Raw genomic sequence first — 70,858 nt, 5'->3', positions numbered from 1 at the left:
ACAGATCGTACAGCAATTGGCATGTTTCGAACAGTGATTTAAAGATACGTCCGGATACGTACCTACGTACTTGAATATGAAATTTTAGTCTCACCCACTCGTCGTCTTCGACTTTTGAACTTCAGTACCTTTGCGTAGTTCAGAAATTAGGTAATATCCCAAAAATTGGTTCAACGCTAGTTGATGCTGTCCTTGTGTCCCTCGATTGGGAAACACCAGGCAATGCTGTTTTCATTATTATATGATTTACTATCTCATTGCAGATTGTAAGTTGGTTAATGCGCAATTAGAAACAGAGATTCACAGTTTCACAGAATTTCAAAGGTATGGTCACACATCACATGTAACACGTGCCCGGTTGGACGAAAGCTCGATATCGTTTTGCATGCATTCATAATGACTTGTCATCTGTCTTGAGTATGTTCCAGAATTAAGTCATCGCATTTTGAGATTTGAGCATCGCCTGTACTTGCAAAGCGTTTTCTTTTGCTTGTTTCTCGCTGTATATCGAAGAGATGCTTTTTCCTTTCTATCTTAGAAAAAATGAGCGTAAGACTGTACTTCTTAAAGAACAATTTTCCCATCTTCATCAAAGGGAGGCTGCCGGGCAAAACACCCTAAGTGAAGTACTAAAAGTGGTAAGTGGAACTAATCCGTATTAGTGTCTATGAGATATAATGAACCAATTGAGGTTCAACTTTGTACAACCGTTCTCTGAACGTCTTCTTTGTGCGTGTGTAGGCTGAAAAGACAACTTTAGAAAGGGATGCTGTTAATGAAATGGTAAGAACTGTGAATTTCGTTATCTATATATGTCGCTAAATGTGTTTTGAATGTGGAATTTCGAACGCGCGTGTAGGTATAGCTGCATTACAAATCAGTTTTCTTTTGTTTAAGTTGTACGAAATTCCCGATTTGACGTCACGTTCGGTAACTTTAAAGGCTAATAGACCATTGCAGCAACAAAATATTTTGCGTATTTTTTTTAAAAATACCTTTTGATGCATTCAAAATGCGCAACCGTGTGATATTAACATGCACTTTAAAAATTTTACAAATGCGTGAATGAAAAATGATTTTATTTACTTATGTAGTTTTTGATTTTAAAAGAAATAATAAAATTGTTTAAAATTTTCTGTACGCATAAAGGAGAACTGTAGAACAGTTTTTAAATCCCCCCAAAAATGGAGAAACAATTGCAACCTGCAGTTTTATTGTCTTCCTAATGAGAGATCAAAATAACCAGCATATTTAGTACAAACCATGTCTTTAATGCTTTCTTGACTTTACATTGGGTAAGGTTGAGAAGCTTTCATTTGTCCCGGCTATGACGGAGAATGAATTGCACAAAACTGCAAAATTAGGGGCTGTTTACATTCAACGAAGCGTGAGATGAATTTAAGGTATTGAAATGAGCAGATAACATGATCCTGGCAGTCGTATAATCACCACAACAATAGCATGTGCTTGTTTGGTGTCATAAAGACTTATTTCAATACCTCAAAGTCCTCTCACGTTTCGTTGAATTTCGGGTAACCGGGCTCATGTAAACAGCCCCTTAGTTCATTGGTGCCCGTATAAAAAATCTTTCTGCATATGGTTTTAAAAAGTCGTGCAGGGGCCGGTTGTTCAAAAGGCGTTTAGCTTAAACGGTGGATAAGTCTAAAATAGAAAACAAAATTATCTATTTATTGAACAACTGAGCTGTAATATTTCGATGCAAATAGTTTAATTCTCAATGGAAGTACACATTGAATGCATAAGATGCAGGTTCAGTCATTCACGAGATGTATGAGAGTATTTTTAAACTTTGGCTTATCCACCGTTTAAGCTAAACGCCTTTCGAGCAACTGGCCCCAGGTGTTCTTTACCAAAGAGCTACTTTCCAATTGGGAAATACTTTTGAAAAAATCACTATAAAATTTATAATTTATTCAGACAGTGGACATTTTGTGTTTTTAATAACGAACGAGAAAATCTGGAGTTCTTATAATCTAAATTGGGAAAAGGAGGGAATGTTTCATCAAAACCGAGGTTATTTGTGAAACAATTTTGGCCTGTTTGTCTATATAAGATAAGGCTGACCGTTTTAATAAAGTAAAGATTAAGTACATGTGTAACGGGAGCAAAACAAATTTTCTTGTTTCCTGTAAAAATTTGAGAATACGCAATTTCTTTCCGAAGAAAATCTGCATGATTAGCCGCGTTTGACTACTTACTCGCAACAAGCCACTTGCTTTTTTTTCGGAAGGGTTTTATTTTCTCACGAAATTTTCTAATCCACTAGGCAACAATTGGAGAAGCAATGCCAGTTGGTTTTCAGTGAAAATGAAGTCTTAATGAAACGTCAGGAGTTGCAAAATCAAAAGTTAGAAGAGCTCACAGCATTCTACTGTCAATGATAGCCGAAGGTGTGGAAATATTTTGTCGTTTTTTTTCTCACCTTTAGATTAATGTACTAGATATGTATTTCTTTGTTAATTAATTAGTCAACATATTTTGAATTTTCCAATACACCCACGTTAATTGTTTACTGCGACAATTTTACTATGATTTGCCAACATTTTGATTACTGTTGAGTCATTCCATGGTTACGTATACACGCGGTAATTGCCCACTCGCGGTTCTAAATTATTTCAAACAAAAATTCCACCTTTCTCAGAATCGCGATGATTCTCTTTGGTTCTCCACTCTCACGTGGTGTTTCTGTTCTTAGAAAGTTGAGTGAATTACGGGAAAAGACGCAAGAAGAAATCAACTCCCTCGCTTCTCAGCTGCAGGTTCGTTTTTAAATACCATTAATTATATATTGCTTTATTCGTAATTACGATTTTATTCCACTTTCGTTTTTGAGTCTGCGAAATGAGAATAACAATCTGTCGATGCAATTAGCAGGTAACATTGCAGCTATGTCTATAACCTCTTCAAGTTGTTTTACAGCACTTGCGATTCATTAGAGGTTAATTTTAAACAGATGGTACAGCAATTGGCATGTTTGATATATTCAAAATGCGCAACCGTGTGATATTGGCATGCACTTTAAAAAATTTACAAATGCGTGAATGAAAAATGATTTTATTTACTATAGAACTTTTGATGAGTAAATGATTTTATTTACTATAGATTTTCTATTTACTAAAGAATTTTATTTACTAGAGAACATACTATAAAGACGATTAGTGAAACCTTGATTTAACATGGAATATCCCTTTCAGCTTTTTAAAATATGCGGTAATGCATGACCCTTCCTAACGTAGTTAATTTTTAACTTTTAATGTAGTTAGTGACAGAATTGACCAATAAGAGTCATGCATTTCTGAGTTAACTGCGATTTAGCTACTGAAAATGTAGTTTTATATAATCGGCCCCAGAGTTTAAACTATTTTAACTTTGTATAAATTATATGAATATTTCATCCAACCAATGAAACAATTGATGCCAGTTTTCCATAAATGTATTATATTTTGATGCCAGTTTTCCATTAATTTATTATATTTTGTACCAGTTTTCAATGAATGTATTATATTTTGTGCCAGTTTTCAATAAATGTATTATATTTTGTACCAGTTTTCAATAAATGTATTATATTTTGTACCAGTTTTCAATAAATGTATTATATTTTGTGCCAGTTTTCAATAAATGTATTATATTTTGTACCAGTTTTCAATAAATGTATTATATTTTGTGCCAGTTTTCAATAAATGTATTATATTTTGTGCCAGTTTTCCATAAATGTATTATATCTTGATGCCAGTTTTCCATAAATGTAATATATTTTTATGCCAGTTTTCCATAAATGTTTTATATTTTGATGCCAGTTTTCCATAAATGTATTACATATATATTATACCATTGACATTTGAACTAATCCATTCAGCTGGCCAGTAAACAACTAGAAAACAAGAAAATTCACTCACTTGCTAAAATAGAAGAGGATAAGCTCAAGGTATAGGTCGATATGTTATTTTTATCCAGCTATTTATGTGACACTATACAGTAGATCTATCTGGTTTTACATTGCATTTCAAGTGTTGATATGCATAGCATGGATAAGAAGAGCGAATTACAAAGCGAAATAATTTACCAATAGACCATTTCAGCTTGCATGCCAATCAAACCATTTCCCATGTTTTGATCATGGCATAGACAATAAAGCTTAACCATTTCAGACCATGTTAATTTGCATACAAGCTGAAAAGGTCTATTGGCTTTCTTCGAACAGAATTGGTTGCTTTCGAAGTGAAAATTTGGTGTATCATTATGTGCTGGGTTACCACACAGTTAATAGAATCTACATAGTTTAGAGACCACATAAAACTACAATACAACTCACTGACTATGTTGAGGTACATTTACGAAAAAAATTGTTCCTTTCTAATCACATGTCTATTGTATTTTGCACAGATCAACCAATAGCAATCGTTTAATTAAAATGTTTTTCAAGTCAAGATTGAGGAATTGAACCAGTGAACTGTTGTTTCTAGACGTTTTGATTGTGTATTGTATTTATGTTTGTTCTTAATCTTTTGGGTCCACAGTAACTGGCTTCTCAGGCTGTTGTGGTTACCCAGCCATCACTTTAGTGTGTGTGTTTGTGTGGGTGTTTGTGTATGGGTGTGTGGGTGCGTGCAAGCGATTGTGTCTATTATCACACAATGATGTACATATAGTGAAAAAGTAAATAGTAAAAATTCGTGCTCCAGGCCACCTTCTTTTGTTGGCCTGGATATTTGTGGCTTAGACCAGGTCCAGGCCTGGGGGAGTAGCTAAAACTATTCATGGAAAAAGTACCCCCCCCCCCAATTAAATTTTGTAACTCGGTAAATTTTGAACCGAATGATGTTAGACAAAATTCATAAACTTCCACGTTAATGTAATGATTCTTTGGTTAGTCTTACCTCACATTTTCCCCCACTTACGCGTGATATCAGTTCCTCGAGAACGATCTGCGTCCCATTTATTTGACATTTCAAGTGGAAAAAGTCCTAGAAGGTTTTACACTTAAATCCTTGTTGTCGCAAGTTGCTAACAAAGTGGACCCTAAACAATTTTCCTTTCCGGGAAAATTCACAACCCATGCCTTAAGGCTAATTTCCACTCCGGAAAACGAGGGTCGGATCGGATCGGAACGAGAGATAATCCGGGCGTGCCCCCTCTGTTGAAATTTTTGGCTTATATTGATCCGAAAGCGTCCGAGACCGGATAAAAAAAGTTCAAATAGTTTTAACTTTTTTTGATCCGATCCGAAATCACTTCATGGATCGGACCAGATCCTATCCGCTGCTCGTTTTCCGGAGTGGAAATTAGCCTTTAGTCTACCTATTACATACTTTGCGGATTTTAGAAAAGGTTTCGACCTGGTCGACGATAACATTATAATTGAAGAATTAAAACGTCTCGATTTCCATCCTTCTATTGTTCGGTGGATCCATGACTTCCTTACTGACCGCAAACAATTTTGTCAAAATTGACAATTGCTATTTCTCATGGAAGAAAACTAATAGTGGCTTAGCATAAGGTACCAAACTTGGCCCTATCTTGTTTGCAATCCTCGTCTGGTACCAGCTTCTAAATAATTGGCAGGGCCGTATCAAATTTGTGGACGATTCGACAGCTTTTGAGATCATTCCGCGGGATTCTCCGAGTTTATTTCTCTGAGTCGTAAATGAGATTTCCCAGTTTGCCATAAAAAGAGGAATAATAAGCTTTTTTAAACATTACTATACTTATTTTTTTTCTTGCTGCTAGCTTTTCCTGCAATCTGATTGGCTACGCGAGCGGTCGTGCTCTTAAAATTATTTGCCCCACGTTGTCAAATGCTGACGCGCTGGTTGATACAGAACTTGATACCTTGATAAATTGTTGAGACGTGGCTTGCAAGCTGTTTGCTCATAGGTTAAGGGAATCCAAGACAAACTTTTGTAACCCAGTAGAATATATTGTTAAAAAAATCTCACGAATCCGCTTATGACTATTGTCTATACGAAACCAAAACAATAGCCGGTCTACGGCCTATTTAAATAGACTAGTGATTATTTTTTTAAACCTATTCAGTATTTATAATATTTAATACTGTATGTTATGATAATCGTGTGATTCAGTTATACTGCGATACGATTTTAATGAACTAATAACAATAATAATAATAATAATGTCTCAAACTCATGGAGGTACATTTTTCAAGTTTCAAGCAATTCAATTAAGGAAGTCGTAAGAATTCCTCACTTTCAAGCAATAACGAAAATCTTTTAACATCCATTAAACTTTTGACTTTAAACAAAACACTCTAAATGTTCTGTTAATAGACCTGAACCCCTTTTTTGATAGTTTACCAACAACGCTTCAATATTCTGTAATTTTTTTTCAATCTTCGCTTCGACCTTTTTGATATTTTCCTTCAGCTCATTCAACTGTTTTCCAAAATCGTCTCTCTTCTTCTCAGCCATCTCTTTTAATTGTTAATTAGAAATTTTTATTATAGACCCTATGAATGATCCTCTGAGAAAGAATATCTACGTAGACCTACGTAGATTCATATTTACAGGGACAACCTGGAACGCGCCATGTTCGGCAAACGCTCGCTTGTTCCAAAGTACACAATCGTGTAGGGAAATTCAAGAAAATGCCGTCCTATTTTGTCTTCATATAAATATGCTGTTTGTTATTCATTATACACTGACTCTACCGATACAATTTATACAAATTAATAACCGGTTTCTAATAGACAATGATTCATATCTAAGATAATTCATTCAGGAAACAAGATAATAAAAATCATATAACGAAAATTTCATTGAACTCCGGGACGTAAATGTTCGTTGAAGCAAGCCCGCAAGAGTTTATATTGACCAATGTCCAGTATTTGGTGCGCTATATATTTAGTGCAAATTATACCTGTTGATGGAGTTACTATTGTAATTGTGACGACGTGTTTTCACACTTCATCAATGTCTCCCAGAAGAAAATACACATGCAGATTGCAGCAAATAAGAAACCAGTACAATTTGAAAACAACGATATTTCACTGCAAAGCTTCCTTTATATCCACGATCTAAATACGTTTTTATGGTATATCCAATCCATAAAAATGACATCCATTACTTGTTAAATAAACCACGATGAAATTAAGCCAATCAGAAATTGTATTTCTGCCAGTTTACGAACAAATACCTGAAAAATACAATCGTTCTAAGTCTTTGCACACGTTTTCATAATAAAAGTCTAGTTTATATAGTTACTTTTATTAATACGACAGCAAAATACAGTGCTTTATGCAGAACTATGTAAAAAGAAACAAGTCTGAAAAATAAACTATAAACCACAATTTCCCCCTACCTATTAACCCATGTTAAACATTTCATCGCATTTCTATACGCTCAGAAAATTGATCAAAAATGAATTCTACACATTTGTGTTATGATAAAGTGAAATGTATATATGATATGATCTTTTCATAAAACCTCCGCAAAAAAACACATTCTGTTGCGTTCTATAACCGCTTAGATCGCTTAACAATGTTTTTACTTACCTTTAGATAATAAAAGTGTACATATCAATTGAAAAAAGGCTAAAATAAAACACCGAGTTCGCTTCAAAAAACTGCTTTTCCAACGGACAGCGTGTTCTCAGCAAGGCTCCTACTGCGCATGCACGACTTTTTCGAACAAACATGCGATAAATAACATCAGCCACAAGTTGACTGATATATTAATAGAACATTTATCATTTATAGAACATGTTTGAAAAATCAATGAAACATCATCTACCTATAATTATCGATCTAATTTTAGGAAATAGCCAAGAAACATGGCATATTCAAGCATCATCTATTTATAATTTAAATCATAGATCATCATTTTGGAAACTAATGCTATATATTGAGTTGGCGATTTTTAGGGTGATCAAGCGTTACGATATCAGCGACGGTGATTTTGTTTCTATGGATTCGATCCTAAAAGAAGTTGGTCACGTGCATATTAATATTGATGAACCATCAATCGGGCTCGTTATCAGCAAAGTATGGGGAAGCAAAGTGAAGAAAATGTACACTTCTTCAAGTTTGGGAACTGGATATCTCAATCTGAAACAACGCATTTTACTCGAGGAAGAAACGAAAGTAATTGAAGCATTGGATGAAGAAATTATTAAGGCTATTAAAATGCTATCCTCTAAACATGATGGGTGTGCTCTGGATCGGGTTAATGAAAGTCAATTCACATTGGTAAAAATGCCGTTTTCACAAGAAGGATTAACAGTTGATGATCGTCGCTTAGCTTATGAAATAACTGTCTCCTTGAATCCCTCATACATTGCTATACGTGCGCACGGACAGACTGTATCTCTAGAAGATCTTGGCATAAATTCCCCTCTCACGTTAAGTACAATAGATACAGTTATTCGTTTGCTGGATTCATCCACGCTTCTTTGCCTGGGTACAGTTATAGTCCAAGCAGACCATGACAAGGATTATTTAGTTCCAGTAGCGAATTCCACGTTGGTGAATATCGAGAGGAATCGAAAAGGGGTATACTGCACAAAAATTGCAACGAACGTTTTTTGGCAAATGAGGGATTGGAAAAGAAAATGGATCAACAAAGAAAAGATTTACGAAATGATAGTGCAAGAGAGAACAGAGCATTAAAGGAGATGATCGAGTTTTCTGAAAGTGACTCTATGGATTTACGAGAGATAGTGAAGAAAGTTGATAGCAAAGATGTTCCTGCGGACATGGAACTGCTGTGGGAAATGCAAAGAAAGCAGTTATCTTCCAAATCACCATCAGGCTATCGATGGCACCCGAGGTTCATGCATAATTCAATCAATCAATCCATTATATTTCAAAAACTATATTGAATAAAATCCACATGCAAATTACTACTTTTGCTCACTTTAGAATCGTGAGATTCGCACTAGACGTTTACTGTAAGAGTCCAAAAGCATTAGACTCAATGCGAGAATTCGTTATACTCCCAAGTAATCGCCTGATAAGGTAACAATATACTTATATAAAAAACGTCGGGGTAGGTTTCTACAAATAATTGTTTAATTTTGATATAAGAAAATTTCTTCTGATATAGCTACGTATTTTTAGGTATTACAAGAATTCCGTCAGTCAGCAGGCGGGGTGGAATCAGGAAACAATCGAATGGTGTCGTCAAGAAGCTGAACGAAAGAAACTCAAACCAGCTGATTATTGGGGTGGTTTGATTGTCGACGAGATGAAGATTCAAGTAATGTATATATATAATTATATCTATATGTACTATATACAACATTGACGGCCGTGTTGAATCAGTAGATACAAACCGCGAGCCAAAGGCGAGTGATTACCAAACGAATAGATATATGTGACTTTGTTTAAGAGTTATATTGGCTCTAATGTCAAATTTCGCCAAGAAATTCAAAGGTAAAGTTTATGCAAATCATGCAAAATCTGTATTCCTTCCTTTATATATATATATATATATATATATATATATATATATATATATATATATATATATATATATATATATATATATTTATAAACAGTGAAGTTATTATACCTAATTAAATGGCCGTGCATTTTTCAGGAAGACTTGCAAATGACGATAACAGGAGGAAAGCATCAGTTGGTAGGAATGGTGTCTCTTGGTGAAACTTATCAAGACATGAAGCGCATTGAAACAGGTTAATGTTAAAAATGCAGTAACAGTATATAATATATAGTAGTTGATCTCTGCGCAGCTTGGTCCAGTTATAATCTGATACGAAACGTTTGATTATGATATTTTATAGGAACATCGAACATTCAAGTAGCAACACACTTGCTACAGTTTATTTACCTCAGCGATTCTGGATTTCGATTTCCACTGGCACACTTTCCTACAGCACAATGCCCACCATCTGCATTATATTTTCAATTCTGGGAAGGTTTGTTTCAAATGAAAAGAGCAGGGTTCAGGTAATACATATGCCACGTTTGGTTTTCATTAAAGTTGAAATAAAAATTAATTAAAATTCGTAACCAGGAATTTTTCTTTTGTAGCATTTACTATTGCATTTGTGATGGAGGAGATGCCAATAGACTGTTCATTAAAATTCACTTCCCCAACTGCAGTCCAGTAGATTTACACTTCATTGGGTATAATATGTGGACAGAAGCTCCTATGATATTTCAAATGGATTGCAAGGTATCTATATAACGTTTACATATACAATGCGTATCACGTAACTTGCAATTGGACGAATGCATGGATATGTTATATTCGGGTATATATTATATATATCATAGCACAACTTCAAAAAGATTCGCAATAACATTGAAAAAAGCACGCCTGTCGGCACAGCAAGATGCCTTACCAAAGACGGAAAACACATTTTCTGGTCCCACTGGAATGAAGCGTACCTGTGGGATCAAAGATGCAATTCATGTCATTGTCACGAACGGCTAAAGCAAGATCATTTTGAGTTGACACCGAGTTCCAGAATGAAAAACAGTCTTGCAGAAGATGTACTTGACAAAAAGATGTTTAATCTTATGAAAGTATGTCAACATGTAAAACATGTATAAAATATAAAAATCATTCAGTTTATGTTCACTCTGAATTTTGTCGTTTTTCTTGCAGGCATACAAGGAACATCTTGTTATGGTGAACGACGGAAACGCCTGCAGACTTGATGAAACGATTACCTTGTTAAAGCACACAAGTTTTATGGTGGAGTTGTTCAGTGACAAACATGTTATTTACAACACCGATGATGTACGCCTCCAGCATTTAACAAATGCACTTCAATACTTCAACGATTGGAGAGAGCAAACGAAAGAAGCAAAGCGTCAGTTTTTCTCTGAAAAACTCTGGTTCGATCTTCAATCAATGATTGTTGGTTTTCGTTCTTTGGTTGAAGTGAAGTTGGCTCGCTTTCCTGGATCAGTGATAAAACCCGCTATTATGAACCAAGATCTTGTTGAAAACCACTTTTCCCAACTACGTTCTGCCAATGGGCAGAATGAGAACCCTACCTATCTTCTCACCCAAGCTACCCAGAACTCCATAATACTTGGACAAACTACAATAAGTCAGAAAGGAAACACGGGCATAAGTAAAAATGCGTCATTTTCTGAATTGCCAAAAGGACATATATTCAGAAAGAAAAATACCAGTGCTTAATGGTGCTGAATTACATATATGGTAAAAATCTTGTACTGTGCGAAACACCGCATGTGAATTGATGTATTATATACGGTTATACTTAAGTGGTAATAGATTTGCATCATCTGTATATATTAATGCTGTGACATACATACAAAGGGAGTTGCCACTATACGAACGGAAAAGGTCAGTCTCAGTAATGTTTCCATTTTCTAAACTTTATTCACCGGAAAACATTTTAACAAGTAGATATACTTAATCATCCATTGTACTAAATAGATACAATAAATACAGATGCTTGTTGTCTCAAAAAAGGGTCATTTTCCTTACACTTTTCTATGCGTACACGCGTACATGAATCAAGAACGCAACAGTAGGAATCAGCCATTAAGGCGTTGATTCATGCACGTGTCCGAACATTGTTACATCATAATCCTTCCTTATATGCGACGAATTCTCAGTATTGGAACGCGATTTGGCTGTTCAGCACGCTGAACAATGTCCACAGCATATCTTGACATTATTTCGTGGCATGTCATGGTTTCACATTGGGATATTGCCCTAGCCAACTGTGTGGATAGTTTTTCTTTGTTCCAACGTGCGAGATAGCGAACTTTGTACGCATTGCACAACTGCTGTAGTTCGTTTTTGGTATAGAGGCGATGTAATCCTTTGTGAGTTAGTTTACTCACTAATGAAAGCAAACGTGCATGGGAGATTCTCTTACTTGGGCTTCTATCGTCCAAAATTTGTTGTAGATGAACTTTCATCTTTTTTTCTTCCACTTTTTCCTTCCGTTGAAGAACAGCTTTGCGATGTGCCATTGTTTTCTTTATGTTATAATCGCGGCGAAAATCTCGTAAGAATTGTCCCGCACCCATCTTCATATATCTTTCGATTATGTCCATGTAAATTTCATTTACCAGATCCTTAATAAAACAACAATCATAAAAAAGTGGTGAAATATAGTTACTGTATTAATTATAATTTTTGCAGCATTGTATTTTTTAGGTGGCATTTAGTACATAACATTAATAGTTTTTATTTATATACCTGATCTTCAGCTTTCTCTAATTTGAACAGGTTACTAAACTGTTCTTTCAGTGTCTTGTTATTCAATACGGTCTTGATCGATACATCAACCATATTAGCTTGATAATCTGTCAGTTTACGGCAATTGATGTTGTTAATTCTTTCTTGTTCTAATGACATAAAAAAGCTATGTGCGTCGTCACTAATGTGAAGTAAACCCCTTTCACGAAATTGGCGCGACTCAGTGACATGAAGCGTTGCTGGATTTTCTGTGGTGCCGGTCAAAATGGAAAAAGGTGCAATGACATTTTTTTCCAACAGGTTAACTTTCTCCATTTCTTTCTTCACTCTTTCCAAAACGCCTGTTGCCTCTGTTGTTTTATTTGCTTCAACGTACCGTCGACTCTTGTCCAAAGATTTTCTTGCTGCCCATCCGCCAATGTATCGGATTTTTCCTTTTCCCTCCTCTTCCATTTCCTCAACTGTAAAACAAACCGGCTCTTCTTCTTGCTTCTTCACTCTTTTTTCACACTCTCCGATGAACTTTCTGTACAGATGAAATAAAAGCTGAGCTGCAAGACTTCTCCGCCCATCGTCAAGATCCGACCACTCTTTGACACAAAAGGCGCTGACTATATCACTTCGATACTCCTCTGTGATGAAAAGCTCATGTAGTTTACCTGTTATGCATGTGAAATTCTTGTTTGTCATATGCATGTCGTCAACGTTCTCTGCAAGATGGTCACTAAATAACGTGGCAATTCTACACCAAAGAACACGCGCCAATAGGTCGAAGGTGTTTATGTTGTTCAATGCAAAATTTGCGGCTGAGTTAAAGGATTTAGAAAAGATATCCTCCCCTTTGTTAGTTGCCGTCTCGAGAAACTCTTTCACGTTAAAATCAACTGGAGGACGAGAAAGTTCGTGGGAAAAATCTGACAAACACCGTAATAGAACATCTTTAAGATCAACGCCGGCATCACCTTTAGCTTTTTCAAAATGCTTCCGTGCTTCACATTCAGAAGAAATGCTTGATTCACAAGTAGCGTCGTCTACGTTAGAGCATTCACTTTCGCGAACTGTCTCCGATGCAAAACTGCATTTCTCATCCAATACGATTTTTCTACAACAATGGAATTCCGGTTCAGGATCCACACAGGACGTTGTTTCGAATTGGGTAAGATGCAGTGGTGGTGGCATCAGGAAATGCTTTCTGAAATCTACTACTCTGACGTCGTTCTCATGCTTCACTCTTGAAATCGCTACATAGGTCTGGCCGGGAATGAATTCAGGAGAACAATGGACCACAATCTGCTTCATGGTCAATCCTTGTGATTTGTGAACGGTTATCGCGTAGGAAAGGGTTAAAGGGAACTGTGTACGACTGGCTTGTATTGTTCCTGAGAGATCATACTTATACCAAACTTTCCGGAATACGCCACGCCAGAAAAATCTACTAGCAACTCCTCGCCACTCTCTCCAACCTCAACAAACGTACCACAAATCCCATTTTTTAGATGTTGATTGATGTTGTACACTAACATAACTCTACATCCTGGTTTGAAGTGTAGAACTTGGCTGATTGTTCGGTCAAGTAAATTAGCGCATCCAACGTCACTGCTCTTGAAGGTTAACTTTGGACCGGGAAGAGAAGCTAACATTGCTGCATTGTGCACATCAGCAGGTAAGCGCTTGAAAAATATATGAACTGGTGAAGATGAATGAGTAGAACTGGATGCAGGGGCGACATTAAGGCTGGGTGGAAAGTCCCTGGATAAGGAACAAAGATATCGCTCAGTATCGTCATCACAATTGCCATATCTGATCACATTAAGTGCTTCCTTCAAACGTACTTCCGATAAATTTTGACGCAATACTTTAGTTAGCTCAAACCTGTGGGAAAAGACTTCTCCGAACAACTTTGACTCATAAACTGGGTCTCCATTGTCTAATCCACTTTGAATTGGCTTTAATTGCCAAAAGTCACCTACTAGAATGACTTGGATACCGCCAAAAGGAAAAGAGCTTTCTGATGTTTCTTGATGAAGAAGATTTACCAAGTTGAAAAGACGTAGACTTGACATTGAAACTTCGTCCCAAATTAAAACGTCGACCTTTTTAATCTGTTCTATAATGTTTGCTCGTTCAAGGGACCGTTCCAATAACAAATTTTGCGGCAGTTCTGCAATTTGCAAACCATAGTGCGAGTGCACGGTTTTTGCATATCCATCATATGCTCCACATGCGATGCCACTTGCACATACAATTTGGCACCATTTTCCCTCCTCCTGCATACTTCTTCTAATCTCTTGCACGACCGTTGATTTTCCAACTCCCGCTTGGCCAAATATGCAAAGATTATGGCCACTTTTTGCAAAGTTTACAATATTTAATTGTTCACCTGTCAATCTTGAATATGCCATGTTTCTTAGCTATTTCCTAAAATTAGATCGATAATTATAGGTAGATGATGTTTCATTGATTTTTCAAACATGTTCTATAAATGATAAATGTTCTATTAATATATCAGTCAACTTGTGGCTGATGTTATTTATCGCATGTTTGTTCGAAAAAGTCGTGCATGCGCAGTAGGAGCCTTGCTGAGAACACGCTGTCCGTTGGAAAAGCAGTTTTTTGAAGCGAACTCGGTGTTTTATTTTAGCCTTTTTTCAATTGATATGTACACTTTTATTATCTAAAGGTATAAGTAAAAACATTGTTAAGCGATCTAAGCGGTTATAGAACGCAACAGAATGTGTTTTTTTGCGAAGGTTTTATGAAAAGATCATATCATATATACATTTCACTTTATCATAACACAAATGTGTAGAATTCATTTTTGATCAATTTTCTGAGCGTATAGAAATGCGATGAAATGTTTAACATGGGTTAATAGGTAGGGGGAAATTGTGGTTTATAGTTTTTTTTCAGACTTGTTTCTTTTACATAGTTCTGCATAAAGCACTGTATTTTGCTGTCGTATTAATAAAAGTAACTATATAAACTAGACTTTTATTATGAAAACGTGTGCAAAGACTTAGAACGATTGTATTTTTCAGGTATTTGTTCGTAAACTGGCAGAAATACAATTTCTGATTGGCTTAATTTCATCGTGGTTTATTTAACAAGTAATGGATGTCATTTTTATGGATTGGATATACCATAAAAACGTATTTAGATCGTGGATATAAAGGAAGCTTTGCAGTGAAATATCGTTGTTTTCAAATTGTACTGGTTTCTTATTTGCTGCAATCTGCATGTGTATTTTCTTGGGAGACATTGATGAAGTGTGAAAACACGTCGTTGGGCACAGGCTTAACATGCACTTGTAAAATACTAAAAACCGTCAAGCCCAAGGTACGTCAGACTCCATTTTTACTTACATTTCTAGGCGGACGCGAAATTTTTTTCACTTTTTTGTGCATGTGTTTTGTCGGAGAACAATACTTTAGCTGCATGCCATGCATGCATACGAAGTAATACTGCGAACGATAGCGACATGAGAGCTTTGTAGACTATAGTAGCTACCTCTGTGACTGCATAAACGTATTTTTATATTGAAGTTTCTTTTTTACATATGCCTGAACTAATTTAGGAAAATACAGTCTTCTTACCATATAGCTAATGTGAGAGGATTGAAAACAGAATTATCTCTTTGTTCACGTTGCATTTCCATGTTCAAAACCTATATAGTGTTATTAAATATAGCTTCAATATCCACCGTACGGCCATAAAAGATTTTATTCAGAAAAATATATATAATTTTTATACTTACGACGGCTCTGCGGCTGTTTCCTTCCGATTTACATCTTTAACTTTCTTAGTAGTGCACTTCAATATGATATATTTATTGTAATATGAATTACAGTGACCTTTAAATTTGTTTTGAAATTTTCGCGCCGAAAATCTTTTGCCTAATTTTCAGCTCATTTTCGTATTCAATTTCCGGAATAACATTCATAGCATTCATGCTCCCCCCGGACTGCACTTTTTTCCCAATTATTCGCCAATTTTAAGAGCCAATGAGGTCGCTGCTTCGCCATTTGAATGGAAAACCAGCGCTAGGCAAAAGACATCCCGCATCGTTACGGCGAAAAAATTCATGGCAATACGAAAAGTATCGCAAAATTTTTCGCATTTCTAGAGTTGTTTTCAACAAGAAAATGTACTGGGGAGCAATTAAAAACATCAAATTTTATTGTTATGATGTTTTTTGTGAGTTATGTTTCATATTTTCAATGTTTTTTGTCGATAGTTTTGAGGGTGTACGTGGTTAATTTATATTTAGTTGCCAACCTTATCTTATTATAATACAAATATAGCAATTGGTGTTTACGTCACAGACCGCGATATTAAACTGGATGGACGCTTTAGATTAAAACACAAATACCTTTGGGCTACCTAGGGTGAAACATGGTTGTCAATGTGAGCAGTTACATCATAATAAGATCATTCTAATTGTTAGATAAAGTGTTCTATCAGCCTTACACATTATAGAGTGTAACAAGAGGTTGAAGCCCTGCTAAAATTCAGGCAAAATTCACAGGATGAAAACAATGGAAAAAGAATATACGAATATAATATGTTTAATAAGGAAATACAGTTAGTCTTATGGTAAATTTTAATGGTAAAGTATCTGCCCTAAGGAATCATGATTGCTCAAATCCTTGCTTCTCCCATGTCCTGTATAATAGTTGTTTATATAAGAATGTTGAGTCGAATTTAAGCAATTTCATTGGTTGAGAGCCATGATCTATAAGAGGACACATGCACAGAGTGACTAATCAGAAAGTTTTAATGAATTTGATCAGTGATCGCTTACAAGTTTATTTTGTTAGGCAATCACATTTTAGTGCTTATCTTAACACTTTAAAAATTTTCTAGGTATTGGGGAAAACAAAAACGAACTGTTTACCTGTTAATTAGGGAACTTTTTCGGCTTGCCCCGGCAGCTACTATTTTGTGGCAACTATTTTGTTCTTATCACAAATGATATGCCATACTATGTATCTATAACTGAAGCAACAATGGTTCAACATTATTTATTCGTTAAATAATATATACATAGTCACAGTATGATCTAATACAGCATTTGTTTATAAAACCCTGACTAAATTTGCACAAGAAATTCGCAAAAGAAATTCTTCCGGAAGAACCAAATGAATAAACATACTCCCCCCCCCCCAATTCTCATTCTTAATTTATTCATCCCTGCTAAAGGCCTATCAAGACTTGATCAAGAGTATCTCTTTTAGCGTAATTGTGTTAATAATGTATTTGAGAACGTAATTTAAGCGTAATTGTGCATGTTTAATAATGTATTTGAAAACCTGATCTCATTTAGCACTTTTCCTGTATTTCACAGCGTGTTACCTGAATCCAGAAATTCTCGCTGAGAATCATTCAAACAAAAGAATTATATCATCCTTTCAGAACAGCTGGTAGGTATATAAACATTCTTAGATTTGGGTTTAAACTTACTAGTCTTAAAGCTAACGTCTATCAATCTTAAAACTTCTTCAGCGAATAGCGACTTTCAATAATTTCAATTTCATAAACAGTCTAGAAATTCGGGACGAGTAGGTATTCCATTCAAAACCTAGAACAACTTATTTAGCTTGCTCTGTTTGTTCTAGCAAAAGGCGAAAGCAGCTGTCACCGGTCATAAAATAGATAGACAAGAAGTTGTCCTTTCTGCAGCACTATATCATCCCATGAAGGTAATTAATCAATACTATTTCAAGAATTAAAGTATTTCATATTTATATGTATGCATAATTTTTTCTCTGTCTTAATATTGTTACGAAAAATTCAAGAATTTTTGGTACTTGGAAGAGAGGTAGGACATAGCTATTGCTAAAACGTAATTAGCATTGTTTTCATGCATATTGTACAGTACACGTGGAAAGTTACACGATATATTTGCAGTTTTGGCATGCAGTTTTGTTCCTCACTCCAGGTAACTAAAATCTTTTGATTTAAGGTCCGTTCACACTATCCATTATGTCGGATCCAATTCACTTCTTACGTATGGAATGTTGTTTGTTATCGATAAAACAGTACTGCATGCATTGGTTTTAGTTGATTTGCTGCCTTTATATATATATATATATATATATATATATATATATATATATATATATATATATATATATATATATATATATATATATATATATATATATCCAAGTGTAATTCGCTCTACTTGTAATTAGTATTGAGCACTCTTTTATCCATTACAAACAATTACACTTGGATATATATATATATATATATATATATATATATATATATATATATATATATATATATATATATATATATATATATATATATATATCACCATGCGTTTCACGCGGTAATAATTCATGCATTATTGATATTTTACATTAATCATGCGTGAAATCATTTGTGAGCTGCAAAAAGTATGTGAGAAAGGCCAAAAATAGCAAAAAAGTCCAAGTTCGAGAGGCCGCCCGGTGGATTTAATGTACACCAAATTGTCTGGAACTTTGATAGTTTATAAAACATTACCCAAACTTTCAACCTATGATAATGAATTAAGATTTGAACAGTCCGTTTTTGTGCGCGAGGGTTGTTTTAGGTGGTGTTTGAAAATAATCATTCCTACACGTCGATATAATTTTTTTTTATTTATTTCAGTGTTAAAGTGGTCAAGAGACCCTAAAATACCTATATCAACACACGTTCTTCAGACATTTTGCGAAATTTTCAGTTTATGGACATTTTAACAATTGTCTACTTTTTTTTCATGCACCCTGTAGTATATTTCAACCGACGTCAAAACATGCACTCTATCTCGTCAGAATCATGAACTTGATTTAAATTTGCATTCTTCAAGCATGCATGAAGTATCGTAGAATATCTCTCGTTTTATAATTAAGTAAGGTGTAAGAGGAAAGAATGCATGCAAAGAGAAGGTTATTGATTTTGGTGATAATAAAGCTGTTACATGTATCTGGGACAAAGTGATTCTTGGGTTTGGATAGACGACGATTTGAAGTGAAAATCTGATATCTGACTATATGCAAAGGTTATAAGAAGGCGATGAAACGCCAAAAAAGATACGGATCAACCCATTGGCATTGCGTGGTGTTTCATTTTTATGTCGCGTAATATGTGTTCAAAACCTTATATCATCTCCCAACATGCAGTACTCTAACGATTTTAACATTTTAAAATATTTTGCGAAGCTGGAAAGCTGGGGGTGGTTGTTCGAAAGGCGTTTAGCTTAAACGGTGGATAAGTTTAAATTCGAAAACAAAATTATGTATTTATTGAACAACGTAGCCGAAATATTTCGATTTAAATAGTTTAATTGTCAATGGAAGTACATATTAAATGCATAAGATGCAGGTTCAGTCATTCACAATATCTATGAGAGTATTTTTAAACTTTGGCTTATCCACCGTTTAAGCTAAACGCCTTTCGAACAACCGGCCCCAGAAAATTAGCTATGTTCACAAAGTACTACATAATCTGAAAACAAAAATGTTAAAAGAGATTTCTCGGCGTATACGCAGAGAAAAAAGGTCACTTTTATAGTATTCTTCTTTATTCATAGTATTCATTTCAGTGGCAATGGCGTTGACATTCGTGCCAATAATTCTCCATTATATTTTTAAGAAAAAACTCTTGTTGCTTGGTGTTAATACTAAATACTGTTTAAGATTTACGGCTGTTTTCCACTATCGCGTTTTTTGTGCGTATGTCTATACGAATCTAAAAGCCTAAAATCCTTTAAATGACACTTATGAAATCAACGATTGAAAAAATTTATCGGGTTGAATTCTGTTGATGATTTGATGCGTGTTTTTTTTCTGGCATGAAATTAATTATACAACAACTTAGAAGGTTTTAAGCTTTTACGTGCGTGTACGTACGTGCAAAAAACACGACAGTGAAAAACAGCCCTTAGACTATATAATGTAAAGAATGGAGCTGAAGGACTTTGACACAGGGGCGTAACTAAAGATCGATAATTGAAGGAGGGTGATTATTCATGTACATTTCGTTCTGCCCAACGGATGTCTTTTCTAAGTGCAATGCACAAAAGAAACCCGGCCGTCGCGAGTAGAACTGAAAAAATTAATACCCCCCCCCCCCCAGTTATCGTTCTAGTTACGCCCTTGGTGGTACACCGAAAAGGTTTGATGTTTTGGACGTTTTCCGCTAAAATACGTGAACTTAAATGTTGCTTTTTCACTTCTTTTCAGACTTTATATGGATTGGAATAACAAAAAGGACAATGGCGAGCTACCTCGATACGGTGTTTGTTCAAGCAAGAAAATGGAAGAGACAAAGTTTGAGGATTTAACAATTAAACTTGGTTATCCCTATGTTTTTGTGCACCAGGGTGACTGTGAGCATTTGCTATTGTTTCGTAATTTAAGGTAAATATTCCAGGCAAATATTAGTTGCCAACTATTAATCGTGAGTGTCCTAAACATGTTATGGTGCCTGATATGATAGAATATTTCTATGTGTGTGCAGTCTACAATGACCGACTGAATACAGAAACAAAGAAAAATTTACATCCTGACTATTTCTCATCGGTGAAAATGATTTGTTCACGACTATTACGACTAAATGAATACCAGGGTTAAGTTGGCACGCTACTATTAGTACGTTTTGCAACGTATATGCTGATCTTCTAAATTTAGCCTTTTGACCTGTAGTTCCTGACTGTGATAACTGTGTGTGACAGTTATGTCAAAATACACCTTACATATATATATATATATATATATATATATATATATATATATATATATATATATATATATATATATATATATAAACAAATCAACAAAATATAATCACATATAAAATTGTATTTCATCGCTACACTGTGTTCCACGTACTAGTTTTAGTACGGTCCTCAGGCGATAACTATTTACAACGGTTTACGCACACGCGTTTTTGATTGATTACGCGAGAGTTTTAACGTGCATGTTTGCGTGTGCTTAACATTACAAACTTTAAAACCATATCTATGTCGGCATTTACTAAACAGTTCTGTCCTTTTGTTCAACGATTTGTTTTTGTCTGATAGCATGATGAATCTTTTTTCCTCGGTGCATAAATTGCAAACTTTCATTTCTGGACATGCGGCGGGAACTTGCTTCATCACTGACCATTTTATCCCAAATGGTTTATCTTGCGACTTGAGCCCCCAAACATACTTCGAGAGCTCCGTTTCTCCAGAGTAGCGTTCGTGGTTAAAAGACTTTAAGTGGTTGCTGTATCTGAGTTTGAAGCTACCTGATGTCATACCAATATAATGCTTGACAACTTCTCCATTACCCGAGCTAACTTCCGCTTTGTACACAATACTTTTCACGAGACAATTACCGTTCATTGGGCATTCCTCCTTAACTCTGCAGTTGCATGATTTCAAAGAACATTGGGAGTTGTTTTGATGTCTAAGGACTCTATGATTGTGGTTGGAGATTGAGGTTTTAACATTGTTCATACAAGAGTAACTCACTTTGACCGTGTTCCGGTTGAAAATTTTATGGAGAGGCGATGACTTTGGGAAATGCTTATCAATTAAGCGAAGGAACCTTTGTGCTACATTCGTTTTCACATTCTTACTATAAGGTGGATTATACCAGATTATATTTCTTGATCGCGTTCTTCGCTTGGGGTTGTAGTTGTTTTCATCTTGTTGGTAACTTAAGGTGGTGTTGAAATGACTGTGTTTTAGAGCATCTTCGTAAAGCGGGGCAGCTAAATCAAAACTGGTTTTGTTGGACGAAAGTGAGGATATACGTTTGTTGATCGATTTGGGAAGTTGTCTGATTATGGATGGTGGATGGTTAGACCTGCTGTCGATGTAAACTGGGTCATTATTAGGTTTTCGGTAAGGGGAGAACTGATTATCTTTCAGGTTTAAGGTGACATCAAGAAAGTTGACTGATTGATGGCAAATATCGACGGTGATTTTTAACCCGAACTGCTCAAAGATGCGGTGAAGTTCTTTTCTAGCCGCGTCAGCTGATCTGCCTTAATTCTTTCCTTTGATCAACATCAAGCCATCATCCCGATATAGACCAACCATATTTTTACCAAATTGTGATGCTAATGTGTTTAATATGAACAATCCAATCAATTCGCAGACTTCGGCACCATCGAAACTACCCATAGCGACATCAAATAAAGAACCATTAACATCGTTAGTTTTGCTCCATGCTTTATCACTGTGAAAAAGAAACGATTTACGTGCGTGATTGATGATGGACTCTTCTTCATCTGTGATATTTATCATTGTCTTCGCCCAGGAAATTGCACTTTTCAATAGTTCTTCTGAAATCGATGGGTAGAATTCATTGATGTCGAAGGATAGGAATGAATGATCGCATTTGTTTCTTATTTCCTTGAACCATTTTAGAACCGCTTGTGTATTCTTCCACTGGTTTACACCCGTAGCTCTTCTTATTTCGTCATTAATTCTGTCCAAAATGACCTTACTGAGTTTTCCGAGCTCGCTCTTTGATGGGTTTATTAGGCGACATTTTGGATTTGTGTCGACGTCTCTGGAGATTTTATTTAAAAACGGATCGTTTACTGATCTAAATTCAATGTTCGATATCATATTGATCACGTCGTCTTCGAAATCCTTCAATTGTGGGACAATAGGGGCGTTGTTCTGTGATGGTACTAGTTTTAGTACGGTCCTCAGGCGATAACTATTTACAACGGTTTAAATAATTGGTTCAAATTTTCAACCGGAACACGGTCAAAGTGAGTTACTCTTGTATGAACAATGTTAAAACCTCAATCTCCAACCACAATCATAGAGTCCTTAAACATCAAAACAACTCCCAATGTTCTTTGAAATCATGCAACTGCAGTTCCCGCCGCATGTCCAGAAATGAAAGTTTGCAATTTATGCACCGAGGAAAAAAGATTAATCATGCTATCAGACAAAAACAAATCGTTGAACAAAAGGACAGAACTGTTTAGTAAATGCCGACATAGATATGGTTTTAAGGTTTGTAATGTTAAGCACACGCAAACATGCACGTTAAAACTCTCGCGTAATCAATCAAAAACGCGTGTGCGTAAACCGTTGTAAATAGTTATCGCCTGAGGACCGTACTAAAACTAGTACGTGAAACACAGTGTAGCGATGAAATACAATTTTATGATTATATTTTGTTGATTTGTTTGTGTTTTTGCTCTACTATTTACTTGTATTGAGCACTTTGGTTTACTACGCACAAATCCAAGATTATATATATATTATATATATATATATATATATATATATATATATATATATATATATATATATATATATTTATATAAATGTATATATACATATATATATATATACAGTCAATTCAAAAAAGGTTGACTTTTGCAGTTATGTATTTATGTATCTTGGACATTGAGCGCGCAAAGAACTTCGGGAATTTTCATGCGAATTAATGAACCACATTATTTTGTTGCAATGCCGGCCCCATACAGTCAAGATATACGCTGGAGAGCAATCTTCTTAGCCGAAATATTAGATATTGAGTTAGAGCAAGTGAGTTTTTATCTGCAAATATCACAGTCAACAATAAAACGTTATGTAAGAAGGTTCAGAGAATTGGGAAATATCAACACAGCTATCATCGGCCGGCCATACAATTGCATATGTGAGTACAATTGCATACAATTGTGTGTGTTGTAGCTACAGTGGTTGTTATTGATGCTGTAGCAGCTGTAATTGGCTGCTATACACGAGAGCTATCAGCTGAGCTAACTACCTCGCGAGGCAGTTACCTAAGCCCGTAAACTTCCGCACACGAGAGAAACTTGCTGAGCAAACAGCCTCGCGAAATCTTTAGCTCAGCTAGTAACTCTCGTGTGCGGCAGGCTTAATTTGCGTCACTGCAGGGTCGACGTTGTTGGATTATTTCGTACTTAGCTATCCGTCTCTTTCTCCAGCAATATATATGTAGCTTAGCTAGAATGACTGCTCAATGCTAATCAACGGGGGACAGTTCCACAGCGAAGTTTTCAAGCAAATACTGATTGGTATACTTTGACCTCTGTTCGTATTTTTTTTTGTTCGATAGCTCGAATTTTACAATTAATCATATGTTGAACGAAAGCAATAACATTAAATAACTTCCCATGCAAAAAATTCGATTCAATTGTGTTTACGCACTCATGGGCTCCGTATAATACTCAGGCATTCAAATTATAATTACAAGGTGAATTTCTCCTTTTTTTGAATACACCCTGTATAGTAACTCTCCTAACGATAGCCTTACGTCGAAACTTCAAGAAATTCTCTTGTAAACCCTAGGCAGTTGCTGAACCTATTTCATGAAATGATATAGCCCATATTAAACATTAGAAAGTTGAGAAGAAATACAGTACTAAACTTTTCCCATAAATTAATATTTAAACAAAAAAGTCATCTTGAAGGAATAAAAGTAAAAGAAAATTAATACAGAGTGTATAAATCATTAAAACTTTAAACTTGAGTCCTTTGAAATTGAATACAACAGGTTAATCCCAAAGGAATCATTGTTTTTTCTTGCCTTATTAAACGCTTTGCTAAAATACCTGACTAATTCATCACATTCTGACCGCAAACATGGAGAAGCAAGCTACAGTCAATGTTATCCTGAAAATCGTGTGTAAAAGCAACAGAACAAAATATAGCACTTACAGTCGCCAAAATGTTCCAATATTCGATAGTTTGAATGAGATGAAAGAGTATTTGCTAAGAAACTTCGCTGTGGAACTGTCCCCTGCTGATGATGAACAGTCATTCAAGCTCGGCTATATTGCTGGTAGAAACAGACGGGTAGTTATGGTGAACGATGGCAACCTGGTTGAAGCATACTCCATGGCTAAAGACGGTTGGATAACGTTGTGGGCAGAGGCTGCAGACTTTCCAGCTAAATCGAATTGCAAGGGAACCAAGAGAGCCCGCTTAGATGAAAGTGATGATGATGATAATGGTATACGTGTTTCATTTGAAAAAGCGTTGTTTATAACCTTTCCTAAATGATTTTAGGTATTAATCTTTAAATGTGTAGCACAAACTTCATCTTCAGCAGCCGATATGGGGAGCATAATGTCGCTATTACAAAAGAAGAATGGAGGCGACTATGCCGAATTCAAACTCAGAGTTTGGGCTAAAATGTTGTTAAGTGTAGTGCATGTTAAATGCATTATTAAAACAATGAATTTCAATAAAGGTTCAATAAGGTTGACATCAATAATCAAATGTACTATAGGAACGCAAAAGAATGAATGCAAAATTCACAGTTTGAAATACGTGTTATACACGTTGGCACAATTTGTACAATGTCTCGGTAATCAATTGATCTAAGCATATTGAAATTTATGATTTTGCCATATCATTCTTTTACCGTTCATATTGTACATTTGCTACTGTCAATATCAACCTTAATAATTGAAATAGCTGCAATTATTTGAAGATTTTATAAACTACACTACTGAAATGGAAAGCAATCATGCCATCATTTTCTTTACAAAGTTTCACTTATATTGTTTGAAGAGCAACGGCACACACAGCAGTTATGACATGCCTCCAAAAATCCCGTTTTTCACTGGATTAAAGGCGGGCCAGGTACGAAACAATCCAACAGCGTCAACCCCTGCAGTGACGCCAATTTCAGCTGCTACAGCATCAGCAACAACCACTGTAGCTACACACACAACAATGTCAATGCCTCAATCGATGGAAGCAAAAGTATGTGAATTTCTGTTTTTTTGCAGTATTATTTTTAGATAATGTATTTCTGAAGTACTGACATTGTACGGAGGCTTTTTCCCAGTGGTAATTAAAGCTACAGCCTTCACAATCAAGCATGATGTGCTAATAAGTAAGGGACAGGGAAATTTAGGGAAGGCAAATATCTCGACTGACCAAACAATGCAATTAGATAATTGCATGCATGCATGTAGCATATGACAAAAGGCTATTGATATATGTATAGCTTAGTCGATGCGTTTTATCAAACTGAAGTATTTCATCACATATTTAGGCAAAACTCCGCTCAATAATAATTCAGCAATTGAAAGACCTGAAAGTCCTCAAAGAGAGTGGAGTTTTAGACGCAGAAGAATTTGAAGCACAAAAAAAAAGCTTGTAAATGAATTATCAAGTTTATAAAATAATACCAATTTTTACAGATTATATAATTATACAGGGTGTCCCAAAAAAATGTCCCCTCTATTGAAATCAAGCCTTTGTTAGAATCTGATTGCCTTAATATTATGATAAACCCAATTGAAAGCAAGAAGCTTTATTTGAATGCCTCAACCTAATAACTATGCTATTTACACACTACTGCGTTGATCATGCATTCAAATTCCAACAAAAGCTTCATTTCAATAGCGGGGACTTTTTTTGGGGGGACACCCTGTATGTTTACATGTAGCCAGCGTGATGTATGTAGTTTCTTATTTCTTCATCTGTACTCTGCAGAAATGATTCCCATACCATTAATTCCTGATCTGGGCAATTTTGCCATGCGATGTCGTTTTGGCGAATATAGCTTTTGGTCTGAGCAAAGAGCTCTTCACAAGGCATGAAATCCGGCGAATAAGCTGGCAAGAAAATTAGCATTGCCCCAGTAGCATTAATAGCATCAATAACGTCTTGCGTGTGATGTATTGCAGCATTGTCTACAAGAATAAAAAAGTTAATTACCTTTGAAAATTATAAATTTTACGCAGTACTGTATGCATGCAGTAAGGGAATGATTTACATTACCAAGTATGACAATGGAACGTGGATTAAAACCATTAAACGGCAGCAGGCATGGAGCAAGGATATTGTTGACAAAGGCAAGAAATATTTCGCCATCTACGTGTCCTCGGTAAACACCAATATCTAGCAGGCCTTCCATACATATCACTGGAATTGCGGTTATGCGTGGATTCCAGCTTGTATGTCGACGATATATTCTTGCAGGCTGTCCACACAAATTGTAGCCGTATGTTCGCATGATTCGCTTATCCTGTGGAAATATTTACTTATTATTATGAGTAAATGAATTGTATACTAAATCTCAAGAGACGGTTCGCTATACGGTGACCCCATGTTGAAATTATTTTCAATACAAAAAATGCTTTTGTCGTTAAACTTACAAAGCCACTTTCGTCTAAAAAAACGAACATTTCTGGGGAGAATAAGCATGTTGAAGCACGAAATTCTTTCCTTGCATCTTCAGATCTTTGTTGTGCAATTTTGGTAAGCTATAATTAAAAGTCAGATTGTACGATTTTGTTAGTTGATATGTAGACATTTCTCTAGAATTCTTTATAAATGGATATTGACTCGTTCGTTATGTCTTGCATATATTTACTAACCTTCTTTCGTGTTATGCCGTTTTTCTTCAAATAATAGTGCAGAGTCGAGCACGCATACTGCGACCCTGTTTCCTCATACACTTTGTCCAGTATTTCGGCAATGGTTTTTTCTGGATATTGCTGCACCAAGTCAATAATCACAAGCTCTTCGTGAGGATGTATTGATATGCAATTGTACGGCCGGCCGATGATAGCTGTGTTGATATTTCCCAATTCTCTGAACCTTCTTACATAACGTTTTATTGTTGACTGTGATATTTGCAGATAAAAACTCACTTGCTCTAACTCAATATCTAATATTTCGGCTAAGAAGATTGCTCTCCAGCGTATATCTTGACTGTATGGGGCCGGCATTGCAACAAAATAATGTGGTTCATTAATTCGCATGAAAATTCCCGAAGTTCTTTGCGCGCTCAATGTCCAAGATACATAAATACATAACTGCAAAAGTCAACCTTTTTTGAATTGACTGTATATATATATATATATATATATATATATATATATATATATATATATATATATATATATATATTTGGCCTCAAAAATTTTGGCTGTCCAGTTTTATTGAGTTCAATTGTCCATACTGATTTACTGGAGTACTGACTGATTCTGATATAAAAAAATATTACTTGGAAAGCTGGTCTGTCTATTTGTTGAATTTAAATAAAGTATGAAGCTTGTAAATGAAGCTATTATTTGCTGCCAGTTCATCTACTTTATGCACTGAAACAAGAGGTTTTACCTCATGTAAAAATGTAGATTTACAAAATTTTATGTAGATATTTGTATTAACTTAGCTGTGTTTTAATGCACACAACTCACAAACCCTGCTTGGAGTTATTACTATCAGTAATACCCCGCAGACAGGTTTTAAAACTTGTAATATTATATCCTTTATTTTTAAACTGAGAAAATAATAAAAAGTCTATTATCCCCGAGCGGGCGCGGAGCGCCTGCGAGGGTACTAATTCCGCTCGGAGATTAGGAGTTACACCCGGAACCCGGTAGAACATAGCCGAACCAAAGTTGTCCAAATTCTTTGTCATGGACGGTCGACGTTGGGTGGTTTTGTAAGTTATGCGCATGCGCGAGTAACGTCTGGTAATCAACGAACGTTCTGATTGGCTAAGACAAAAAATTTGTATTTCAATGAGAACGTCAGCAATTTAAATTAACTGTCATTTCGTAAACATTTTTGTAATTTGTAAAAGCGTTTCATAAACTTTGTGCAAAGAAAGTAAAACGAGAAGAAACAAGATATATGAAGCATGACAGTTAGCAAAGATGAACGTGGATACGGTCAAGACAAAGCCGTGTAAGAGGAATAATTCATAATCTGCAAACTTATAAATGTTTTCAAAGACAAAGGGTACGTGTTTACTTTGTTTTTTTCGTATTTGTTTCGCGATAAGAAAGCCGTATTTGTATACTTTTCAGCTTTGTATGGCGTTTATTTGTAAAATTTTCAGCTTTTTATGCAAACGCATGCATAAACCTGTGAAAGGCTATTACACCTTTGCTTTAACTTCAAAAAGTGTTTTTGAAAGTGTAATTTGAATTTTGGTATAAAAAATACACACTATATTTATAAAGTATAAAACTTTTAGCCGCCGGCGTCGACTGCAAGATACAGAATAAAATAACATTTGAAGTTTTTTCTTTGTCTGTGAAGATTTTGTACTGTTTTAATCGTTTGAAACTTCGATTTTAAACCGTTACTTAATTGCTGGCATGGTATAATGCAGCAAAATTGAACGGGCAATGTACACTAGCTTTATGATTATTTTTGTATTGAATGATGGAAACATTAGCTATAATATACTCGGTAAAATATAATAGGACTGATTTGAGTTTTGTGTCATTTCATAATATAAGTTTAGGTCAGGTTAACTAGTGTAGATTAATTAAATTCAAATTTTTAACTACCACTTTAATTCATATTAAAAGTGGGTTGGTAATTTCATAGATATATTGTACAGTACAGATATAACTAACCTTGCTCTACTGTCAGCCACACAAGACTCTGATCCTCTTTGCCATCAATCCCTGAGCACTTGAGTCGTTTTATTATCCATTGGGTAAGCACATTGCAGGATGATGGACTACAATCTTTGGTGGTGATCAAGATACCATTGCCATTTCCTCCTACTTCACTTCCAATACAATGGGTATCCACCAGAAAAAATGACTCAGCATGTATCCCAAGAACAAATGTGTAAGGACTACATGTGTACAAACCAACACATGTCTTTTCACTAGCTGCTTTTTGACCAAGAGATTTCATAAGTTCTTCACGCCCGCCATATGAAAACACTTTCTTTCCTTTTACAAACTCTTCTGACAGTTCATATGAGAAAGTCAAAAGATTTATTGATTTCAAAATATCATAAGCCTCTGATACATCATAGGTTGATGTTAAATCTCTGGAACCATGCAATTGCAAGGGAAGGTTGTTGATCATATGTTCACTAATGTCAATGATTCTTCTCCAATTAACTTCTCTAGCTTCCGCAATATCATGCAAAATCTGATCACATATTCCAAGACCAAGAAACGCGCAGCAGTTAGTCCCATCATTGACTGGGGCTTGCAATGTCTCTGCGAATGATGTCATTTCATTGAGTACAGCAAACTTCCCATCTGATCTTTCAAGTGCTGTATTCTGACTAACTGCCAGGTGTTTCAAAATCAGCTGATTCGCAGGTTGACTGGTGAGTATGTCCAACACTTGAGCTGCAGTAGGTCTTTGGTTTGGTAGAAAATTTGAACAAAGTTTAAAACATTCCTCCACTTGCCACCACTCTGATACCCGAATACTCTCATACTTCTCATCATGAAGTGGGATACAATGATTCATCAATAAATCCTTATCAAAGGATAGTCCTGTATTTTCAAGTTCCTTACTATATGGGCTCATCACATTTGGGTTTAAAATGGAATACATTACCATTCCCAAAGACCATATATCACATTGCTGAAGTTCAGCTTGACTTGCATTCTTAAGATTTTCCAAATAAAGTTCTGGTGCCATGTACATTGGAGTTCCACGAAAAATTGAATCTGTCCTTGACTTAAGTAGTGAGTGCGTTTGAAATTGAAGGCTTCTGCTCAGTCCAAAGTCAGCAAGTTTGCAAACTATTGGGCACTGGGCAAATGTTTGCTACAACTCCTGGTCTTGTTTGGAGGTGTAGTGCAAGTTGCTCACAAGAACATTGCTAGGCTTTAAATCTCTGTGTGCAATGTTTCTTTTGTGGAGGAAATCAAGCCCAGATGCTATGTCTTTTGCACATACTGGTACAATTTCGTGAAAAGAAGAGAAGTCGTATTCGTCATCCACAAAATGTACGAAATCTTCCAACGTCGTGACTGCTTTATCTGGGCCAAATGGATTAAAGTCAAATACAGAGTATTCCATAACGATTGCAAATGGGTTATCACAAAACGCTTGAAATTGAGAGATATTGTCATGTCTCTTTAAATCATTCAACATTTTGGCCTCTTTGATAAATCTTTTCTTCGCATCTCCTGACTCACTTTTCAGCTTTTTAATGACGACTCTCTCTTCCGTACTCAAATATTTTCCAATATAAACTTGCCCGTAAGCTCCACTTGCTAACTCTCTTTCGATTTTGACTTGATTCCAAACAAAACGTGGAAGACCATAATCGGCTTTTGTTTTGCTTTTTAACAATGACGGTAGTAGTTTAAACGCCCCCGCCATTGTTGAAAGACGGCGGGAAACTTCCACTAGTTTTAGCCATACTTTCAAATTTCAATTTCAATTTTAAATTAATTTTAAAATTTTTTATCATTGATGCAAGGCATGTCTTGAACAAAATTTGTGTTTAATGGTTCAAACTGTGGATATAGGACATAGCCCTGGTCGTAGTGCAATACAACGGTATCTGCAAAATACTATACTGTATATAGTACGTAACTTGATTTCTAGTAAATAAAAGACCAATACAGCGATACTAACAATAGTTGCTTGGGTGCTTTGGTGATTAAGTTGCAGTTTTTAAGTTTTTGTCGACTAATGGCGAAAGTTTCTTTAATGAACGATAGCTTAGTTTAGCCACCACAGGCACTGACTGGCAATTAAAACTAATCTTTTCGAGCCAAACTACATGGAATTTCAAAATACGCAATAAAAAATGTTCATGTAGAGCTCTTACTTATTTTGGATAAATGCACCATTTTTGGTATTTGCAATATATTGAGAGATAAAAACAAAGCAACATTTACAACATGGCATTGCAGTAATGAAGAAATACATTAAATAACAACAAATCATAACATTGCCACAATGGTATATCTCCGCTTTAAAACTCTCATTTACTAGTTTATTTAAAATAGTAAATGTTTTCCATGTCCGTTTTTTCCATGTCCGCGTTTTCCATGTCCGTGTTTTCCATGTCCGTGTTTTCCATGTCCGCGTTTTCCATGTCCGTGTTTTCAATGTCCGCGTTTTCCATGTCCGTGTTTTCCATGTCCGTGTTTTCCATGTCCGCGTTTTCCATGTCCGCGTTTTCCATGTCCGCGTTTTCCATGTCCGCGTTTTCCATGTCCGTGTGTCCGTGTTTTCCATGTCCGTGTGTCCGTGTCCGTGTGTCCGTGTCCACGTGTCCGTGTCCGCGTTTTCCAGCTAACCCTTCTAATCGTACAGTTCAACTGCTAATGGTCAAATCAGCTAAACTAATAATGGTGTAGCTAACAACCGAACAACGAGTTTTTATTGTCGTGCATGATAACTTGAATGCTAACTGTCGACCTTGTAAAATAAATTGTAAATAACATTTTACTCGTTAAATACTTTCAATTCAGCTCGTTGGTTTACGCACCCGACTTTGTTTACCGACGATTGTGCCGCTAGAATATGATTACAAGCTTTCTCGCATTCCAGGGGCCAAACGTCTTTTGTGTTGTAGAACAAAGAGGATATTCATGAATATTAAGTGGTTGCGTTTTTTTTTATACACCCTGTATATTATAAAACTTTTATTTCATGTATTATAAAGCTTTTCACAATTTTACAATCTTCAAAATGTTGTTTTTTGGAATTTGACGTGAGACCGGATTTTAGTAACGATTTTTCAAGACACTAACTTTGTGCGTGTCCGTAATAATAGTATCTAATAGTATCCACGTTCAGCACACACTATCTGTTTTTTTGTCAGTTTTTGTCTGTCCTTAAAATAAATTTTTGTCGAAGTTCTTGTATTTCTCTGCTTCTTGTCGGTTAGGGACCTTGTTAATCACTTAATCTCAAACTTTCTATGTTTTAACTATTTTACAAAAACATTTCAGCGAATAACTGCTTTAATTTGCGAATTTATTATTATTATTATTATTAAAACTTTATTTCATGAGGGGTTCACATTGTTACCTTAAGGTATTCTTCCCAATGGCCCTCAAAAGGTAATATGAAAGGTTTCATCGCGAGAAACATTGGCAACTGTTGTGAGAATATTTTCATAATTTTAGTCTTTTTCGAATTGAGGGACATTTTGTTGTGAGTAGTCCAATGTGACACTGAAGTAACGTCCGACTTTAGGGAGTCACTAAGTTCGCGGACATTAGTTCCGGAAGAAATAATAGTAGAGTCATCCGCAAACAAAAAGGGCTTGGACTTGTTGATGTAGATGGGTAAATCATTAATAAAAACCAGAAAAAGAATTAGGCCAATTAACGTGTTTCTAACATAAGTGTACATACGTCGTTCACTGCCTAGAACAAAGATTTGGGTTCGGTAAATACCTGAAAAATTTTGATCTTAGCGAATTCTTGTTATTGTAAAAACAGCCACATTCACCATAGGCAGCCCAATTATGTATGCATGTTTATATACTAATATATATTATATATATATAGTAAATTATATAAACATGCATACATAATTGGGCTGCCTATGCATCACTTAACACCTGTGCGTGATTAGTTCAGCTTGATCGGTTTCATAATCATGTTACCACATATTTTGTATTAGACCTGTTTTGTATTATATATTATAAAACTTTTATTTCATGTATTATTATAAAGCTTTTTACGATTTTACAATCTTCACGAATTTGACGTGAGACCGGGTTTTAGTAACGATCTTTCAAAACACTAACTTTGTGCGTGTCTCTAATAATAGTATAATAGAAAAAATGTCCACGTTCAGCACACAATATCTGTATTTTTGTCGGTTTTTGTCTGTCCTTAGTATAATTTTTGTCGGAGTTCTTGTCGGTATTTCTCAGCTTCTTGTCGGTTCTTGTCGGTATTTCTCAGCTTCTTGTCGGTTCTTGTCGGTATTTCTCAGCTTCTTGTCGGTTTTTGTCGGTTCTTGTCGGTATTTAGTATGTGAGACAAGAGGTCTTCTTTACCTAGACCGTGAGCGTTGTCTTACGGAGGGGTTAAGAAAATCATTCCACCATTTTCACGAGTTTACGTTAAACTGCGGATCGCCGATTGGAACTATATTGATGTCGGCAAGAGGTACATGTCGCCGATGCAATGGAAAGTTATTAGTAGAGGGGAATGGCCATGTCGTAGTATTTTATCACATATATTTCGGTAGCTACCTTGGTTCTCGAGTGACGAAATCATGTCGCAAATGCAAACTGTACGAGCATTATGGCGGTTGGACGGAAGGCGGTAAACAGTATTTTGACGAAGATTGCTTACGAAATGAATTTTTGTTGACGTCTGAGGAAACTGCATTTCACCTGCCTTTACTTGAAGAGTGTAGAAGTTTGCTCCTGGTTGGCGCGTTGCCTTTCGCGTCTTTTGCTGGATCATACAACCACAGGTTTGGTTACCAAAAAGTGAAGGATATGTGCGACAAATCGAAAGCAAAGAGAATGAAAAGGTTAGTAATGCTAAAATCGTGCGACGTAGAGCAAATGAGCAATATAATAGTCTGAAATTGACTGGTTCATCATGCAAAAAAACCATTGCAATTTACCAGTTTTAAGATGGTATTCATCTCTAGGGAAAGAATGCAGAACATTAGTTTAGATATAGTATATTGATTTGGGGCACGATTAATATAATGGTTGTAAATTGTAATTTCATCGAATGAAATTTTTAATTTCATAGAATGAAATTTCATTTTCTACATGTGCATGTTAACTGAGGTAGTTTAACACATATATTGTAAAAGATGTATCCTGTTTTAATGATATATTTTAATGGTTGGCTTCATGGCTTGTGTACTGGGGCCATTGAATTTGTTATTTCAATAGTATGCAAGAGACAGCAGTGATACATAATGAGTAATTAAGGGTAATGTGTAACCTAGTTACCTTATTTTCAAATAATTTATGTTAGCGGGGCAAACGTATGGTTGATTAGGTATTATATAGGGTATAGAAAATTTACACTACCCTTGGATCCCTCATTGAAGGAGTAACATGTTCTCTATAGCATTGTTTTTTTACGTATATTATGTATTTATTGCAATACATCCCCCAAAACAAGTGTTTTTTGTCATATGAATGAGAGTAATATTACATATGTACCAGTATATATAATATTATATGCACTATTGATGTTTTGTATTCAGAGATTTGCCATCAGAGCAGAAGGCATTACTGAAAGCATAGGCGTACGGGCGCAACTTCGTTTGGGGGGGCAAAAAAAAATCGCCCGAATTTTTGAATTACACAATGTGCCCGAATTATAACTTTTACCAGATTTGTAACAATAGATTTGGCAAAGCGGCGGATGTACTTTTAAGAAAGTATAACAAAAATAGCGAAATAGAATACAAATATGTTATATATATTACAAAATTTGGTTTTAAAAATTTTAGCTATGTAATTTAGCTTTCAGTTTGCCCGAAGTTTCGGCTGAACTTTGCCCGAATTTCTTGATTCTCGAAATTTTTGGGGGGGCAACTGCCCCCCCTGCCCCCCTGTCTCGTACGCCTATGACTGAAAGTGAGGCAGTTTATGGATAGAAGAGGACTGGAGGAAGGCTTTCTACTATTTGCTGGCTTAGAGGTTAAACTGGAGTACTCATTGATTGATATTAGAGAGCATTCCTTATGACAAGACCGAGCTGACAAAGATTACTGTGCAACAATATGAAAGTGTGTTTTATAGAAAGTGGACAGGTATATAAAGAGATTATACACATCCTTAAATCATTTAAATAATGTTTAGTTGTGATTTTTTTGTTGATCATGTAAATGTATGCAGTATGTCATGTTGATTGCATGTTATTAAATTACTGTAAGTAGAATAAGTGGAAACATGATCCAGTCAGAAAGGTGTGTTTAAGAGTTGATCACTTGCATTGTAAATCATTTTTGTGCTGTACCTGGGTGCAAAACTGTTATCGTAATCGATGGTAACATGAAGAATGCAAGGCAGGTTTGCACATGCACAGATGTTGGAGAGCTATATTTTGATGGAATGCCAGGAAGCATTCTTGTTGGTATGTTTAACAATTTATTTAAAGGACATGTAAGCCTGCTGTACAAAGTGTTAATTAATTTACTTCCGATATATATAAAATGTTTTCAATTGTTGAATATAGGTTGTCAAAACACTCCTGGAAAAAAGAGTCGTTTCTGTACAGAACATGAAAACTCTGCATGCTCTTTGAGAGATGACTCGGCTGTTATGATGGGGGAGCCTGCTTCTAATGTGTTGAAGGATGAGGACACTACTGATGTCTTGCCCATGAAGATTGTAAATGAAAGACAGACACGGCAAGGGATGTTTCATGAGGTAAGCAGTTACATTACATGCCTTAGTCACTAGTGCATGTGGATATTATTAGTACCATGCAGTCATGATTATTAATTTTTTGTGAATATAGCTGAATAACACAGTAGATTTCAACATATCATATGGCTTCAGCAGTACTAGATGAACCAGTATTGCGAACTAGTTAATGAACCAGTTAATAATATACAACAGGTTTGTCAGAGTCTTTGAACTCTGAGATGGGTATTTAACTTGAGTTGTTGCCATAGCATAAAAGCTGTTTAAACGTGTCTCCAGGGGAGATTAACGAATCACGCGTTTTTGTCTAAGTGAACTTTTGGTAGATATATTCTGACGGGAAAACGTAATATTTTTTGTATAGACTCGCGAGATCATGGCTCGTCCAAAATTCTGCTAATATATAGGCGATTTCTTTTGCTTTTCGAGAATAGATGCATGAACATCCGAAATGTTTGGATACTATACGAAAGAGTACATATGTTTTGTCAATATCGCAGGTTCTGTGGTCGAATTCATCGAAGACTTGGGTGAAGAAAATTCATTTACCTAAGAAGCTTTTAGATGCCATAAGGAACGGTTGTGTTTACAAAAACGTTCGAAAAGATACGAAAGAATTTGGTCAGACGTTCAGTGTACTAGAGGAGTGTATGGATGATAAGCATGATGGTGGCTCCATGCAATGTTTTTAAAAGGTTATTATGCCTTTATGGCAAGAATTATGCCATTAGCCATTGTATTTATAGTTGCTTGGTTGCGTACCTTATATCCTGTTTTCTAGCTGAGTGGAAGTGCATTAGCAATTTGGCATTCCCTATGTATGACGAAATTTTCTTTTTCATAATTTTTCTTATAGCTCCGGTTTTGCTGTAGCTGACCCTGATGATAATCAGGTTGAGGGTGAGAGTGGTGTCCGAACACTTAGTTGTGGGACTGAAAAGGGAAGGCATAGGTGCAAAAACAAAAGAACCACAGGTTTGCAATGTTTTATCGCATGATTTATTTACGAGATTTATAGTAAAATCTAGGTTAGGAAATAATGAGAAACAATTGGAAAATAGGTGTAAGTGGGGAGTAATATTTCTTGAAGATGACATTTGGAATATTGAGGATTGAGAGACAAAGTGAAGCGTATATTGACAATTTGTTGCTGGTCATATCGTAATGTAGTCAGTATAATTATAACATGAAATGTGATAAAATTTATATAATATATTTATACGGTAAATGTATGTGTGGTTTTATCTTTGCAGGAATTTTAGTATTCGAAAAACCGTGTGGCGTTGTGGTTGGTGTTTGTGAAATGTTCGGATCTGAAAGTAAAAGTCAGGTGTATGCACATCTGCATAGTCTGTTGGCAAGTGGCAGGCGTCTCATCGTCCAACATCTGATCCTGCGACGATCCTTCAACATCTGATCCTGCGACGATCCTTCATCACAAAGATGTGATATTAATTTCTAAGTCACAAATATTACTTAGGTATTAATGTACCATACCATCTGATCCTGCGACAATCCTTCAACATCTGATCCTGCGACGATCCTTCATCATCTGATCCTGCGACGATCCTTCATCATCTGATCCTTCGACGATCATTCATCATCTGACAACAAAAGTATGATATGAATAATTTCCAAGAGAGAAATGTCACTTATGTATAAAGCACTCAGGATAAATTATACCGAACCTCCAACACTCCAACGTCAGTCACTCGTGGCCTTCGCATTGCGCACGCGAATACAAAATGTCATGCACGTTTTAATACAAAATGTCATCCACGTTTTAATACAAAATTTCATGCACGTTTTAATACAAAATGTCATGCACGTTTTAATACAAAATGTCATGCACGTTTTAATACAAAATGTCATGCACGTTTTAATACAAAATGTCATGCACGTTTTAATACAAAATGTCATGCACGTTTTAATACAAAATGTCGTGCACGTTTGAATACAAAATGTCATGCACGTTTTAATACAAAATGTCATGCACGTTTTGGTACGAAATGTCATACACGTTTTAATACAAAATGTCATGCACGTTTTAATACAAAATGTCATGCACGTTTTAATACAAAATGTGATGCACGTTTTAATACAAAATGTGATGCACGTTTTGGTACAAAATGTCATGCACGTTTTAATACAAAATGTCATGCACGTTTTAATACAAAATTTCATGCACGTTTTAATACAAAATGTCATGCACGTTTTGGTACAAAATGTCATGTACGTTTTTGTACAAGAAAGCAAGAACACTGGACTATCATTTCCTTCAAAAAATACATAGTTCATGTTTTTATGTTTTAGGCGCTCTCTGAGCGATATTTTCGTCCGGACTATATAGCCGTCAAGATGGAGAAAACACAAGTGATTGGGGCCCCAGAATCACTTGTATTCACTCCGCATGCGCTTGATACGACCAGACTTCATGCAAAAATCATGCACAGGCGGAAAACTTGAAAATGAAGGAGGTAAACAGAAGAGTGTTCAGTTTATATCTCAGTCAAAAAAGCCAAATTCCATGCAATTTTTACTCATGCATACTGTCGAAATCGAGTTTTGTATTTGCGTGCATAAATGTCCGAAGGCAGGTCCGACATCTCTTTACGATTCTTTCGTTCTACAAAAACAGAACTTCGGTAAAACAAAAGGACAGGGAAGTCTAGCATAGTACAATCATATACCAATACAAATAATTGTATAGGCATTGAGTTTCAATCCGTCTTTCCCTTTCAAAACGAGCATTCCCTTTGGGCAACCCTGTCCGAAAAACGAATAGGCCAGCCGGGAAAGTTAGTTACAGTCATAAAGTTCGAATTCATTTCTATATATCAAAAACTATTCTAGTTTCGTTCACCGTGACCGATGGCCAGAAATCACGGACAAAATGGCGGCTAAATCGATTTCTTATGCGCACAATTAACTTATTTTACGAAACCAAGATGGCGATTATTGTATGGTATTCCATTACCAACAATATAAAATCGATGCGCACAATGAAATGTATAATGATTTGCACGTTCCACACGTCTAGAAATAGTGTGACCTACATGAAAATATAGTTCTCGAGGGTTTTGACGTCTCACGATTTGCCTTCAGCCGGCCCGAGTTAGGTCGACTCAATACATTTCCACACAATATAAGCTTCTATTAAATTCAGTAAATCCTCCCTACTCGCTCACATTTGGTCTATTATAGCGCTGTCGAAAAAGTTTGCCGACAACTTCCACACCTCTATATTTGTTGTACGATGTTCGATCTACTATTGCGTATAAGTTTTAAAACACCAGAGTTTTTAGCTAAGCGGCCCCAACACTTTAAAATTGTCTGTTTTAAGGCAAAGTAAAACCTGAAATTCCAGCCATTGTGAGCGGTTTGTGGCAGAAAAAAACTCGAAATGTTGCCAAATACAACGCAGAAAATGCCTTTCTGCTTCGCCATTTTATAATCATTTTGAAGGACAACCGCTGACTAACAACTGCGTGGGAAACAGGCTCCAAAACAAAAGAAATTGCGCCAAATGCAAATATATTCAAATTTTTTTGGACGTCTTCTAAAGTTTGGAAAGTTGTAATATCTTTGTTATAGTTTTGAGAAATTCCATCCTTCAGTTTTTCACTGAATAATCATCTATCCCTGGATCAGAGTTCTACAAAATGTCTGATATACCTCCAGATCATTGCATTTTAAAATGGAAATTATGTATTGAGGAACCCTCATTAGCATATGCAGGAAAAACTAATGCAAGGCCAGTTCTTTTTGCAGTGGGGATTCCATACCCACTTTTAAAATTATGGCAGGAATACATGGTAAACCAGAAGGAAAAGAAGAATTTAGCAACAGCTGAGAATGAAAATTCTTGCCCAAATCATTGTTGTCTAGATTATGTCGACCTATTCGAACTTTCAATACCTGGGATGTCTTTGGAATTACAAAAGACAGAACTATCAGAAATGAAGTCAACACTTCTTTGGAAAAGTTTGCAGGAATGGTAAAGACTGCATACAACAAGGCCAAGGGGGGGCGCAAGAGAAAGGAACTTGATTCCAAAGTTAGAAGATTCCAAATCTTTGAAGAGATGGTCATTTCTGTGAAGGATTTGCAAAGAGAAAATGAGAATATTTGTGATGATCTAGAAAAGTGGAAGAAAAGTTACAAGAATCTTCAAGAAGAAAAAGAGAAGCTTTATGTGGAGATGGTTTCTGCTTTGAAAGAGAAAGATGAAGAAATTAAGAATCTGCATGATGTAAACAAGGAACTACTAGTTTATATTGACCGCCTTGAAGAGAAACACAATTTTGTAAATAAGGGCAAGGATATAGCCCATGTTGCCAAAAAATCAAGAACTCTAAAAACCTTTCTGTCAAGAGCAAAAATAGCACTCTGGTTTATGAAATCATTTGGTCTTGAGTTAACAGAGCTAAAAGCTGTGGAACAGCAGACGGGTATAGTCCATCATCTTAGTGTTGATGACACTATTCCAACTGATGACAGCAAGGGCTTTGACAGCTTATCAAGCCAAGACCAAAAAACAATAGAACAATGTTGTTCTTGCTGACAAATTTGCATTGGAGATTCATTTTATCATGAACTCACAATGATCATTGATGGGCTTCCTAAGTCATATCTTGTTAAACAGAGAAGAGGGCAACTTAATGACATCAGTAATGTTGTCCCAACCCCAGGTAATGCTGATGGTGCCCAAATATCATTTACTGATATGTTAAAAGCTCGTGTTGAAGAATTTGTTAAATTACATGATGAAGTAGATTGGAGTAAAGAGAAAATTCAAATAAAACTCTCTGGTGATGGGGCACGAATGACAAGAAATTCAAGTTTTATTTTGCTTTCATTCTCTCTACTACAAAACCAAGATGATGTGATGTCTGCCAGTGGAAACCACACATTCGCTATTGTTAAGGGGTCTGAAAGCTATGAAACACTGAAAGACTCATTTGGAATGATTTTTCAGGAGCAACAACCTAATCCAGGTTAGTGAAATCACAATCAATAACTCAAGATTAAATCTTGAGTTCTTCCTTGGGGGAGACTACAAATTCCTACTCCTCATGCTTGGCATGAAATCAGCGACATCAAATTTTGCATGTGTTTGGTGCATAATTCACAAGGATTCCCGGTGGGTAATGGACAAAGACTTGGAGTATTATAACTCTGCCCCCCTCAAACGCACACTGCAACAAGTTATTGACATGGCAAAAAAGAATGGTTCAAAGGACAAGTATTCTTGTGTCAATGAGCCACTTGTTAAAATTGACTTGGATCATGTTGTACTGGATGAGTTACATTTATTACTAAGAGTAATGGATGTCTTATTAAACAATATTATTCAGGAAGTTATTTCCTGGGATATGAAAGAAAATTTCAACAAAAAAAAATGTGAAAGAAATTACACACATCTCACAAATCTTCAGGCAACAATTAGATCATGCGGGGTAAGCTTTGATATATGGGAAAAGAAAACTGAGGATGGGAAGGCATCTGGGCAATACGACTTCACAAGTCTACTAGGCGCAGATAAAAAAAAGCTATTAGCTGAACTTCCAGATAAATTGGCCGATTGTCTGATGCCTGATACATGTGGGGTTGTTATTAAAATATGGAAAGATTTTGATGAACTCTACAAAATAGTAACTGCTAAACAGATAACCGATGAGATCTCTAACAATTATTTTGAAAAAGCAAAAGAATGGATCAAACTTTTCACATCATTAAAAACTGGATATATTCACAAAGGATATAGCAGAGCAGCAGTTACTCCTTACATGCATGCCCTAGTATATCATGTGCCCTGGTTTATGAAAATGTATCAATCTGTGAAATTCTTCACCGGCCAGGGGGTTGAGAAAAACAATGATGTGGCAAGGAGTGTCGTTTTGCGCAAATCAAACAATAAAAACCCAGCATCAGACATCCTCCAATTAGAATCCAGGCAGTGGGAATTACACGGCAGTCAGCGAACAAAGAGAGCTTATAACAAAAAAGATAGTAATTACTGGGAGGCAGGGATTAGGGATAAAAGAAGGAGAGTTGGATGGACATAATTACTTGAAATTACCCATTCTCTGCCAAGACAAGCCTTGTTTTGTTGCATAATTTAATGCTTTTGTCTAATAGCAAGGTCAATTGAGCAAGAATATCTAATTCCCCATGTCTATTTCTAATGAAATAAATATGTAAATAACTTAATTAACCAAAATGAGATCTCTTTTGAGAATTTCTAAGAGTTGTGGCTGTTTTGGCAAAAAAGGGTTAAGTTGTTGTTAGGTAATCACTTTCATTGATTGTGTTCATGCATGTACAAATAGGTGTTAATAATATAATTATAATGCTATCTTACACATAGAGATACTTAATTTCTCAGGGCGATATCTTGAGCTAGGAATAACTTGCCCATCCCTAAGAAGATATGTCTTTGGGCTCCATGACAGAAATGGTCTAAACTTAATGGGAAAGTCAACTGCTAAGCCATCCCCCATGCTATCCATTACTCTGTCCCAATTATTTGGAAAATTACAAGCCTGAAAATCAGACTTGTGTAGCAGCACAGCACCTCTTTCAATGCTTTTTCTCCCTTTCCACCGAAAAAGTATCTGAAAACATCATGGCGAAAGGGGATGACAGTGGGTAGTACACTTCTGGACTTAAGTTGCTCCAATATACCACAAGCTAAGGCATCTCTTGCATCCTGAATGATTTCATCAGGCATGTACAATGCTGGGTTTTCAAAAGCTCAGAAAGGTAATACAAAAATATGAGTTATTCTGATGAAATCTCTGAACATTATATTTCGAGAAGTTTAGATGAATAGGAAAAATAGTACAGTACCTTAATGCGGCAGTATTCAAATTTTCCTCTGGCTCCCAGCTATTTTGTAAGCTGGAGAAATTTCGCCATTTCACATAATACTTTGGCTGTAATAAAATTATTCGAGTGTTAAAAACAAAACCATTATCGACCAGTGAGAGCTGGGGAGAATAATTGTATACATACAGAAACAGAGAAGGTATAACTTGATTATAAAATCAATGACATTTTAAGCTATTTTAAAAATACACAGATATACTATCACGCTCACCTTCCCTTGTTGAATTCTGCGCGAAATCACTCTCTCAACTTCGAATAATTCCCTTGAAGCCCTCGTTGCCTTTCTTTTAGATGATCTCGATGTTGAATTGCATTCATAAAAGTCGGCCGTGCTCAAATTATTCAACTCTTTGTAGAAAGACATTGTCAAATCTACATATATATTTGTTTGTCGTAGATTTGAGTATATCGCGCCATATGTCCCGCGCGCGCGTGGGACATTTTCTGCGCCCACAAATAAAACCGCTGACTGTCCGTGATTTCTGGCCAGTGTCCGTGTACAAAGTACAAACGTGTTTTCTCAAGTCACAAATGCAAAATATACATATATGAATAGAACAATACCTATTATTCCGCAGCGAGCAAGCGCTTGTGTTTCGTCTTTCCCATCTTTCGGCGCCGTAGTTCCTTCTGAAATGCAAAGAAAAACAAAATCAAGTTAACAGCTCACTTGAATTTCACATTTGATATATTTCAATACGAGATATAGCAGTAAAAATCAGTGAGAAGTATTCGTCCGGTCGCTAATTGTCTTCTGGCTATTGAAATCAACATAGCGATGATTTGCGAAGCCATGGAAAGATCAAGCCAACAGATTATTTTAACCAACCATGAGCATGTACCTGAGCGATATTCCTCCAACTTTTCCGCCCTAAATTTCTTCGAGTGATCCTTTTTTCGTCGAGATTATCACAAGTCTGAGTTCCTCCTCGAAGTTTCTGTCCTTTTATTATCCGAAAAACATTCCAACGGACAATGCACTTTATACATTGATGACACTTAACAGTAAGGCTTGTTTTCAAACGTCATCTTCTCATGTGCCGAGCGAATTAACAACAATAGATAATGAGGTATTCTCATTAATTATCTATTGTTTTAAATGCGTTCGGCGCATGAGAAGCACTAAAAGAAGGCTTAAAAGCTTTAGACCCGATCCGACCCAGTTTGGCAGATTTGCATAGTTTTGCAGTCTCATGAAAGGCATATTTCTATTCCAACTTCCAATTATGTTTTCCACGTTGTTCAAGGCTAGGATAGGACATATCTCCCAGAATTAATAAATAAGAGATTTTGTAAACTATGGTTGTTGTTAAATACAAGCTAAAAACGTATTAAAAGTGTTTCACTATAACGCAATAAACTTCAGATTCTGCATGCACCAAAAATGTTTCCCATCCAACCCATGATCTGTATACTTACCTTACATGAAGTATCCATTACTGAAATTCAAGATAGCTGAAACTCGGGGCTGACCTCACGGGCGTTCTTTGTGGATGACATCAATACATTTAGTATGCGGTTGTTCACACAAACTCGTTATTTCTTCGTAAATAATCGTAGCATGTTCGTATTGATATTGCAAAACAGATCGGCGGCACAGAACTTTAAATACTTTTGTATGCGTGTTATTTTAAGTATTTACTGTGTCTATTCACATCCTCAACTATTTTGCTGATACACATTTGGATTTAATATGCATCTTTGGATCTTTGTATTCATTTCACTGGGTGAGATTATTTTTTACAAACTAAAGATTTTACAAAACTATTACAAAATGTTGAGGTGCAATATTTCTCAACTACTATAAAAATTTATGTGAGTAAATTCTCTCTATATACCCACTTCTATATATAACTCTGACTATCCCCTACGTTACCAACCAAAAATAATATTTGCATCCAGTAGCACCGGCAAAATGTTATTCACAACATTATATACTGTCAGGTGGCATGATGTGACAGATGCCCCATAAGTGACACATCCCTGTATAGCCCAAACTATCTTATGCATGGTTTGCATTGTTTATTGTTGTGACTGATTGGAATAGACCAGGGCTTAGAAAAGTACTTGTTGTTCCGACTTCCCAACCAATCCTATTTTTTTTCTGCCAATCAACCCACATTTTTTGACATCATTGATGGTGCAACCCTATGGCCTATTTTATTTGGGTGGTTGCAGGTTGCTCATACAGTGTATTGCAGGTTGTTCATAGAGTTCACAATATGAAAGTGGAACCACAGGGTTTTTTAGGCCCCAGCATTATCTAATTACAGTAAAACATTTCTTGTAATGCTTGACCATAATCCAACATGACACAGCTGGCATGAAAAATTGGCCAGAAGCATCACAACCAATCCAGTCATTCCCATCATCTTCTTTACAAACTTTGCAAAGTGAATTCTTTCTTCTGTTTAAAAAAAAATATTATATTTCCACAAGCAACATGCCCAAATGTATCATCAAACAATTTCCTCCTCAACTGGTGGGAGAGTATGCAACAGTTAATGAGGTTTTTATAATAACAAAACTACAGTATCTGCCACATAGTCACCGAAGAGGGATACACCATGTTAATTCCTACATCAACCTGGTTAATACCTATTCTGTGACGTAGTGTTTGTTAACCATTACACTGGCGATTAATGCATGAAGATGTGGTTTCTTTGTATTATTAATTAAATCCCGGAAAATTTTACTCAGAAACATGCACAAATATCTACAGTAGTCCATAAGTTAATTTAATAATATCATATGCAAGTGTACATGCATGTAATGTAATGACAGAATCTTACTCAGCAAAGTCATCATACCAGCTTCCAAAAAGTGAATATGCAAGTTTCTCTCTTTCACTATTGATGTTAAAAGATTAGTCAAGCGGTTCTTCCCTGGTTATACAGCGTGCAAACTGAAAATAAAAAATATTTTGACAGGCAAGTGAACTTTATATAAAGTTAAATTTAAGCATTTGTGTTAACACATTATCTGGTAATATGTCCTAAAATTACCTACATGATGATGGATACTAACCAAACAAACCAGAACACCACAGTTATGGTTATCCTGCTGCACAAAGTGTCTAGGCTCTATACCCTCCCAATCCTTGCTCTTCCAAACAGTTTTGATATCCACCACAGTGCTTAAAAAATTAGGAAATAAATATGTCCAGGTTTGTCCTTTGCATTGCACGATGAAAGAAAAAAACTACAAGTCTTTGCTGCTCCAAACAGTATTATATATGAGTGTAGTCTAATCATCTTTGGCATGTGGACCAGTGCACAACACAAATTTTTTCATACCTTATGTTGTCAATGAGTTGCTTTAACGCTGAATTGTTTGTAAATGTTATTGATTGCTGCTGTTGATGATGATGTAAAGGATCAAGATATAATCGAAGTGACTTTTTGCAAATGATCACCTGTAAATCATAACAACATTATCCATACAATATTAACTAGCTGCATAAAGATGATCAAAACATAGTAAATGAATGTTTCATAATACCAACAGTGTCCAGTGGTTTGAAGTGATGTTCATGGGGATAAACATTTTCTCTATGCCACTAAAATTTTCTCCAAACCATAGTCTGCAGGTGCTTGACTGCCTTTGAATAAGTTCAAAAAGGGTGGTATCTGTATAGAACGTTTCTGGATTGGATATTCGTAATTTCCACAGAAATGCTTCTATCACATATATACAATGCGATTTAATTACCATTGGTACTGTACAAGTGTACATAGATTACCTATGGATATCATATAACTTAATCTTGTCGAACATGCATGCAATTTTTTATAAATCACTCTGTGAACTTGCTATTTGGAAATTTAATATAACTTTAAAAAAGTAACTACCTTATCTATAAGCCAACCAGGAACAAAATTTTTGTGTACAACTGACTTTATTTCCTTGAACATGATGCTATAGCCAGGGGGGAGTAATGTGCACATGTCTGATATGTTTAGTTTCACGGGTCCAAATTCCAGTACTGTGTTCTGAGACCCATTCTTGCACGCGTAAATAATTCTTTCGTATGGCGAGAGGTATTTTGTTGTGGATGAGCTGTCATTTAATGACTTGACCATGTCTTCAATTTCCATTGGCAAATCACAGCTGAAAAGAAACTGTATTTAATATGCTCATTCCATAAACTCTGTATTGGCTAAATCTCTTTATGTGCTTTTCTCATTCTATATCTGAGATAACGCAGGGATAAACGTTAAAGATTAAATTAATTGTTAAAGAATCTTATTCTCAATTTTGGGTTCAGGTATTCTGTAATCTGAGCAATAACTGAGTATAACGATATAGATACAAGCATTACAGAGACTTAAAAATGATAGTATATGCACCTGTTTTCGAGTAATGATTTTGTGTCAGGATCGGATAACTCTTCATTGGGTGGGTCCAGAGTAAGATCAATGAATGGGTGCTCTTGTACAAGTAATTCCTGTAAAAGAAGATCAATCAAATTTGTTGTAACAGCGATATAAATGGTTGTTTTCTGTATTGTGGGTGGGGAAGAGTCAATTAATTTTTTAAAAAAATTTTTCACCTTATCTTCATTTGTGTTGATATTTGTTGGTGAAACGATCTTCTTCCGTTTTTTCCTAAGAGACAACTTCTTATGAAATACTTTATGGTAATCTGTTGATGTAATTTTCAATTTCTTCTTTTCAGGGCTACTTCTAAGAAAAAGTCCATCTACCTTTGGACAAGTTGAGCGAAGTGCCACTTGTAGATTGTCAGCAATGTTTATCGCGTCTCGAAGCATCTTCGCATCTTCTACCAAAAACGAGATATTCTTCAGTCCAGAGAGCTTATCTTGAAACTGCCTCTTGAGTGTCGCAAGAGTGCCGGGTTCTACTGGTGAGGTGAAATTGTTTGCAGACAAAGACTGATTGCTTCCAAGTGCTTGCAAGTCCGGTGGTGATCCCTCTGGAGTTACGTCTGGAGTTTCAGGTGGATCTACTGTATTCTTTATGGAAGTTGGTGGATTGATTAGCAAACCGTCAGTATCTAGTGTAATAAAGACGCTTTCTCGATAGGCCAAAGACAAGCTCGAAAATTGCCACTTGGAAAAGAAATTAAAGATCGCAAAGAAATGCTTGCATGGAAAAGTGGATTGCCTCCAAGATTCGCATGTGCAGCTCGGAAATGAGAATTTAACCAGGTAGCTCAGTTTCTTGTTTGAACTTTTGACCAGAAACTTCCCTTGTTGATCGTTTAAACAAGTAATGTCCTTTTCCTGGATCTCCTGGGCAGCGAATTTATTTTTAAGACAATGTTTAACGAAGTTTGGTGGACGGTTTTGCAGGTAGTCATGAACAATCGCGTTGTACTTTCGGTATGAACCGCTCAAACGTAAGTTAGCACTTAGGTAGGTTTGATATGAATCTGGCAGGAAAGAACATACAATCATGACGACGATGCCGTAGAGTGATTTGTCAATGGATCTGGGTAGGTAGTCGTACTTGAATAGCCTAGCCTGTTCATAGATTCGACTCCGTTATTGGTATTGACGATGTTTAATGCTTGTGATTTTCGAAAGGCGTGACACCAGCGAAAATGACAAGCGATCCACGTTTTTTCCACATAACTTCTCACATTTCCCTTTGTTTTATAGAGCATTGATTGGCGAAGCTTGGATAACTCGTCGTTATACTGCGCCTCTGTTGCAACTCTGCCAATTGTTGTCATTGATTTCTGGAGAAACTCTTGGTCACTCTGATCAAGCCCGTTTTTTCCCAATCTGACCCAACGCTGGATTGCCTGCTGACGGTGGAAATCACAGATATATGCAATAACACACCAGGAAAGCACGTTTCGATCGCCCCAATTTCAGCGGCTGAAAAATCCACCATAAAGTATTTTGGACTCCAGTCCCGGTTCCATCCTCGCAAGATCCCCAAGGCTTCGGATATGGAAATTTCGTCCTCGTGTTGACACATAAACTCAGCAACTACTTTGTAGCCAACGTTGGTGTTTACGCACAAGAAGAACAACGGCATGGCATATTTCGTGGTTTTGTACGTCGCGTCAAGTAGGACAAGATCGCTTCCATATTTCAGAAGAAGTTTTTGTTGCCACTCTTCTTGATGAACAAAAAGAAAATTATCGCTGTCGTTAGTGGGCACGCTGGCACCAAAATAGTTCGGTTCGCCCTCTTGGGTTCGCAGGAAGAATCTTGTACTTGGCGAAGACTTTTTTAAATCAGTTATCTTTCGAAGAAGAGACTCTTGGTCATCGTTGCACTATTTTCCAGCGGCAATAGCTTTTGAAATATGATTTCGTAAGTCCTTGGAACTCGGATAGTATCTGCGATTTGTTTTCCTTGGCCACGTTATTTAAACATTTCCCGCAATTTCGAAATTCGTTCCGCTGACCAAATGTAATGATGTCCCGAAAGTGATTGCAATACGAACATGGTACGATTATTTACGAAGAAATAACGAAATGTATTGATGTCACCCACAAAAAACGCCCGTGACACAGAGTACTACACAGAGGTTGAACTGGCGACAAATCTTGTCCCCCTGTTTTTAATGCGCATGCGCTGGGCTCTGGCAAGTGTTTTTGCACTTTTTAATAAGGAAAATTCGATTTTTTAGCAGAAAAAATGGAATTTTAAAGCCAAGGGTCTTTTGCTCTTCGTTTTTTTGACAAATTTTATTTATCCATCCGACATTACTCCTTTTGGATATATAATGACTGCGATAATACGAATTCAAACAGGAAAAAACGGGAAATACAACTACGATGAGTGCGATTTTCACACGAAGCTTCTAGAACTGCCAGGTAAAAATTCAAAGTTTGGTATTTCATCTAATAAATGTAGGTCTATTTGACTATATTCCGCCAACATACAGTCATATTTTTTTCTAGATGGCAAAACAATCTCTCAAAGTTAACTTTGAGCAGATGACATATCAAGACATTATTATCATCAAATAAAGTCACAAGTAAGTATTATTTATTTGTGATTTTTAGTCATGGTTTTTTTTACTGATGTTCCAGCATTATTTTATAACTCAATGAGAAATATGCTAAAAGGGAGGTTAAATTGAAATAATGTAGTTGTTCCATTCAATCTGTGATGAGGTTGGTTATTGTTCCATTACATCATTCAAACTAAAACAAAGTGTTTATTTATACAAAATAGTGAAAATACGGTGGCTTTTTCACATTGATTCCTGATTCTGCAAGAGCTGGCTTCAGGTCCTCCATTGTCAATGTGTAATGCTTGTCCTAGTAAAAGTGAAGAGTAATGAAAAACAGTTCATCAGTTGAGGTACCATTTTGAATAATACCAAACAATAGTACAATACCACTCACTTTGCCAGATTTCCTGGAGCTTTGTACAGAACCTCGCATCTTACAATGTTGTAGAGCATCATTGGCAATGTCAGACACGAATGTTTGAGCAGCAAGAGAAATTAGTCTAACCCTTAAAAAGAAAGAGAAAATGACAACTATTTATATTAACATATTTTTATATGTGGCTTCTTTATAAATAGCTTTGTGTACTTACAGTCGAGGATCAGTTGTCTCAAATCCAGACCTGTTTAAATAGTACGACGTTACTGCATCGGGTATCTAAGATTTTAAACAAATATATGAGACCAGAACATATAAACTCGAAAAAATTCGATAAATCGCGAAGGACACCGAAGGTAAGGAAGGGTACCGTTGGAGTGTAGTCATCTAAATGATGTAAAAAGTCAGCGATAGCTACACCCTCTCCTTTCTGTTTGAAATCTCCGGTTGATTCTTTGGCAACTGAAACAGTTGCTTTACTTGTGCCAGTGTTCGAGGGAACTTTTGTTGTTGTATTTGTTGCTGTTTGCGCGACTTTAGATGTTGAAGGCCGTGGAGTTTCAGGGGGTTGACTACCTCACGGGCACAGTTTAATGATATACAGTTATGGAGCTCGCGGCGGAACCCTTTGATGTTGCCACAGTTTAGAGATATATAATGTCGCTATTATATCCTTAAACTGTGATGTTGCTGTCCCCCTGCCTACGCCATTCCACGCGCCACGCAAATTGCTCTGGCAAGTGTATTTTGACTCCAAAGTAAGGGGAAAAGGTGTTCGAAAGACGAAAAATGTTAATATTTTAAAGCTGGCTCTATCGCGCGCGATCTTCATTTTTGCGCCTAAATTTTAAAAACAAACGGTAAATGGTTGTTTTTTTGTAAAAAATATATGCGTTAGGTTAAAGAAGTAAGAAATACAAGCGCGAATGATTTTCTTTATAAATATCAAGTTGATTGCCAACATCGTCGCCGATTATAAATTAGGCAGTTATTTTTCCATCCAGAAAACATCTGAGCTGATCTTAAAACAAGCATGATTGATGTGTCATTTCTACAATTCAAAACACACGAAAAAATTTCTTTGCAAATAATTTATTTTGCCATAAAACTAGCAAAAACTACATGTTTTTTATTCGAATCTTGAACTTGAATTCAAAGGATTTACAATAAACAAAAACTTTTACCTATATAATTATACAATACTTTTTACACGAGTATAAATCCAACTTTACACACAAATGGTAAATGCTAACAGATATTAATTTCAGTTCATACATGATTGTAATATTCATGAAGGACATGCAAATCAATTTCCAATCTAATCTAAAATTGATTATGCAATTCTGTGTGGTTTCTATGAGAAGATTGAAAGCTATTTTCCAATTTCTGGATGTGAATATTTAATGAAAAATATAAATATTTTTGTGCTCTGAAACTCTAATATGATGATGAATATGTCCTAACCTTCCCTTTTATATGGAGTTTTAATGTTGTAGAATGTGCATTGCATGGATAGATTCAAGAACAAGGCTTTTTGTTGAAATTAATTACATGAATGAATTTAGACCAAGCCTAAATAATTTGAGCAGTTAATGCATAAGGGTAATATAAAAGCTTACCTATATATGAATAACATAAATTTCTTATACTAATATGCAAGGTATAATTCTAGAACTATTGTCTAACCTTGCTGCTGCTGCTAGATGATTCAGTTCTAGAATTTCCATTGGTACCGTCCCAAAGAGGGTCCGAAGAGTCCAAAGTGAAATAATAATACGCATAGGAGACAACATAGGGTTCACAAATATCAGTAAACTGCGTAAACGTTGTAAAACATTTTTTAATAGCCATCTAACTTGCTATCTTGAACTGTTGAACAGTAGAACATTTAATTTGTATTGTTTTAAACATTTTTTCCTACATACAAAACTACTTTAACAGTTAACATTACTTTTTGGTCATGAATTCAATTTGGAATAAATTATGGCCTATTTACAAAATGCATTAATCTCATGTGAAAATACATAGATTGTTAAATTAGTTGATCAACTGTCAATCAATTAGTGGTGTATCAATGTTGATATTTGTGAATTGGTGTTGGTTGTCAGTCACTAAGCCATTCATAGTGATAGGCCTAGTGTACACTTATTAATGAGCTTTCTCTTTGCCAATCAACATCCACCCATACATTTGTATTTATTCTCCATATTTTTTGTGTAGTTGTGTAATATCAATGCACTTGTGTAATACGATGTCTGCAATAAAATTTTGTCAAAAAACCTCGACTCTGTAGCTGGTAATATCTGCCTTATGAAGTTATGAAACTGCATGATGATTTCGATGCATTTCCTCATGTGTCTCGTGTCCTTCAACAGTTTGCCGAACCTATGATGATGAAGCAGAATATAAAACAAATGAAACTGAATCTCCCCACCCTCTCATCCAAGGCTTATCCTATTGTTCTAAAGGATCACTAGACATACCTCAGTAAGAGCAACCACTCCAACAAGCCGACCAAGTGATGTGACATAGGCATGAGAAAGATTTAACAAAGCAAACAATTTGTGCACCTAAACAGAGTTACATTCCATTTCATAAAGATCATTGATTTTGCATTGCTAATGAAAGTGTGAGGTTTACCTGAATGACCTGAAGTAGTGATGTTCTTTCTACAAGTTGGAATGGAGCTGGATCAATTTGACATAAGTCATAGTCAACCTCTTTGTCTAGTACTTCGTTTTCCCATTGTAAATACCGCAGATAATATTTACAATAAACATGATTGGTAAACAAGTTTGAATACAGCAAAAAAATGATAGAAAACAGCACATGCAGAGCAACAAACCTGTTCAGGTGAAATAGGTTCTCTTTGGGAGCTAGGACTTCCAGATCGCCCCTGCATTGAAAAACGCAAATACATTTAAAATTACGTCATTTTATATATTTACACAATATGCATGTACCTCAGAGTCTATGGTAGAACCACTTCCTGAGAATAAACGTTGAAGTTGTTGTGAACCTAAATACATGATAACATGATATATAAACATGATAACATCATATATGAGTGACTGGTGAGATCTTAGATGATAATCATGTTTTAACCTGATTAAACTAACCATCAACAAACCTGGAAGTTTTTCAAAGAGAGAACAGTTGCTTGATTACGTTGGCATTGTTGAATCACGTAAATTCACCTAAGAAATGGAAACGCTTCTTATTCAGAAACAATAACTATAAGATCATTATTTTCGTCTGATATCAATTCCCTCATCTTTCATTCTAAAATCCTTTTCATTCAACTCCATCACCTTCTTTATTTCTTCATTTATCTCCAACAGACATGCCCTTCGTCTTGAATAAAGCTCAGAAAAAAGAAATGTTGGAATTTCTTTGCAATACAAACCTCAATTTCACTATCTGATAGAGCACGATCGTCATCATCTCTCCTGATATAAAACAAGAATGATCCCCGGTTAGACTACATACCATTGTAAGCCATCACGTGGCCGCATTCATACGTCAATGACCGCGATTTCGCGGGTTTTCTAAAGACCTGAAGTATAGTTACCTGCGCTCAGGAAGAAGAGGTGTTGGTGATGTTGACCCTGGTGAGCTTGCTTCACTTTCTGCTCGACTTCCACTGTGTCTGGTGTTGCTCAGATATCGGGTTAGTAACATTTGTAGTTGAGGACGGCGGATGGAGCCGAGTAGAGTCATTGTCTCTAAATATAATAATACAGGTTTCATTTGCATTTGAATTAATGACGAGAAGCACTATTTCTGAAACAGGTTCAGTCAACTCCGGCGCTGATGAATATCTTTACCTTTGGTGTCAACCAGTGGAAATGACGTTAATTTTGACTTTTCTAACAACTCTTTCAGATCTCGATATGTTGACCTCCTCGTTATAAACTGCAAGTCTGTTTTCATAATATTCGCCACAGTCACTTTGTAAAGTCTGAAGAATTAACTCAGAACTTTAGGACGTTGTTTTTAGCTGGGAAAATGAGCGCAATGTGAGCAATACCTGGAGTTTGTAATCTCCGGAAGGTAAGGTGATTTCTTTATTTGTATTATACTGTCGTAAATTGACGGCTGCAACCACTGGGCTATTCCATTAGCAATCAAAACAGCGACCTAGAAAAATCAAGAATTTCATGAATTTCACCGATGCTCAATTTATGCCTTTCATTAATCCTTGAGATGAGCCACGATAAATCTTTATTTTCATCATATTTTTTACATCCTAAAAGCAATTGATGTGAGACAAGCAGACACATCCCACGACCTTACCATGACAGGTAATATATGTGCAATCTGTGCAGTTAGTTCAAACACAATAACAGAGACAGATATGGTATGAGTGACAGCACCAGACATTGCAGCCGCACCAACAACCGCATAGCCTCCTGGTAATATTTTACTAGCGACATCCTGAGGTCCGTTGTCATGGATACCTTCAGGAAATCATGTCGCCATAGCTTCACCAACAAGACGACCAAACGCAGCACCTTAACATTGTGAAACACGCAATTTATGAGATGTAATTATTGAAACATTTGAACAAAAGAAACACGAGAACTTACCGATAACAAAAACAGGAAAGAATATTCCTGCTGGAACTGGCAGAGTGATGGCAATGGCTGTCATGATAAACTAAAATTCACGACAAAAGAATATTTCACTGATCTTCTATTTCCTAATTCTTCTTTCTTTCTTTCTCCTTTGTTTCATTCATTCGTAATCCTACTAACATTATTCCCGTTATTTACTACATGAAACATAAAAAAATTCCTGAAAACTTTACCTTAATGACAATAAAGAAAACCAAAGTGACGTAAATATTCCCGAATGCTCCGTTCCAATGTTTCAACGTCTCTTTAGGAACGTCCGAGTCTTCACTATCACCAAGTGACCACGTCGTATTTGAGAAGAGTTCTTCAATAGCTTCCTTTTGTGTCAACTAAAAACGACGAGATATCGATCAATATTCATTGCTCACACAAAATCACATTCCACATCATTCATTTGTCTTTTACCTCCCCAGCTACAAGCTTTCCAGGTCCTTTTGGAAACATCAGCGTTGATACCAAAAGAGTCACAATCACAGGATACAAAAATCGACTAAAAAAAATTCATTGTAATTTCTGAATAAAGGTTCACTCTTCTAATAGCACCTGTGCTGGGACTACTAGTGACGAGGCATAACCACAACTCATTTTCAACTATACGCGATGCTGCGATGTGGAGAAAAGACACAGTGTTCGTTTACCTTTTTTCAAGAAATCTGGATATGACGTTCTCACGATGATGTCGTCTTACTCCACAATCTTCCTGTGTGTATACACAAAAAGAGCTCCACCAAATCCACAGACAACCCTAGTTTAACAGACCCTTTCGTTAAATGAGACTTGTTCATTTTGACTACACACAGGTAAAGTATAAACCCGCGCGCAAACTATCTTACCCAATCAGAAAAACGCAATAAACTCCTCCGTATCATATGGAAAATCGATCCTAAAGTTTGTCTTGAAGAGCGCAGTTATGGTGTCTGTAAGACAAGCAGATATATCATAATTACTCAAACACTAACTCTATAACTAGGATTGAAATCATACAATCCAATCACCTTCATCATTGTCCCACACTGAGAGAAGACTAAACATAAAAGCACCACAAACGGCAGCAAAGAAACCACGCCAGTAATTCCTCACAGCAAAATATGTACTTGTTACTTCAATACTGAACAATACTCCTACAAAAATAAGACTGTCATTTTCAACAACAACAGCATTAATAAACTTTGCAGGGGAGGTTTGTCATCTTAGCATTTGGGCTCTGGTGAAATTTGGGTCACCCAAAGAGGTGTTGGTAACAGCTCCATGTACTCCACTAAGAATCATAGTGGTATACTGTATGTACAATACCTCCAATTGGTGAAACAAAGCAACTTGAAACACCCAGAGCACAAGCCGCAGCAAGAATTTCCGTATTACGAGATTCAATCTGCAAAGAGGATTATAATGAACAAGTGTTTGAAACCGCAAGTATGACCTAATAAATGTTTTCCTCTAGTGTAATAAAAACACATATAAATATACACAGTTACCATAAATATTCCTTGAAATGAGGTAACAAATTTTCCAAGTGCTCTTGCAACAATACAGGCAATATGAACGAAAGGACCCTAGGAATCCCAAGAGGATGATATCAATACTTCTACTTGATTAAGTAAATTGCTTTAAACAATAACATCTCTCACCTCTTTTCCTATTGGGATTCCACTACCAAGTGAAGCTGTCAGACCAACCTTTAAAAGAATGACTGAAGTGAGACAGTATTCAGCTTTTTTCAATGGTTATCAATTGGACTATGATTTTCATTAACATTGAGTTTGCAGTTTTCAAGATGAATAAACCTACCACTTTGGCAATCAATGTTGGTATCGACAGATAACGCTTCAAAATTGTACCACGTAAAATAGTCTTCATCTCAGGAATGCCAGAACCTTAGAATACACAAAACACAGATCAACATTTATTGTTTCAGATCAATATTTCTATGAGTGCTGGTCCCTTGCTTTGTTCCAATATTTGCCAAAGAAGGAATACTCAAAGATATTGTACTCACCAATAGCATGAGGGGAAACAAGATGCGTGAAACCAACAGAGAAAAAAATCAAACAAACTGGGAAGAGAACCCAGATCAGATATTGACCAAAAATATTGTCTGTTGCATGGGAATATAGCCACAAATGAGCTGAAAAAAAGATATCAACATAATAAAAGAACATAGTCCTTATAACATGAAAAAATCCACTGTAAAAAACCCATAACATTTGCATATTAGAAACTTTGTCAATCGATCTGAATAAAGACCCTTTGTTTGGGCATCAGTATCAAGAGTCTCTGTCAAATGGTTAGGCCTTTATTATAGCATATCTTGTTTAGGTGGAATGAACAAATCCCATTGATGAACATTCTTAATAAATCTTTTGTTTAATGTGTTAATTAATGGCAAGTAATATTTGTCAGCCAGTGATAACTTGATTCAGATTATGATCTACAATATGAAGTAACCTTGTTGACATTTGTCAATTGAGAAATCCAAGCCAAAACTAATGAGAGCAACTATAATTCCCAAAATCAATAAAAATAACCAGTCACTGTCGAATTTTTCTTGAACTGGCTTTAAAATTCTTTTACACTGCCCTAAAAAATTTACAATAATTTAACAATTGACAAGAACTTTACATGTTTCCAAGTAGAAATTATATGTCACTGACTTATCATTTTCCCCCATCGTGAAGGACTGTATGATTGAAAATTATCTTCACTTGGTTCAGTTACTGCTTCATCGTGAGAAGTACTTTGATTACGTAACTCTGCTGCAAAATTTTTGGCGTATTCTTGTAATTCCTGTGTTGTATGGGTGCCATACATCTGCATGTAAAAAGATAAATCAGATGTACCAAAACACTATAAATTTTATTTATTTTTAGGTTTATACTAGAAAGATAATATCCACAATAAATTCACATTGTCCAACATTATATCACTTTCACTTGTATCATATGGCAAAAGAAATATGAGGAAAATAAAGAATTAGTGCGGCATATAAGCCTTTAATATAAATATGGAATTATAATCCTTCATCTCAAACAGTAATGGACAATACAGGTATTTGTAGTATTAAATATATAACGTTTATCAGAACAAATAATTCAATAGTACAGTACACAAAAAACTATATTTATGTTTATATTTACAGTACTTTTGTTTATTTAAAAAAAACAACTACAAAAACACACACATTGAGCACTTTGAGGAACAACAGACTCATTATCAAATCACGTAATATATAAAAGCTATGTAGTGGCTTATGAGATACAAGATGACACGACCCTGGAGATATTATTACTATTTGCATTTTTGAAATATATACGTAAAACATGTTGGTACTTTACCGTCCTAAGGTTTTGCAAAAGCTATCAATCTATTTCCTTTAACTCACCAGTGTTTCTTGATAGCCATAACGATTCTGCTGTGTATCTTCTTTAGCCATATTTAAGTAGATTTATCACAGAAAATTAGGTATTAGCCAACAATCTATTTTGATAAGAACTTTATAATTTATATCACCTCCATTCCAATAACTTCGAAATAAACTTCCTGCATGCTAATGTCGTCGACTCGTCGGGACTCGGAATGTGTCGTGATATAACGTATTACGTCGCTAGAATATAAGTGAAAAAGAAGTACCTTGTGTCCTTGTCTTAATGTCTTTTCAGTTTTCACTGGCTTTAGTGAGTTTATAGTCTGTTTTTAACTAGTTTTCATCGTAGTGTTCGGTCCAAAATGTTATATGCTGAACAGTGTGTTACATAACAAATTGTCTTCGACGCATTGAACTGAATGTTGCTGAGACGCCACAACCTGAAAAAGATGCATAATTGGTTGTCCTACAGGCCTGTATTTGTTGAAATAAGTTCAAATAACCTTGTAAAACGTCTCTCCCCGAGCCAACAATATGTTTTGCCAACAAGATGTTCGCTAAATAATGCTAACTAATGAATAATAAGAAGTGCTACCTAGGGCCAGGCCTCAAATTGTAGTTAGGGAGACCCTTTACCTTAGCCCTTTACGGGTTGGATGGGCTCGACCGACTGATCTGGAATGAGTAACATTGCGCAAAAGTCAAAAAGCTAAACCTTCAAGACCAAGAGGTTGATTAACCGCAGTTCGTACACAGACGCTTAAATTGAGTATCATGAAGTCGATTTGGTACTCTAATGTCTAGGCACAATATAAAAAACGTTTTGCGGTTAAAAAATACTGTCTACCATCGTGATGGTGAAAACTATTGCATTTAAAAGCTCACTCGATGACACCTTTCATTCTTAAAATGCTACCCCAGTGCTCCACTTGAGTCTTTGTCAATCCACCCACAAGCGGATATCCTTAAAGCGATATCTGTGTGTTTAAACAAATGGCCTATTAGCAGTTAGTTTTCTGGTCATTGTCTATCATAATGAGGCAAATCTTAACTTCTTCCCTACTAGGTTGTAAGTCACACGACCGTGATCACACGCACGTCCCTCTTAGCCGCTACAATTTAACTGCTTTTATATATGAAAATATCAATAAACGAGTTTTGATTCAACTTCCTGACGGCTTGATCCACATATGCTGGACTGATATCCAAGAGGGGTTTATGTTTTCACTCTGGTTCCAGAGATTTATAATTTCACACGACTTTATATTTGAGCACCAGAATTGACCACTTGTAGTCGACCGTCCCCAGCAAAGCCCTCTCGGTCGTGGACCTCTGCTGTGAACCACTAACCTGCCCCACCTTCGTCTAGAAATTCATCCAGTATTTCAATAAAGAAAATCTACAAGCACTCGTGTCAAGTGACAACGTTGGGGGAACAAAATTCTTATATAATACTAATAAAGAAAATCTTTTCAAAAACTCGCTGAAACTTTTGAAAACCGGTTAGCTATTATGAACAATTTTTTCCCAGGACTCTTGCTTCCTTTCATATTGATAATATCAGCTAAATGGCAATGATTGTCGCTAATTTTTCACCAAAAATTCATTCTCGAACAATCTCGAAGAAAAGTTTATTAAACTGCGAAGCAATTCGTTACCGTGGTGAATTAGTAATTTCATTAAAATCATGGAGATGATCTGGAAAGACCGAACTGCATTTAAACAAAGATGTAGTCTGTAGAGGAATGTCGTTGTGCTATTGTTTAGTGTTTAAAAAATCATCGCGACGCTTCAGGGGCAAAAACGTACAAACCAGGACGGCAAACTGGCGCTGTACAACACAGACATTGAGGACATGTAGTAATGAATTTGATCTATCGAACAGTCATTTCAGTGCTCCTAATCACCTATTTTTTTTAACCAGTCCTCAATGTATACACTATCCTGATTCATGCTGCTTCAGACTCATAAAGAGAAAGCCCCATCCGCGCATAGCTTCATACAATCGTGGTCGAAAGACTCGCTAACGTACGTGTTGCGGAAAGTTAGGCAGAGGCATAATATTAAGTGCGTCAATGGGCTCACCAAGTTGGCTCCATACCAACGACGATAATACAAACACATTAAAAATTCGGCGCGCTCACTTGGAAAAGGAAGAATATAATATCTAATTGTCACTGAATAGTTTTCATAGCATATAATAAGATTCCTTTCACAATTTTAAGTAGATTTAAGTAGGTACTCTACCACAACATATCCGCGTTGTGAGAAAGGCATAATTTCATTTACCAACTTACTAAACATTATCCTTTCATGCAGTAACAAGTGATTGCGTTACCATGGTGCCTGGAATATAGCTTATAGGTTAGTCAGTGACCCTGAGGCAAACTGATATAAACACAAGAAGATACCCACACATGCATTGTAGTATGTAAGAGTAAAACATGTGTAGTATTGGCGTCTAGAAAATATCCTACGACCTACGCGTGCGAGTGACTTGGCGGATCTTCACTTAATTGAAATTTGAGATTTCCGTAATCTTTTCAATCTACGAAAAGCATCAAATAAGCCTCAAATGAAATCGGATTCACTCAATATTAATCACAATATCGCTTTAAAATATTGCTCTGCTAATTAAATTGTAACAGTAAAATGCCCCATTTGCATGGTTAAAATTTAAGATTACAAATACGGAACAAATGAGTTTCACTAATTTTAGGAGAGTGAAGATGCCCACATGAAATAGGAAGTAAGATATCCCCAATTTCTGACTTCGCACATTCAGACTTCATTTTTTAATTGCGTGTGAACATTCTTTCTGAGTTTTTGAAAGTTCATATTATCACTGTTTTTACATACAAACAACATTTTAGTGACACATTTTCTTCTAGAAGCTTAACTTATGATATGATAGTAACGGACAACGATTATACAGAAACGACTTTTCAACCATATATGGTAAACGCTTATATAGATTCACCTTTTCTTTAATTGAAGTGTTGGCTACTCAAATGAATTATATATGCTTAAGAGTTTACCAGTTTTAATTAACATTCCAGTAAGTTGCTATAAAATGGTTGGTTTTCATTTGCACTTGCACAGTTGAAGAAACCTGATAACGGGATTCAATTATACAGAGAAGTAAAGAAAACAAGCAGCAACATTAGAGACTCATATCCATCCACAAAAACGGTAAGTGCTTAACAAATACATCTATATAGAATTCAGTAAGGAAAAATAATACCCACTGCTGCTGAAAACCTGATATAATTGGAGTAAAATCAGCATTTCAAGCTTGGTTAGGCAACTTTTAAATGTTATGTGTAAAAGTCGTAAAATATACCATAATTTGAAGTAAATCTAGTACATAAAAGACCGGAGTAGAGCTTGAGGAAAATAGCCTGAAACATTTTTGTTTTTTTTGTTTTCAATTCATGATGTATAAATGCTCCGTAGTCTATGGACAACATGCAAAAGAGAGAAAACGTAAAACACGGTACAACTCGATAATATGAAATGATCTTAGGTAAGAGAAACCTCTCTCTTCTCGTCTGGCACAATCACTCACACAGTCACACTTTATCCCACACTACTTCTTGTCACAAGTAACATTTTTTCCAAGGAGAATAAAATTGCCTTTTGAAATCATCATTTCATCATGTCATTTGAAATCAAGTATACTTGAAATTGTTGTACAATCACCATAATCACAGACTGAAAAGTTTCGCAATGACCAATCATAATACACCGCAGAACTTCACTTTTGCCCGTAAATCATGAAACATGTCTTTGTAAAAATCCTTTGGCCATAGGGGGTGCAATTTGCTCCCTACTTAAACGTTCAGTGAATGAAAAATTCTTTTTAAAAGACACCATAAAACCGCAACTAAAAAGCTGCAATTTACAGTTATATTATACATGCCATTGATCTGTCAAAGAATCCTACAAAGCCCTACAATAATTACATACTTAATAGCTGATTCCTGAAGGGAGAAATTTACAAACATCTCTGCACCGAAAGACTCAAAGCACAGCTGATAACGTATTTCATGCACTAAAAATGATCAGATATTTTTAGAAATGCAACCCCGCGTGATGTTTCTCATACATTTTAACAGAGAAATGTTGAATCACCTCTGAACATATATGACAGTTATCTTTGCATGCACTGATATAAGATACGAAGGTGCCCAGGTTATATATGACTTAGCAGTACGTTACTTGATAATCAAGTCTCATTCTGATTGATAATCAAGTCTCATTCTGATTTTCCTGTCAGTTATATTAATTCATTCGCTTTGCATTACCATGCAATATTGTATTTTTTAACCAGAGAGGTGCTGAAATCACCTAACGCTCGCCTGCACTGTTTGTCTAGAATAAGGCTAAACTCTGTATGAAAGGTATCTGTATGAAGCACAAATTACCGATCTTTTTATTACAAATTACAAGGCTAAAATCCGCGTTGGAAGGTAATATTAAGCACAAACTTCAGATATTAGTTGTGACCTCAGAATTACTGGCCAAAACTGGCCTCGGAATTACATTAGTTTTATTTGTGACCAATATTTCTTCCGTTTCTCGCAATCCGCGCACGTGATATCAACAGGTAAGTTAACGGACCAGGCAAAAGTCTCTGCTTTAAGCCGGGCGCACACACAACGATTTTACGGTAGTTGGTCCATTCAGGTTTAGACATATAGCCGATATAGGCAGCCCTTGCCCAGACATGTTTTCCTTCTCGCGCGCCGCGCGTGTACGCGAGTCTACTTGGTCTAATATTATGACCAAGTATACAGGGTGTATCAAAAAAAAGGTAATCCAACTTTGGCGCGCTATTGTACGTGAACTACTCGTCCTATTAACGCAATTTTTTCACATTCCGAAAGGTTAGGCTTTTAACTATCGAATGACATGATTTTAATACCAAATGGTGAAAAAATGAGCAAATAGGAGGCTGATAAAAAATGTTAGTCAAAATCGCATATTTTCACCTCTGAGAGTTGGGACTAAAACCATTGAAAATTAACTCCCTTTGGGTCTTAATTGAAGAATTTCGCTTCTGAATAAACTATCCGCATATGCATATTAAGTAGGAATAAATCTCACTCATCGAATAAATGCAAACATGGTACAACTTACGGTAGAACAACGAACTTTCGTCATCAAAACCTTTTTCGAAACCAGAAGTTTGCAAAGAACTCGTGAGACATTCAGGGAACGGTTCCCTGAGCGGCAACCGCCTGCACTTAAAACGATTTGGGCGAATGTGAGAAAGTTTTCCCAACACGGTACAACCTTGAATCAAAACAAGGGAAATTCAGGCAGACGTCGCACTGGACGATCAGAAGCCAACATCGAGGCAGCAAGACAGCGATTGGCTGAGCATCCGACAGGTACAAGCGCAAGACGGAATGGTGTTGGCCTACCATCCGCTACTTTTAATAGGATAACGAGGCTAGATCTAAACATGCACCCTTACCGCATGCAGATCCGACACCAACTCCTTCCTCGAGACTATGCTAGGCGAATGCAGTTTGCGCGATGGCTGTGTGATCATTACGAGAGAAACGAGGATTTCCTTCGGCCATTCGTTATTGGAGATGAAGCTGCATTTGCCATGAACGGCCAAGTAAACTCCCACAACGTTAGAGAGTATGCCGCAGCAGGACAACCGCCCGAGTTCAACTATGAGGTACATACATACACATACATACACTATATTTAAACACGGAAGGAAAACCATCAGTACATTTGATATTTAAATATTTACAGTCTAATTTATATAAAAATAAAGAGAGTATCGTGGGAGTACTGTTCTACCTGGTTGCCGTGTGGGAGTCGGTTGAACTAGAATATAGAGATTCCAGTCTACTTTTAAAAGAGGTTAGAGATGGCGATAATCTAGAGGATTCAGGCAAGCTGTTCCAAAGAAATGCTCCGCTATAAGAGAAGGATCGGAGCGCTTTAAGTAATCAGTGTTAGGTTTAGGAATAAACAACTTGCCATAGGAATTCCTAAGAGCATACTGCCCCCTTCTAGAGACGAACATCTCTTGTAGGTATTGAGGTGTTTGACCATTAAGAATTTTGTACATGAGTATGGCCTTCTGTTTTTGACGGTTGAGTGATAAATTATTCCACTTTAGCTTATGAAGAAGGACATTGGATGATACATCATATGAAGAACATGTTATGACGCGTGCTGCTCTATTTTGTAGTCTCTGAACTCGATCACTTAAAGTAACTCCGAGTCCGTCCCATACTGGGGCGCAGTAGGAAAAATAAGGTTCAATAAAACCTTGGTAGATCTTAATTGCGGTTTCCTGATTCATTAGCCCTCTAGTACGTTTGAGTGCACTAATTGCAGACGAAACTTTTTTAGTAATCACGTCAACATGGTTAGTCCATGTAAGATGTTCATCCACGGTCAAACCTAAAGTTTTGGCGGACTCAACTTGTTCGATTGGTTGATTATCCACAGTTACACAAAAGTCATGATCATCAAAGGTTGCTAACCGTTGTCGAGAACCGATGACCATGAATTCTGTTTTAGCAATATTTAAACTTAACTTATTTGCTATTAACCACCGTTTTAGGTTTAAGAGATCAAATTCATGAGGTTTTCGAGCTCAAAAAGATTATTACTCTTGAAACTTATATTGGTGTCATCAGCGAACATTCTAGGAAAACCCTCGTTCAAGCAATTCGGTAGGTCATTGATATACACCAAAAACAAGAGAGGCCCTATGATAGAGCCTTGGGGAACCCCCTTAGATATGGAAGAGCTAGACGAGTATTTGCCGTTGACGAAGCACTTTTGCTTTCGATCAGTTAAATAAGATCGAAACCACGCTAGCGCGAGATCGTCAACACCATAGACTCTAAGTTTTTCCAATAGAATTGCATGATCAATAGTATCGAAGGCTTTCTTTAGATCGATAAAAACTACGCCATTAAGAAGACCCCTGTCTATATTGACACACCACTCATTCGTTGTTTCTAGCAAGGAGGTTAGAGTGCTATGTGATGGTCTAAAACCAGATTGATAAGTATTAATTAAATTATTAGCTGATAAATAACTATAGAATTGATCATGTACGAGTCTACCAAAGACCTTAGCAATTATAGAGATAATTGAAATCGGTCGATAATTGTTAAGATTATCTTTCTCGCCACTTTTAAAAATAGGCAGCACTCTAGCCATCTTCCAATCGTCTGGGTAGATTCCCATATTAAGTGAGCGGTTGAAGATGGCAGTTAGAGAAGGAGACAAAATATCAGAAGCAATCTTCAATACCCTACCAGGAATATTATCCGGGCCGGTTGCTTTGTTAGAATTAATAGATTTAAGAGTTTCAGTTACAGTCTCCACGTTTAAAACGGTAAAGGAGAATGTACTGTTGGTAGAATTGATATAAGAAATAGGATCTATATCAGAGGAAGGTATTTCGTTTGCAAGACTTACTCCTATCGTGGTAAAGTACGAATTAAATGCATTAGCTATATCGTGAGAGTTTGTTATCTCTACATCTTTTTGCCTAATACATTTTATATTTGTGGAGTCGTGAACTTTGCGCGAAGACAGCTCATTAATGAGTTTCCAAGTTTTTTTAGGATCACTTTTAGCCGAGTTAATACGATCCATAAAATATTGGCGCTTAGTGTTCTTGATGAGCTTAGTAACTTCATTTCGAGATTTTTATATTTAGTCCAAATTACGTCATTGGGATTTTTAAATCGTTTTTTTAAGGAATCCCTTTCACGTATTTTGCTAATTACTGTGGAGTTAATCCACTGCGATTTATTGCATCTAAGCCTTTTTGTCTTAATTGGTGCATGAATATCTAATACAACCGAGAATCTAGAAAGCCAAGCTATCCACAGGGTTATCAAATGAGCGAATATCAGACCAGTTAATTTCGCGTAAGTCATTCAGAAATTCATCATCATTGAAATTTTTAAATTGCCTCTTAGTTACCGAATGATTTACACCAACTGCTTGCCAATTAGATTTTCGTATTAGATAGATGAGAGAATGATCACTTATACCCAGGGAATGAGTCCCCGAGTCTTTGACCTTATCAGGATAGTTAGTAAGACATAAATCGATAAGTGATTCCGTATTAGAACTCTAGGATAGATTGTAGATATTACATATATTAAGAAGATTTTTGGTATTGCAATCGGGGTTCGCAGACATGACATCACAGTTGAAGTCCCCTAATAAATAGAATTCACTTCCATCAGCATCAATTTTATCCATTATATCTTGAAAAGCAGTAAAAGCTGTCGTTGGGGAATTTGGAGGTCTATACCAAGTTACTACCAAGAATGGCTTTGAACGAGGTTTACGAATCTCAATCGCAAGTAGTTCTAGGTTCTCACTATGTAAATCGTCTCGTAATCGGAAGTTTAAATTACTTTTGATGTAAATACAAACTCCACCACCATGACGGCCGTTAATAGAACGATCTCGTCTGGCGATATCATAACCTGGGACATGAATCTGATTTGAAGTTATTGTGTAATCCAATTTAGATTCATTGATTGCTAGTATATCAATTTTATAAGTGTCGAGGAAGATCCTAAGTTGATCAATATGCGCAACTAAGCTATTAATATTTAGACATGCTATCACAAGACCTCGCTTACTTAAAGTTTGTTGAAGAGAATAATTATTAGATTGATTTGTAGGACTGGAATTCACCGACTCCCGTGTGGCAAATTCCTAATTAGTAACAATGAATTGGCTAATGTTTTTGGCAATAAGAGAGGTTCCTTTACGATTCAGGTGCAAGCCTCTAGTGTTTAAACAGGTAGAATTGATCGCCGAGTGGTTTATGAATTTCCACTTATTCCTAGTGCATAATGAGTTTATCAATTTGTTAGCATCGTTTGCTTTAGCAGTTAGATACGGGTTATCTGTTCGTAGTGTAATGCTGGAAAGCACAATATTAGTATTTGGTGATTCTTCTTTAATCTGAACACCCAAATTTGAAATGCCCTCGGCTACTTGTTTAGATGATAGTTTTTTTAAGTCATTAGTACCAACATGCAGTATTATTGTCTCAGGTTCTTTGCGAATAACTGGTTTCAAGTAGTCCTCCATATCCTCAGTGGCACCTGCAAAGCTCTTAACAACAACATGGTTGTTCACGTCTGATAGGCGCCATCCCTGCAAGTTTTTTAATTGAGTCACCTGCAACTACTGTAACTTTCTTATCAGAACTGGACATGTTCATATCTCGACCTTGTTTACCATGACGGGTCTCACTTTGAATACTGCTGTTATGATAATTATCATCATGATCGGGTTGATTGGTATTAAGTGTATTGTTAGGAGGATTAACTAATGATTCATCGCGTTGTTGGTTTACATTAGACTCTTGTAATTTCTTTTTCCCTTTGGCTTTGTTTTTACGTTTTGATTTAACTGAATCACTATTTTGCTTAGGAGATTCCCTTTCCTTAGTATTATCCAACTCTATCACTGGGAAATTAGACGGGTTATTGGACATTGGAGGAATATCTGTTTGAACCGAAGCAGATCGATTATTACTCGAGTCTGACGCGACTTTACTATCCCTATCACTGTAAATAAGTTTCACGGCAGTCAGCAGGCATGAGCGCTCGTTTTCTAGATCCTTAATTCGTGTGTTTAGATCTGATTCAACACACAACAAATTGTTGTGCTTATTTGAAAGATCATTTAGATTTTCTTTTAATTTCTTATTTTCATCTTGGAGAATGGTAATAAGTTTGAAGTCGTCCAAGGCTTTCACAATATTATCAAGTTTGTTGTTAATGGCCGCTTCTAACGAAACAACATTACAGTCACCGCGATCATTTTCTTCTTGAGCTGGATTTACATCACAGCTTGTAGCTTCTACAGAACTTACGTTCGGTAAATTTTTATCTTTCCCAGCTGCCTGCATAAAAAAATTTGAAATATACGTATCTGCAGTGTCTCTCACGACGACTAGTTTCTTCGACTTTTGCCATTTGACTTCAAACTCTTCGGCTGTAAATAATTTTACGGCGCCGCCAGGGCAACTCCAACTACCAGATATTGCATTATCGGCGAAATATGTTTTCAACTGATCGTAGGTCCCTTCCCATCGATATTCTCCAGCTTCGAAGCTTAAATATTTCGTAAATTCATGGTCATGAACTGAGCTAAAAACCGCCATGTCCACGTATGTGGACAACGAAGGTCAACGAGGTCAACATCAGTCGCGAAAAATTGACGGTTTGGATTGGACTTTGTGGCAGCGGCCAGATAATTGGTCCATTTTTCTTTGAAAGAAATGTCACTGGACAAATTTATCTCCAAATGATAAACAACGACGTGGTGCCACAACTCCAGCAACATTTTCGGAGGCAAATTGAAGGGGCATTCCGAAATCTCTGGTGGGTGCAAGACGGTGCGCCAGCACATCGTTTAATTGCAGTCCGCGATCGGTTAAGAGAACTGTTTGGTCATCGCGTGATTGCCCTCCACCATGACGTAGAATGGCCACCAAGATCCCCTGACCTTACTCCTTGCGATTTCTTTCTTTGGGGTTACCTAAAGAATAAAGTGTACACAAGCCCACCACATGATCTAAATGATTTGCGGAATCGCATTTAACATGAAGTTGAAGCGTTGAGAGATAATCCTGCGCTAATCAGGAGAACATTCCAAGCAATGCGGCGGCGATGTCAACTCTGTATCGATAGAGATGGTGGTCACGTTGAAGGCATTGGCGCATAATCTCTTTAAAGTGTAAATGTAAATAATTTGCAATAAACAAGTTGTAAAACCAGTGCAAGCTGTGACATGTTCGTGATTAATTGTTTTTTCTTTTGTTATGCACTGCTTTAATTAGGCTCAGAGGTGAAAATATGCGATTGTGACTAACATTTTTTATCAGCCTCGTATGTGCTCATTTTTTCTCCATTTGGCATTAAAAGCATGACATCCGATAGCTAAAAGCCTGATCTTTCCGAATGTGAAAAAATTTCGTTCATAGACTGAGTAGTTCACGTACAATAGCGCGTTGAAGTTGGATTACCTTTTTTTTGATACACCCTGTAGATCGCCAGTCGCCACATTTTGATGAAAACATCCATCTAGACAATCTAGACAGGAATCGGCCGACTAAAATCGTCGTGTGTGCGCCTAGCTTTATGAAATAAACAAGATTGGATTTTTATATCTACACAAAAAAGGATTATGCATCAAACAACGAAAAGGTATGTACATAAATCTTATAGGTGCTTTAATAATATATTTGCATGTGTATCTACATAAATAATATGCAAATATATGTCACATGCGTTGCCATTTGCCTTTGCATTCCGAGCCTATCGGCTTTCTACTTATAAATACTTATGTGCTAAAGCTTGTAATTGCGAATTATCTGACAATATTCTTTAAACTTTAACGTTGGACTATGTTTTATATATTTTCACTCCCTGAATGATTTCTATATTAAGCGATTGAATTTTGATACGGCATGTCACAACACAATCTCATAATTTATAATTGTACATGTACAATACAAACAAATGGTAGCATACGGGTGAAAATATTTGAGAGTTTCTCATTTGGCTTAGGGTTGTACAAATAGTTTCGTTAACTAGACATTCTTATCAGAAGGAAAAATTGCTGCCGAAGATCTGAATTAAAAATCTTTACAATATAACCAGGGAGCAGCATGGAAGCATCTTCAAACAACTTAGCATCAAATGTTGTACGGATAACAGTTTTATTCAGAAACAAGGGCAACAGTGTGACATTAATAATGAGGGCACATAACAAGATTCATGAACATAACTTAACTGAAGTGGAAAAAGAACCAGCAGCATCAGTTAATCATACCTGATTATATATGATTATAAGAAAAACTTTGATATGTAAACATTTGAACAAATATATAATTTATTACAAAATATAACAAATTCAATATAACAACTATAAAACTGCTATTGGCAAGATAAAACTGACTAAGAAGTTACAGATCTATGATGCCTAAGTATTAATTGATAAGCTTTCCTGATATTCAATAGAGTAACAATATATATGTAAATATATCCCCCACTAACTCGAACTCTCAAGAAAAACTGTTCGAGTTAACCAGGGTTGGTGTCAGATTACGTTTATATTTACATACATGACAGGCTGAGGTAAAAGTTAATCATACTTTCTACATTCTAATGTAGTAAATTTGGGCATAATTTAATTTGCATTTTCTAAACACTTTGATTCGTTTTGTAATTACTGTAGTTTACTCTGTTATTTTTGTTTCATGTCCATTGATGCATTGAAGGTAACAAGGTATACACCATGCACCTTTATTTAACTAAGGTCTGCATGTATCATAGGTCAAACTTGCTCTAATTCACCCTGGCAAAC

The 70,858-nt window shown here is 36.1% G+C and overlaps 9 protein-coding genes and 3 long non-coding RNA genes across 12 annotated transcripts in view; 4 read left to right on the top strand and 8 right to left on the bottom strand.

Annotated features, from left to right (window-relative positions):
• LOC114541754 overlaps positions 1–2,747 on the top strand; it is a 6,394-nt gene extending 3,647 nt beyond the window's left edge. Inside the window, exons 10-14 of the long non-coding RNA XR_003689337.1 lie at positions 264–324; positions 539–638; positions 742–783; positions 2,288–2,411; positions 2,717–2,747. This is a non-coding gene — a long non-coding RNA (uncharacterized LOC114541754). The remainder of the gene's footprint in view (positions 1–263; positions 325–538; positions 639–741; positions 784–2,287; positions 2,412–2,716) is intronic.
• A 10,781-nt stretch (positions 2,748–13,528) lies between these two features.
• Positions 13,529–14,587, bottom strand: LOC114541767 (ATP-dependent DNA helicase PIF1-like). Its single transcript, XM_028561569.1, has one exon. The coding sequence runs from the start codon at positions 14,585–14,587 to the stop codon at positions 13,529–13,531; it is 1,059 nt and encodes a 352-aa protein (XP_028417370.1).
• Positions 14,588–17,107: 2,520 nt separating this feature from the next.
• Positions 17,108–30,570, bottom strand: LOC114541766. Its single transcript, XM_028561568.1, has 2 exons — positions 29,535–30,570; positions 17,108–17,180 (listed from the first exon to the last, which is right to left on the bottom strand). The coding sequence occupies exons 1-2, from the start codon at positions 30,568–30,570 to the stop codon at positions 17,167–17,169; spliced, it is 1,050 nt and encodes a 349-aa protein (XP_028417369.1). The 3' UTR covers positions 17,108–17,166.
• Positions 26,593–27,344, bottom strand: LOC114541747. Its single transcript, XM_028561553.1, has 3 exons — positions 27,315–27,344; positions 26,938–27,184; positions 26,593–26,849 (listed from the first exon to the last, which is right to left on the bottom strand). Exons 1-3 carry the CDS (start codon positions 27,342–27,344, stop codon positions 26,593–26,595), a joined length of 534 nt encoding a protein of 177 aa, XP_028417354.1.
• A 129-nt stretch (positions 30,571–30,699) lies between the features above and the next one.
• Positions 30,700–31,260, bottom strand: LOC114541765 (serine/threonine-protein kinase STY46-like). The gene has a single exon (XM_028561567.1). It carries the CDS (start codon positions 31,258–31,260, stop codon positions 30,700–30,702), a length of 561 nt encoding a protein of 186 aa, XP_028417368.1.
• Positions 31,261–35,351: 4,091 nt separating this feature from the next.
• LOC114541746 lies at positions 35,352–37,597 on the top strand. Its single transcript, XM_028561552.1, has 5 exons — positions 35,352–35,963; positions 36,066–36,259; positions 36,757–36,951; positions 37,113–37,231; positions 37,510–37,597. Exons 1-3 carry the CDS (start codon positions 35,882–35,884, stop codon positions 36,946–36,948), a joined length of 468 nt encoding a protein of 155 aa, XP_028417353.1. The 5' UTR covers positions 35,352–35,881; the 3' UTR covers positions 36,949–36,951; positions 37,113–37,231; positions 37,510–37,597.
• Positions 37,598–38,428: 831 nt separating this feature from the next.
• On the bottom strand, positions 38,429–43,599 carry LOC114541756 (chromobox protein homolog 3-like). The gene is made up of 3 exons (XM_028561559.1): positions 43,359–43,599; positions 43,109–43,194; positions 38,429–38,882 (listed from the first exon to the last, which is right to left on the bottom strand). Exons 1-3 carry the CDS (start codon positions 43,509–43,511, stop codon positions 38,867–38,869), a joined length of 255 nt encoding a protein of 84 aa, XP_028417360.1. The 5' UTR covers positions 43,512–43,599; the 3' UTR covers positions 38,429–38,866.
• A 1,117-nt stretch (positions 43,600–44,716) lies between these two features.
• On the top strand, positions 44,717–48,878 carry LOC114541759. Its single transcript, XR_003689340.1, has 3 exons — positions 44,717–44,874; positions 47,825–48,604; positions 48,771–48,878. It is a non-coding gene; the product is annotated as an uncharacterized LOC114541759 (long non-coding RNA).
• A 1,415-nt stretch (positions 48,879–50,293) lies between these two features.
• Positions 50,294–51,172, bottom strand: LOC114541764 (transcription initiation factor TFIID subunit 10-like). Its single transcript, XM_028561566.1, has 5 exons — positions 51,168–51,172; positions 50,832–51,033; positions 50,676–50,740; positions 50,480–50,591; positions 50,294–50,392 (listed from the first exon to the last, which is right to left on the bottom strand). Exons 1-5 carry the CDS (start codon positions 51,170–51,172, stop codon positions 50,294–50,296), a joined length of 483 nt encoding a protein of 160 aa, XP_028417367.1.
• Positions 51,173–52,161: 989 nt separating this feature from the next.
• Positions 52,162–53,215, bottom strand: LOC114541758. Its single transcript, XR_003689339.1, has 3 exons — positions 53,102–53,215; positions 52,945–53,031; positions 52,162–52,846 (listed from the first exon to the last, which is right to left on the bottom strand). It is a non-coding gene; the product is annotated as an uncharacterized LOC114541758 (long non-coding RNA).
• Positions 53,216–53,306: 91 nt separating this feature from the next.
• On the bottom strand, positions 53,307–60,685 carry LOC114541757 (chloride channel protein 2-like). Its single transcript, XM_028561561.1, is given in 23 exon segments — positions 53,307–53,357; positions 53,425–53,480; positions 53,592–53,658; positions 53,868–53,910; positions 54,033–54,186; positions 54,289–54,422; positions 54,492–54,601; positions 54,758–54,975; positions 55,051–55,120; positions 55,272–55,427; positions 55,504–55,588; positions 55,737–55,788; positions 55,791–55,858; positions 55,946–56,015; positions 56,094–56,219; positions 56,392–56,470; positions 56,574–56,651; positions 56,727–56,774; positions 56,887–56,972; positions 57,095–57,223; positions 57,544–57,675; positions 57,750–57,906; positions 58,478–60,685. Coding segments are annotated over 21 exon segments (2,079 nt in total). The 5' UTR covers positions 58,529–60,685; the 3' UTR covers positions 53,307–53,357; positions 53,425–53,480; positions 53,592–53,625.
• A 7,974-nt stretch (positions 60,686–68,659) lies between these two features.
• On the top strand, positions 68,660–69,091 carry LOC114541763. The gene has a single exon (XM_028561564.1). The coding sequence runs from the start codon at positions 68,660–68,662 to the stop codon at positions 69,089–69,091; it is 432 nt and encodes a 143-aa protein (XP_028417365.1).
• Positions 69,092–70,858: the final 1,767 nt, after the last annotated feature.

Source organism: Dendronephthya gigantea, unplaced genomic scaffold, assembly GCF_004324835.1.
Source record: "Dendronephthya gigantea isolate DGI-Jeju-01 unplaced genomic scaffold, DenGig_1.0 000308F, whole genome shotgun sequence".
NCBI classification, from domain to species: Eukaryota; Metazoa; Cnidaria; class Anthozoa; order Malacalcyonacea; family Nephtheidae; genus Dendronephthya; species Dendronephthya gigantea.
Note: the sequence above shows the minus strand (reverse complement) of the source record. Positions and strands in the feature narration are given on the sequence as shown.

Excerpts from the sequence above, each read along its gene's own strand:
- LOC114541767 (XM_028561569.1), bottom strand. The coding sequence starts at position 14,587 with ATGGCATATTCAAGATTGACAGGTGAACAATTAAATATTGTAAACTTT.
- LOC114541747 (XM_028561553.1), bottom strand. The coding sequence starts at position 27,344 with ATGTTCGTTTTTTTAGACGAAAGTGGCTTT. Across the intron at positions 27,185-27,314 it reads TTTTAGACGAAAGTGGCTTT|GATAAGCGAATCATGCGAAC; the intron begins GTAAGTTTAACG and ends ATATTTCCACAG. Across the intron at positions 26,850-26,937 it reads ACGTTCCATTGTCATACTTG|ACAATGCTGCAATACATCAC; the intron begins GTAATGTAAATC and ends TTATTCTTGTAG.
- LOC114541766 (XM_028561568.1), bottom strand. The coding sequence starts at position 30,570 with ATGGCACCAGAACTTTATTTGGAAAATCTTAAGAATGCAAGTCAAGCT.
- LOC114541765 (XM_028561567.1), bottom strand. The coding sequence starts at position 31,260 with ATGGCGGGGGCGTTTAAACTACTACCGTCATTGTTAAAAAGCAAAACA.
- LOC114541746 (XM_028561552.1), top strand. The coding sequence starts at position 35,882 with ATGAAGAATGCAAGGCAGGTTTGCACATGCACAGATGTTGGAGAGCTA. Across the intron at positions 35,964-36,065 it reads GCCAGGAAGCATTCTTGTTG|GTTGTCAAAACACTCCTGGA; the intron begins GTATGTTTAACA and ends TGTTGAATATAG. Across the intron at positions 36,260-36,756 it reads GGCAAGGGATGTTTCATGAG|GTTCTGTGGTCGAATTCATC; the intron begins GTAAGCAGTTAC and ends TCAATATCGCAG.
- LOC114541756 (XM_028561559.1), bottom strand. The coding sequence starts at position 43,511 with ATGTCTTTCTACAAAGAGTTGAATAATTTGAGCACGGCCGACTTTTAT. Across the intron at positions 43,195-43,358 it reads GCAGAATTCAACAAGGGAAG|CCAAAGTATTATGTGAAATG; the intron begins GTGAGCGTGATA and ends ATTTTATTACAG.
- LOC114541764 (XM_028561566.1), bottom strand. Across the intron at positions 50,741-50,831 it reads TAGATGACTACACTCCAACG|ATACCCGATGCAGTAACGTC; the intron begins GTACCCTTCCTT and ends TTAAAATCTTAG. Across the intron at positions 50,393-50,479 it reads GCTCCAGGAAATCTGGCAAA|GACAAGCATTACACATTGAC; the intron begins GTGAGTGGTATT and ends CACTTTTACTAG.
- LOC114541763 (XM_028561564.1), top strand. The coding sequence starts at position 68,660 with ATGTGGACAACGAAGGTCAACGAGGTCAACATCAGTCGCGAAAAATTG.